Source organism: Lathyrus oleraceus, chromosome 2 (assembly GCF_024323335.1).
Source record: "Lathyrus oleraceus cultivar Zhongwan6 chromosome 2, CAAS_Psat_ZW6_1.0, whole genome shotgun sequence".
NCBI lineage: Eukaryota > Viridiplantae > Streptophyta > Magnoliopsida > Fabales > Fabaceae > Lathyrus > Lathyrus oleraceus.
In genome coordinates, this window is record NC_066580.1 from 456,968,756 (window position 1) to 457,040,844 (window position 72,089).

Genomic DNA, 72,089 nt, shown 5'->3' on the forward strand with positions numbered 1-72,089 from the left:
TTCTAATAAAATTTCTCTTATTCAACCTTTTTACAATGGCGGATACCTCCTTATTTATAGATGAGATTACTTGCACAAAAAATAATCTTTAACTAACAAACAAAATAAATGTGATGTTAATTCTTTCGACAACTATCTACTTCTACCACTATCGAATATATTTGACTTAGACAAAGAATTACATATTTAACATTTGCTAGTATCCCAAAATATCTAATACAAATACTTTCTTATTATTTTAAAGATATACAAAGTCTTTTTTCCCAAATAATCTAAAGGCTAGAATTCTAGTGGTTGATTCGAACCCGCATCACTATATTTGATCTCTCCGAACATCTACCAAGTGGATTGCTTTAACATGATTATTAAATTTAAATACTTTTAAACTTGAAATGACATAATTTTGTAATATTAAATTTAAGAGATTAATTACTATACACTGTCAGTGTAAAAAGTTTTACACTGTCGGTTCATCACCATCACTCGTTTGTATTACTTTATAGATTTTTAAAATAAAAGTCAAACTTCTTTTAATATCCAACGTCTATAATTAAGTAATGGTGTAAAACTCTTTTACACTGAGAGTGTATTTCAATTAATCTCTAAATGTAAATACTTTTAAACTTGAAATGACATAATTTTGTAATAAAAGTGGAATTGGAAAAAAATCATAGCATAAAAATTGAAAAGTAAAATGAAGCATGCATTAAAAAACCTATTTTTATGTTTCAGCACAAGGCAGTGATTCTGAACGCGGGCGGGATTTGAGAATTTGGTTCAGACTCGCGAAACAAAAACCCTCAACCTCGTTCACCAATTTGATTCGAAGATTTTTCAGTAACGCTTAAACCTTCTCAATTTCCCCATTCTGTTCCTAGGGTTTAACAAGGGGGTTTTGAGGTTTTCTTCACTCTCTGATATCGCTTTTTCACAATGTCACTTTCGTTGTTCTCCACGCCTCAGCAACCGCAACCACAGTCTCTTTTTCAACCACAGCAGCAACAATCTCCTTTTCAACAGCAAAGCAATTTGTTCCAGCAACCGCAGCAGCAACAACAACAATTTCAACAACAACAACAATTTCAACAACAGCAGCAGCAACAGCAACAACAGTTGTTTTTGTTCACTAACGATAAAACTCCTGCCAGTTACGGCACCAATTGGGCGGATCTACACCCTGATTCCCAGAAGTTTCTACTTCAGATCGAGTAGATGTTTTAATTTTTCACTTCATTCTTCAAATTGAAGATTTTTTTATTTTATTTTTAAATTCATGATTATTATTATGTTATGATTTTAGTTGCTTACTAGCTGTTATCTGTTACACAGGGAACGGATATTGGAATATAGAGATGAAAGCCAGAGACTTGATCAGTGTAATCGTCTTTATGATTCTTCAGTTTCAAATGATGGATTTGAGGTTGATGCAAGCCATATTGTTCAGGTTCTCGCTTAAACCACTTTGTTGGTTATCTATCTATGTATTCCGTTTTTGATATAAATCAGGAATATGACTTTTATGTTGGCAAAGATGTTTTTTAGTTGAGGCATATTGAAAATACTAGCTTATGATTTTGTTTTGAATATATGTGCTAAATAGGCGCAAAAAAGGAGTACATATTTATTGTTACTTTACTCTTGACTTGTGTGATTTGCTTTCTATTATTTTGTGAAGGAAGCATATCAAATTTAATTAGTTTATTTGGGAAGAATGTATGATAGAACCTGTGAATTGAAACAAGATAATCTGTTTGTATTAAGTATGTGTTAGAATTAGAGTTTGGCTAACTCATCCCTTCTATTAGGCTCTATCTTTAATCAATGTGAGACTTGGGTTTCTCCAATAGTATGGAAATGGATCAGTACTCACTTACAGTAATGGAGGAAAGAAAACCAAGCGTCAATGATTCCTACCAAGAGTACTATGCTCCTAACTAGAGAGAAAATTCTCCTAACCAACTCTAACAATATTTCTCAATGCCTTTCCTCACCCATCTTGCTCTAATCAAATAGACAGTTCACTCATAACAGAATGCTAGGAGAATTGCCAGGTCACTACTATTCCTTCTCTAACTTCTCTATTCAGCTTAGTTGTTGGGGGTTTAGGCCCAACTCAGTGTCCGATCAACGTATGTGACCTCAATAACATGATCTTTGACCATTGAATTTTTTAGTTTGTCATCTAATACCACTGGCCAGACCTACAAGCCTATTTTTGAGATATGTCTACAGGCCTATTTTTGAGATATGTTATTAAGAAAGATCTCGAGATTAATGATTTGGATAGAAGCATGGTCCTTGATAAAACATTATGGCGAAAGTTGATCCATGTAGTCGACCCCACTTAGTGGGGTAAGGCTTTGTTGTTGTTGTTGTTGTTGTTGTTGTTGTTGTTTAAGCATGCTGGTTTTTTATGATGTGGTTGAAATCTATTGTTCTATTTCTGTTTACTTTCTCTTACTGTTAAGCAGTTTTTCATCATAACATTGTTTTGAAATGGTTAAATTGCTTCCTTCTCTCTTAATATTTTGCTTAATGTAATCTATTCATGGAATAACAGATATTTTCTGATGTTTATTAGGAACTTGGTGGAATCAGCACTGCTATGGAACGGCAGAAAACTTTGCTACATGAATTGATGTCAGTTGTTAAAGATATGTTACGTAATACAGAGGTTGCTGTTCGATCCTTTATGATCCTACGTCCAAGGTTCCATCATCCTAGTGGGGGAGCATCAAGTGCCACTGCCCCATCACAGACCCCTGGAGCAACAACACCTAGTTTGAACAGCCAACCAACATCTACATCTATAGTGCCCGTTTTTGATTTCTACAGTGGTCTTCCAAAGAAACCATCACCCTTTTTACAGCAAACAATTCTTCGATTTGAGAAATATCTTGGCGAATGTCATCAGTGGATTCAAGAGTTAGAGCAGCTGCTTCTCCTAGAATCTGAAAAAAATGCTTCTAATAATGGATCCTCGTTATTGCAGTCTCTTCCCAAAGTCATGACAAATGTGCATGACTTTTTTGTTCACGTGGCTGCAAAGGTAAAGTAAAGAGAAACAAATATAACTTTTTAAAACGACATCACACCATACTGCTATGGGTGTACGCACTTCGCTATAAATCTTATGAATTAAACTCTATTCGTTATTACTTTCAGAATATGACATGTAAATTTATGACTGTAGAACTTTTGAATCTTGACACTTTAATCACTTGTATCTTTTCCTTTGTACTTAACTATTTTTAAATTTAACTTACCAAGAGATTTTTTTTCTTCCATTTGTTCATGTCATGTTAGGAGCTATTTATTGAAATTTAATCAATGCAGTTCATTCATTTTCCTAATGCTTTTCAATTTGAAATCGTTATATATATATATATATATATATATATATTCTTAATATGCAACTATGATAGACCTCTAAAGCATGTATAAGTCTCTAAGTTTACCAGAGAAGGAAGAGAGGAAGGGAAGGAATGGACATGTGTTTGGAGAAGTCTATTTGGAGGAAAAAGTGGTGAAGTGGTGTCCAACAGAATGGGCAGGTAACAGGAGGATATTGGAGGTAGGACGTGGGATGCGCAGGGAGAGTGGGGATTTTATGGGTGTAGTATCGGATCATTGTTTACTCATAGGATAGCTAATGTCATAGGGCTGCTTCTATGATATTTCCTTTATTTTCTGTAGTTTATGTTCTTGTAAGGAGCTAGTCTTCATTGTTTTATTTGTAAAATAACAATTTCTATCAAAATGCTATACTTTGCACCATCTTCCATTTCCTACTGTGTATCAAACAATACCAAAACTCGGTGTAATACACATGATAACACGTGGTTGTCCTGTTCAAAAAATTCTCATGCAGATATAAAAATGTGCTTCACAATATTTACCAATTCTAATTTATGGTAATAATAACATGTTACTTAATAATGCTTATTCAGGTGGAGAGCATTCATCAGTACATGGAATCTATGAAATCAGCATACCTAGCTGATCAGCGCCGCCGAGGGGAGGTGAATGATCCATTTCTAGAGGCTGACCGGCGAGAAACTGCAAGACAAGAAGCTGCATCAAAAAGAGTTCATCCGACATTGCATTTACCTGCAAATTCACAACCCTCAACTCAAGTTGCTGGGTTGTTTTCCAGTTCAGGAACTCAAGGAGCATTGACTGCCCAACAGACTGCTGCAACAACTTCATCTTTGTCAACAGGAAGTGGTTTGTCTCTTTTTAGCACACCGACTTCAGCTCCATCGTCATCTATGTCATCTTTGTTTGCAACACCAACAACTCCGGCTCAAGGAACCTCATGGTTTGGATCATCTAGTGCTACGCCTCAAACCTCACTTTTTGGTTCTGCATCATCATCGCTACCCGGTGCGACATCAACTCCCTCTCTGTTCGGTAATAGTACTCCATTGTTTAGTTCAACTCCGGCTGCAAGTTCACTCTTTTCAACTCCGTTTGCTTCAGGTACTTTCTTGATTCATACTTTGTCTTAATCACCTTATGTTCAAGTGTCAACAAATTGCGTAGTTGTTTTAGATGTAAATTGTTTTGGAAATCAAGGCTAATGCAGCACAGCAGAAGACGTAGAATATTTTTTTTGACAAGAGAAGAGAGGACCTAAAAGATCAAAATTAGGTTTTCTTGGGATCCCTGAAGGAAGAAGTTAAGGGAAGTTAGGTCTTCTAAAGAATATTTGAGGACTAGAGTGGTTCAAGTGAAAAGATTTAGGGTTAGCCTGCAAGATTGGGGCTTTGTGGAATTTTGGAAATATTCAGGCAAGGAATTATTAGGAATTTGATAAGGTGAATGATCGGTGCTTCTTGCTAAGCAAATGGAGTCTCGTCACTTTTAAGGGAAAATTAGTATTGTATAAGAAATTAACTTATGTGTCACATCTAAGAAAAGACATATCATATATTGAAGTAATCTCTTCATTAGTTATATATTTTGTGTAGTTGGTTATATGTTATAAATAGATAATGTTAACCTTGGGGGGTAATTACAATTAGTCCACAGCTTAAGGCCCAAGCTAAATAACCAGCTTCTTATAACTAGATATTGTGTTTTAGGATCTTTAATCACTAATATATCAGTAGAACTAAAAATACAATTGTTGACCCATATTTGTATATTACTAGGGATTTACTTGCATTCCATCCTAATACTAAATTCAATCGTTAGAATTTTCTGAAATTTATTCTTATATCCTGTGGGTTATACTCAACATCAAGGTGTTTTTTGAAGCTTTGCATGTGCCTAATACAATGCCGGTCCTGTTTTAGTTTCATTTTTCAAATTTCCTTTTATGTATGCTTATGATTAAAATGATTAGCAAATGTGAGTTCACTATTTTTTTGAAGCAATTCTTGTTTGCAACCAGGTCATTGAAATTACTGTTCATAATAACCAAACCAGTCAGGGTACTGGTAAAGATAGAGGTTTTTGGTTGAGGCTCAGCTGAAGTTGAACATAAATTTCATATATACATATATATTTTATTAAATTGGTTTATTAATTTATAACCATATGTAAAAAAAACTTAATATACATAGGACGGGTTTATAAATAAATATTTGGTCCCCATGTTTCTACCGGTTGCAAGAATTGGTACCCTATGTTTCTATTGGTTGCAAGAATTGGTACCCTATGTTTCTACCGGTTGCAAGAATTGGTACCCTATGTTTCTTATTGGTTGCAAGAATTGGTACCCCTATGTCTCTTCCCCTATGTTTCTATTGGTTGCAAGAATTGGTACCCTATGTCTCTTCCGGTTGCCAGAATAGTCCGAACTTCTCATCCTCTATTAGTCTCGTCTTGATTTTAATCAAGCCAAACCCTTGTATGACAAGCTCTTATTTGTCCTCCATTGGGCATATTAATAGGAGTGAGATTGAATTTGGGTTATAGATAGGAAAGTAGTTAAGTATTTTTTCTTGAAAAGGAAAAAATTATTAAAACACTGTAATCCAAGCACATGAAATGCTAGGATTAAGCAGGATTACTAAAACCAATCACTTTCAAAGAGTGATAGTCAAGTGATACACCAAACAATACATATCAATACCAAACACAACACGATCTTTGTGGCCGCACACAATAACCACCAGCAAAATTTATACAGCAGATAGCACACTGATAGATTCAGAATAGTATGTAAGATAAGGGAAGAACAATACACTTGAATATAATACTCTCCTGGAATTAAACTGAGGATAACCCCTGCAGTAGCAGTTACATAATACACAATAACTGTATTATTAATTACAACCACTAGGATTAAAGAGCCTATTCTCTCCCAAACCAAACCAACCAATAATAAACTGAATGAGAGACTTTCTCATTCTTTATTCTACTTAAATACATTACACTTAATTACATAATTTGGGCCTAATTTACTGGATCTTGGGCCTACGCCTAACATATACATTAATAATTGGAGGTCTCCTAACACACATAGCAGGAAACCAGATAAGTGACAGTTTAAACTGTTACATTCATTATATAATAATAATTGGTTTAAACATGTGAAGTCTACATGGTTCAACTGGTTTTCTTTTCTGGCTCAAATACTGGTTTTTGAACAGTTGTTTAGGGCCATTTGAATTTGATCTAGCAGCAGTAGGGAAGATTCCCTTTCCCATTCTGACCAGTTGGTCCGGTTCCTTTTGAAAACCTGCTAGGAGTTAGAATAATGCCTAATTAATTAGAGTAAATAGTAGTTAAGGATTGTTCTACAAGTTAATTAAACTTGCTTTAGGGCTATTTGTATAAATCGGAGAATACGATGTAAGTTGATCATTATTGAATAATGTAAACATGAGCAGTGACTCTATTGTGAGGGGGAAACCCTTGGAGGAGAGATTTCTCTCCTACTCTTTCATATTTCGTAATAAAGTTGTTCTTTCTTTGGAATCCAATGGTTGAGTTCCTAGCAAAACCTGATTAAAATAATTAATTGTATTATTATTGAACCTGACTGAAAGAGATAAAAAAGAAACTGAAACCTGATGCCTCCCTCCCTCTCATTTTATCATGACAAGAAAAAGGAGGGTGGTTGGGATTCAATTCATCTTTCTTAATGTTATCTTCAAACCATGTTGACCATTTTTTCTTACTCAGGTGCTGCAACAGGATCAGGAGCAAGCTTTGGGGGATCTGTAAGTAAACTATAACATCTCGGGCTTATTAATAGATTCTGTTAGAATCAATCATTATGATCTGTAGGTTTAGTGATTTCTTTTATAGCGTGAATGGCCACACCCTTTAAGCTTTCTTTTCTATGATGTTATTGCAGAAAAATCCACGGCCGAAATCCAGAACTGCTCGGCGCTGATAGAAGCAATCTGAAATCATGAAGTTGATGAGACCCTTTTCTGCTACCAAACACATATGAATGTACCACTTGAAGTATCAGTCTTTCCTTGTTAGATGATCTTAAAATGATTTTTGCTATTAATCTGATGTCTTCCATTAGGCTTTTACAGCGGGTTACTGTTGAGCCCATTTTTTTAAACATTTGTCTAGGTTAGCTGATTTTGAATGCTAAAATTTCCCGAATTGTAGTTATAGCTTCTTTCCTAGTTTGAACTTGATCCATCATTCATTGTTGTAAAAGATATCAGATCTAGGCATCAGTTGTATGGCTCCGTTTTACTTATATATTTCAATGTTGATAGTTGGTCTTTGATTTTTATTTTAGAATGGGCTAGTGTTAAATTTCACTCGACCCTCATGTTTCCTTGAAAAAGACATGCGTATTTCTTGGGGACAGTGGCGGAGACAGGTCTAACATATATAGTTTTATTCTTCAAACCATCTCAGGATTGTAAGTGAAGCAATTTTTGTTTGTGTAAGTGTGAATTCTGGATGACTGAAGTTAAGTTCTTATGTCACATCATAAGGAATAGCAGTGGATCCATCTAAAGTTGAAGCGGTGATTAATTGAAAAAGACCGAAAAATATTTCCGAAGTAAGAAGTTTCTTAGGGTTGACAGATTACTATTGAAGGTTCACTAAAGGATTCTCTCAGTTATTTTTCCAATGACTCGACTTACTCGGAAGGAGATTTCTTTTAGTTGGGATTCGAAGTGTGAACAAAGTTTCATGACTTTGAAGGAAAGGTTGACACTTACTTCTGTTTTAATTATTCTTGATCCTAGTAAGTCATATGAAGTATTTTGTGATGCCTCTAAGAAGGAATTAGGAGGAGTGCTAATGCAGAATGGTCAAGTTGTAGCATATGTCTCTCGTCAGTTGAAAATCCATGAAGAGAATTACTCGACACATGATCTTAAGTTAACAACTTTTGTTTTTACCTTAATGGTGTGGCGTCACTACTTGTACGAAGTATGTTTTGAAATGTTTAGTGACAACAAGAGTCTGAAATCTTTGTTTGATCAGAAGGAGTTGAACATGCGTCAAAGGAGATGGATGCAATACTTGAAGGATTTTGATTTTGAGCTAAAGTACTATCCAGACAAAACAAATAAAGTTGCAGATGCATTAACGGAAAGAGATACACAAAGTTGAGCAAATGATGTTAGATTATGCATTATTAGAAGAGTTTCACGATCTTAACCTTCAGTTTGCTTGGACTCAGAATGGTGTGATAATGGAAAATTTGAATGTTATTTCCAACCTAAAAAGAATAAATCCAGCAGGGACAAATGTTAGATGAGAAGTTGCAGGATATGTTGATTCAATCGGGTTTTACTCAAGCTACAAATGAATTTGTTCTTTTTAACCAAAGGATTTGTGTTCCTAATGATGCTGAGTTGAAAAGAAAAGTTTTGGAGGAGGCTCATAAAGGTGCATTTACCATACACCCAGATTCCTCAAAGATGTATCAAGACTTAAAGAAAGACTATTGGTGGCCTCGGATGAAAAAAGATATTGTAGAGTATGTGTCTGAATGTGTTGTATGCTAACAAGTAAAGATTGAACACCAGAAGCCAGGTGGTTTGTTGCGACCCTTAAAGATTCTATTATGGAAATGGGATAGTATTTCAATGGATTTTGCAGTTGGGTTGCCTCGTATGCAAAGTGGTTGTGATCTATTTGGGTGATTGCGGATCAATTAACTATGTCTGCACATTTCCTAGCTGTGAAAACTACTTACAAGGCAAGTCATCTTGCACATTTGTTTATTTCAGAGATTGTAAGATTACATGGCGTCCCCACTAGTATTGTATCAGATAGAGATCCAAATTTTACTTCAAGATTTTAGAGAGCATTTCAGCAGGCAATGTGATCGAAGTTGTGTTTGAGTACGTGTAATCATCATCAGACGGATGGTCAGACTCAGAGGACGATACAAACCTTGGAGGATATGTTAAGGGCTTGTGTGCTTGTAAGCGGATGAAACTGGAAAGAGCTCTTGCCATTGATTGAATTTTCATACAACAATAGTTACCATGCGAGTATCAGTATGACTCCTTATGAAACATTGTATAGGAGGAAATGCAGAACACCTTTGTGTTGGACGGAAGTTGGTGAAGAAAGGATATTAGGACAAGAGGTTGTTCAAGAGACTACAAAAAAGATAAGAGTGATTCGTAATAAGGTAAAGAAAGCACAAAATCGTTAGAAGAGTTATGCAAATAATAGGAGAAGACCATTAGAATTTGAAGAAGGTGACCACGTGTTCCTGAAGGTTACTCCAAGATTGGGATTGAAAGGACCGTTTAAGTCACGAAAGTTAAATCCGAGATACATGAGACGATATCAGATTATAGAGAGGATTGGTGTTGTAGCTTACATATTAGTCTTACCACATTCTTTATCTGAGATGCACAATGTTTTCCACATATCTCAACTCCGAAAGTTCAGTCCTGATTCCCTACAGTCTATTCTCCCAGATTCAGTGGAAGTAAAAGCAGACCTAACATTTACACCTCAAGCAAGTCGTGTTGTGGGAAGAGAAACTAAGGTGTTGATAAACAAGAAGATTTCTCTTGTTAAAGTTCAGTGGGATGAATCACATCCGAGCGATGCTACTTGGGAGCTTGAGTCTGAGATGTGAAGCTTACCCTCATCTTTTCCAGGTAATATTTAAATTCGAGGACACATTTTTATTTAAGAGGGGAGGATGTAATACCCCGTATTTTTCTTAAATACTCAAATTCATATAAGTTGAGATCAACTGAGTTCCTATGTGCTCTGAAAGTTATCAGTTGGGATAAATAGAGTAACTAGTGAACTCAGATTGACTTAATTAATATTATTTGGAACTGACATTTTATTAATTGAAACAAGAAAAGACATTTTGATAACATTAATAATGAGTCAATCACTCTAGTAGAACAAATAATAAGTTTAGTAGCACTTGAGATATTTTTTCTAGTATCTATATTCTTTTTGAACCACACAAAATCCTCCTTTTATTTTGTCCACATGTTTCTACCAATGACCACTTACCACCACATGTAGTGAAACATGTTTCTTAGTATCATTTTTGCAATGCATCAGGGAACATTATCAAAGAAATAGAAAGAGGGCATAGTGGAGAAAGAAGGAAAACTAGAATACGAGAAGAAACTTAGAGGAAACTTGGAAGCTTGGATCTTCATCATCATTTCATCTCATCATTTTTTCAACAACTTCATCTCATTTGCAATGTGGATTCTAGTTAAAAACTTGTGATATTTAGTAGTTAGGGTTTGTTGAATCATATGATAGTTAGAGAAATCCATGATAGTATGATAATTATTTTCTCTTGATCATGCAAATTGCCATGAAGAATGATTCCACCATGTTCTTGATATGTTTCTTGTGTTCTTATGTCTATGAAATTGTTGTTGTTCTTGTTCCTATTGTTGTCATTGTTGTTATCTTTGATTTCATGATGTCTTGGATCATTGGATGCATCAAGATGATGATTTTTGGTGTTTTTCTCACCCAAATGCGTCCATATACTGTTATGGTTCGTTACAGTTCGCTACCGTTCGCTAAGAGAAGTCAGGGGAAGTTGCTTCTGACTTGGTTTGTTAGGAGTTCGCTCATCTAAGTTTGTTCGCTGGAGCTCGCTAAACGAACTTGTCTGCACTAAGAAAAATACTTTGATTCTTGTTTTCACCATAACTCGATAATCGTAACCCCGATTAACGCAAGATCGAAAGTGTTAGAAAACTTGTTTAAAACTCAATATGATCATGATAATTTCTTGCATATTGTTTGTGATGAATGGAATGCGCTCTCTTTTCTTATGTGTGTGCCTTATGACATATGTTGTAATATGTAATCACTAAATCAACAATAATTGAGAGAAATACTTGATGAACTAAGTGAGTTAACCTAGTGATGTAATTAAGTTAAAAAGTTAGACATATGACTTAGATAACATTAGACGGCGATGTTTATTCGGTATGATACCTAGGTGAGTACTATGGATGACTGATCGCCATAGTTGAGAGTGATATGTCTTGCATGAAACATGTTGTGTTGTTGTGTGATTAAGGTGAATGTGATCACCTTGTGATTGTCGAATACAATCACATTGTGTTTCTATCTAGTCACGTAGTCGGAAACAACCCCTTGATTGTGCCGTCCCAAGTTGCGATGGTTACATAGAGTAAGAATTGGGATGTACGCACCGATACTTGAACGAGGTGAGTCCCATACGAGTAAAATGCTTGAAATGCGTTTGAAGTTCCATATGAAGCGACGATTCTTGAAGTGGATGTTATCACTTGGAATTCGAAGTCCATGCGTATGTCAAAGTGTGAAACAAAGATCCGTGACCAGTGTCGATAACCCTAGACGTAGGGTTTGCCGAGGAAAGATATCTTGATATGGTTTTCGATTAGTGATTGTTTGAGTTGATGAACTCAAGATGCATGTTTCCATACATTGCGAGTTTTGTGTACTCAAGTTTTTTCCCCTTTTGTGACTTGAGTTATGATTTTGATTAGAACCTCGTAGAGCCGAGTGGACCCATAAGATAGGGAGCCCACTGAGATTATTATCTCACCCCATGTTTGTTGATTATTTTCAGGTAGTTATGAGCATGTGACGGGTAAGGACAAGATAACTTGATATCCTTGCTTACTTGACTATTTTGAATGACTTTTCCGCGGTGCTTATGTTTATTTTGAGATCATTCTATAATGATCTAGTTCCTAGTTTTATTTTAGACACCTTTGACACCTTTGTACATAATGTGCCATAGTTGTAGTTTCTTTTTGAATATGTATTATGCACAATATTATCATTAGACATTTATGTATTTCAGTACCACCATTACAACTGTGTATAATATTTAATTTCTAGCCATGTATTATAAGTTATATATATAACTTGCAAACAAGAGACGAATATAAGTTATATATATCTGAATGCATGGATATTTCTATCAATTTCATTTTGTTTCAAAACCTTTTGCACCATAAAGTAATCAATCTCTTTTTAAAACCACAAACTACAACAAAATATCTCTATCGATAGAAACTCCAATCCTTATCTATTACCTCTAAAACTTCAATCTCTTTATATACATTGGTTTTTTAATTTAACTCAACCTCTATAGCATATGCTTAACTTCTACAGCATACATTCTGTGCCTCACTGTCATCATTTTCTGTTCTAATCATATTTCCTTTAAGCCTCTGCAGTTCAGCCTGCACCTGATCAACCTTAGGGTGTGATTGATCTCCAGAAGAGAACACATGAATGTCATTCTTGGCCTCAATCCAGCTTAACCCAGGATCTTTCTCCATCACTAATCCCCTCATTTTTCTTCTTATTTCAGCAACTTCATCCCATCTCCCTGCAGCAGCATAAAGATTAGAAAGCAAAATAAGCGTTGGACCATCTTCTTCATTCAATCTCATAACTTCCTCTGCTGCATGAACTCCCACTTTCAAATTTTTGTTTATAACACAGGCACTTAGCAAAGTTCTCCATAAATCAATATTGTCTTCAAAATAAGGTGATTCGTTGATAATTTCTTCTGCTTCATCCAGTAATGCCGCACGACTCAACAAAGTTACCATGCAAGAGTAGTGCTTAGGCCCAGGAACTAAACCAATGTTGTTCATATAATTCCATAGTAGCTTTCCTTGCTCAGCCAATCTACTATGGCTGCATGCAGACAATAGAGACAAGAATGTCACTTGATCTGGAACTAGACCATGTTTAGTAATCTCCTCGAAAAGTTTCAATGCCTCATCCACCATTCCATGGTGACTATATCCTCCAAGCATTGAGTTCCAACACTTCAAATCTGGATGTGAAACTTGAGAAAATACCAAATATGCAGTTTCAAGGCTACCATTTTTAGCATACATATCAATCAGACTCCCAGATACAGACATTTCAACATCATATCCCAATTTGAAAGCATAACAATGAATTACTTCACCTTGTCTTAAAATTACAAGGTCAGCACAGACACTCAAAACTCCACTGAGAATATAGCCATCAATCTCATGGGCTTCATGATACATTTCAGAAAAGCATCTAACTGCACTCATTCCGTCAGTCATTTTAGAATAACCGGCAATCATTTCAGTCCAGAGAACAGGATCCTTTCCTGGGATTGAATTAAATACATGCTGAGCAGCTTCAGTTTCTTGATTTTTGAAATACATCGATACTAGAGTGCTTCCCACAAACACACTTCTCTCAAATCCTGCTTTAATAATCTGCGCATGAAGAGGTTTTCCAAAACTGAAACATGGGAATGCACTGGTTGCAGATATAATGGCAGCATAAGTATAGTCATCTGGTTTAGGAAAGCACAATTCCTTCAACTGGACAAACAAACTCATTGCCTTCTCTCCGTCCTCATTATCAGAATACCCAGCAATCATAGAATTCCATGAAACTAAATCCCAGTTTTCCATTCTACTAAAAATCTTATATGCCATCTGTGTATCACCAACATTGCAGTACATGTCTACCAGCGCATTCTGCAGATGTAAATCCGGCGACACATTCCCAACAATTACCCGTGCATGAATCAATCTCCCACAAAAATAATCTTTCAGTCGACTACAAGCATTCAAAACCATACAAAACGTGTATACAGTCGGCATAAAACCAACCCTCATCATTTCAATAAATAGATAAACACCCAACTTAATCTTATCATTCTTCAAATACCCAACAATCAAAGAATTCCAAGCAACACCATCTCTTTCATTCATATCCCAAAAAACAGATTCAGCAGAACTTAAATCCATACAACTTGAGTACATATGAAGCAAAGAAGTTTGGACACAAATATCATTCAAAAAACCAAACTTCAAGCTCTTGGCATGAAGTAACGATCCAACCCATAAATCTCCATGCAACGAAGATGCTTGCAGTAAGCTAGTAAAAGTCATGCTGGAAGGTCTAAGATCCATATTTTCCATCTGGGTATACAAGTTAAGGGCATATATGGAATGCTCAGATACTCGAGAATACGCTGCAAGAAGTGCATTGTAAGAAACAAGAGTTCTATGAGGCATTTTGTCGAACACTTGGTGGGAGTCTTTGAGTGAACCGCAGCGTGCATACATGGAGATGATGTTGTTGTATAGAAACGGAGATTTGGAGCCAAAGGCGTTGGAGGTAGTTAAAAGGAGGGCGTGGAGTTGACGCGCCTCTCGTAGTGAAGTTGTGACGCTGCACTTTTGCAGCAGAAGAGTATCTGTGATACAAAAACATAGCTTGTTCATGTAACACTTGCATATGGCTCAACCAACACCTTGATAGGGATACTACGTTGTCTCTATGTTAAGGAAAAGGGGAATTTTTACCCCAAGAACCGTTTTTTACAATTATATATATAAAAAGAACAATATAAATACCAACAAAATGAATATATATTTTCTTTTAAGAGTTCTTGTATAATACAATTTGGTAAATTATCATATCAAATTAAATCTTCATAATTAAAAGTAACTTTAGCAATATTATTCGGACAAGTATTTCCTTTCATGTATATACGAGGAATTTTAAAATGAAAATTTCTAATTAAATAAGGTTGTTTGACCATCTAGTTTGAAGTTTCTAAGGAACAATATTTGAATTAGAGAAGATTTAACAAGTTATCTAAAATCACATTCTGTTTAAAAGTTGTACCGATCTTTGTCATGAGCAATTTTAATTGATAAAATGAGATCCATCAATTTAACATTGTTTAATCGTGGAAGTTGTTGAGTAACTTCAATGTTATATTAATCCCTTATAAATAACAAGGATGCACATTTTCTCAAGCCAGTGAGAATAAGTTCTCCCACGTGATAGTCAAATGTAACTTGATGAACTTGAAGTTCTTTGAAAGAATTTCACTTGAAAAACTCTTGTTGGGTGAGAATTCGAATTCAATTCGAACTAAAAAACAATGTGTTTTTATTAGATGATAGACAACGAACTCGAATTAAGATGGTAAAATTAACCTTACTTTACAAAAGTAGCATACAAGAGAAATGTAGCAATCCAACCCTACAAATCCTAAGTTTGATGTTGATTTTGACACTTTCTCTTCCCTTGATCTGAGCTTGATCAAGTAACCCAACAATACCAATTTGATCCATCGTCTCACGTTACTCATTTACAAGAAACTTCTATTCTTCAAAGCCTTCACTCGATATGATCCAAATTGTGAATTGTTGTAACCCAAGATTTACCAATATGATTCAACGTCTCACGCTACTCCTTTGCAAGAACTTTCTGTTCTTCAAAATCTTCACCCGATCGGATCCAAATTGCGTAATCTTGTCTGAAACCTTGACATTCCTAATTGATCTTGAAAGAAAATCCTAACTTGGTTTTCTTATTTGAAACCTTCAAAGATCTCAACCCAATTTACAATTCAACAACCTAAATTGGACGTTATCAACTCTAATTCTAGATGACACCCAAGCAAATAATGATTATGTGTAGTTTATTTGTGTGTAAGTATATAATGTAGGTTAAAGATGATGAGAAATCTTTGAAATTCCAGTTTCATGTAGGTTTACTCTAGAACCTTACTAGAAATGATGCATGTCTGAAGTATTTACATGTATGCACGTTAGAGGCAAAATGAATGCAAAAGATTTGAAAAAGTCACACATTTTTGGAAAAATACATTGCATGTGTCAACCTATATAAGTCACGTGTCAACCTGTTTGATGCATGTGTCGATCCGTATAGGTCATGCGTCGATTTGTATAGGTCATGCATTGACACATGCAGTCGGCATATCAAATAGAAGCTACAAGATTTAAAAATGACTTACATGTGTCGACCTGTAACTCGTATGTGTTGACTCACAGAAATATTTTTCTTCTATGTGTCGATCTATAGCGCGTATGTGTTGACACATAGACTGTTTTCCCCATAAAAACTTGTTTTTAATGTATGAAACCTTTTCTAACTCATTTCAAAATATTTTTATGCTTCCTAATACTAAGATGCACATTAAGACTCAGAGGATACCGTCCAATATACATAAACACTAATGTATCCTAGGTTTGACATCATATAAAATACATCTAACAAAAAGTTGCACTCACATACTCCCCCTTTTTGATGATGACAAAACTTGAGACGGTCGTTTCGTGTCTTCATGAAGGCTTCCCCTGAATGTATGCATCCCAACTTCATCTTGCAGATGCTTCACCCCCTTTGAAAACATCAAAAAGAGACAAAGCAATCCATGAGAAGTATTTGATATCACACATATACCAATATAACATACAAAGACGCTTGCAAAGAAAAGATCATCAATAAAACAACACTCACATAGAATGATATAAATATTGAAAATGCCTAAACATAAATAAAAACATTTAAAACAACAATAGAACATGGTTGCCACAACTTATGCCAAATAACATATACAATAAACATGAAATATGAAGGATAGAATGCAATAAAAAAATCTTGAGTTGCTTCAAAAGCGACACGTTTATGTGACATATACTTTTGGTGCTCCCCAATCCTGTACACGCATGTGCTCTAGCAAGACGATTATTTAGATTTATCACCACTCAAACCAAAAACAGAAATGTTATCATAACCATGACACACTACAAGAATTTCATTTATATTATAACATGTTCAAACATATTTCATGTCGGAATAGATAAACACCAATCTCACATACATCATGTAAGACCTAATAACGGATACCAAACTTATACACCAAGAACATATTTCAAGTATGGAAGAAGAATAGCATGAAGCCACTATAAGCCTATAAATTAAAATACATTAATTGGATTTTTTGGAAGTGAACATTCATGAATTAGTTCATACATTAAGCATATCAAGCATTTGGAACATATACAACATGAAAAAGTAAATGCTTACTTTCAAATAGAGAAAATAGAACAATATTACCTCACGTATTAATTGATGAATGATGCACTCATATGTGATTGAACTTCCAAGGAAAGTTAGAGCAAAAGTATATAAAGTGCATGCAATAAATTATATTTATGCAATATTTGATATATAAAGTATGCTAAATTCCTTTCGAATTTTGAAAAACGGTTCAGTCGCAAGAGGTTTTGTAAAGATATCCGTAAGTTGATTTTTGCTATCAACATGCTCAAATACGACGTCTCCTTTTTCAACATGATCATGTAGGAAGTGGTGATGTATCTCAATATGTTTAGTGCAAGAGTGTAACACCAAATTTTTGGTTAGATTAATAACATTAGTGTTATCTATCTCACATAATAGGAATACGTTGTAATTTAATATCAGAATCAAGTAGTTGTTGTTTAAGCCACAATATTTGAGCATAACAACTACTGGCTGCGACGTATTCTTCCTTAACAGTTGACAAAGAAACATAAACCTGTTTCTTGCTAGGCCAACTTACTAAGGAGTTTGAAAACACGTGGCAAGTTCTACTAGTACTTTTCCTTTCCGATTTACAACTGGCACAATCAGAATCGGTATAACCAACCAAATTACAATCGTTTCCCTTGGAATACCAAATCTCATACTTACATGTACCACGAAGGTATCTAAGAATTCACTTTACAACTTTTAAATGCGATTCCTTATGAGCCGATTGATAACGAGCTCACATACACACCCTAAACATAATGTCCGACCTAAATGAAGTAAGATATAGAAGAGATCTAATTATGCCTCTATACTTCTTGACATCAACATCCTTACCATTTTCATCTTTTTATAAGTTTCCATTTGTGGGCATTGGAGTGTCAATTGATTTTGCATCTTCTGTACCAACTCTCTTTAGCAACTCATTGCAATATTTTGTTTGACACACAAATGAATCAAGATTTTGGATTGGATGGTTCCTTACTTGTAGAAGCATTCTTATCATGTGAAGCAGTTTGGTAGGAAGATGAAGGACAATATCAAGAAAAGTTTTAGACTGTTGTTTTGGTTTACAATAGTTAGAACTATTTGGTTATCTAGAAATGATGTCATGTTTAATGGAGGACACAAACATGATAGTGAATTAATTTTTTGACAAAATGTTTGTGTTGGGAATGGGCAAACACTATATTTAAGGGTGTTTTTGTTCATAATAAGGAAGATTAAATTATAAATCTATTTGTTGATTGTATCCGTTAATTTTATTTGGGGTATTTTAACATTTTTTTTATCATCTTTTATATTAAGATTGAGTATCCCTTGTACTTAGAGACAAATTCTATCTATCATTAAAATGTAAAATAAAATTGGATGCCGATTTACTTGTCATCTCCATGTTAAATAGTTATAAATACACAAAAGTAAGTTGGTTTAAAAATTTGTGAGTATAATTTTATATATAAAAAGAACAATATAAATTATTTAACAAAAAAATGAGTATATATTTTCTTTTTAATAAAAATAGTCCATTATAAATACTTTTCTTAAGTAAAAAAAGTTTAATTGTATGATAAAATCTGAATATATTTTGTATAATAAAATTAATATAATGTTGTCTTATTTATTTATTTTAAAAATTAAATGAAATTAAAAATTGAAAAATAAAACAAAAATGTTTGGGGTCTAGGTTGAAATCTAAAGAGGAAACAATTACAAGAAACTATCTCATTAAATTTTTTATCATGCAAATTCAATGGGATAAAACCTAATGAAATAAAAAAAATGAAGTGCATAGAAAACCTAAATTTAAGAAAGTTTGAAAGTGGATCTATTACTAGAGAATTCTTGTCTAAAATAAAATTTTAATGAAATCTGAAAGAGGGTAATCAACCTCTCTTCTTAAAGAGCTCTTGTATAATACAATTTGATAAATTATCATATCAAATTAAATCTTCATAACTAAAAGTAACGTTAGCAATATTATTCACACAAGTATTTCCTTTCATGTATATACAAGGGATTTTAAAATGAAAGTTTCTAATTAAATATAGGTTGTTTGACCATCTAGTTTGAAGCTTCCAAGGGATGATCTTTGGACTAGAGAAGACTTGACAAATAATCATAAAGTTAGATTCTGCCTATAAGTTATACCGACCTTTGTCCCGAGCAATTTTAATTAATAAAATGACATCCATCAATTCAACATAAGGAAAATCAGATGCTAAGTTTATACCAACCCCACACCTTCAGTAAGAGAATATCATTAAACCTATATTTGTGAGTCGAAGACTCATATTGTTTAACCGTGGAAGTTATTGAGTAACTTTAATGTTATATTAATCCCCTTCGAACAACAAGGATGCACATTTTCTCAATCTAGGGAGAATAAGTTCGCCCACATGATAGTCAAATGCAACTTGATGAACTTGGATTTCTTTGGAAGAATTTCACTCGGCAAGTTCTTGTTGGGTGATAATATGGACTAATAACGGTCTAGAGGGGAGGGGGGGGGGGAGGGGGTGAATAGACCTCCCAAAATAAAATTTTCGTTTGAAAAAGGTTTTTATCAGAGTTTCAAAAACAATGCGTTTTGCGTAGCGGAAGCAAAGTTTACATAAAAAGAGATTATGCTTATCGATTAGAAGTTATGCGAGTATCCTTAAACAACTCAACAATCAAGTTGAACAACTGAGTTACACCAAAAATTACAAACTAATTGTATTACACAATCACTCAATTTCACAAGACGTGATATTGAATAACTTTCAATACAAGTAAGATTCCACTATTAATGTTTTCAGACTTAATTCACAATTAAACAAAGTTGAGTGTCCAATTCTAAAAAAACCTACAACTTATACCACAAATCACTACCAACTGATAAACCTATCAACATGCAATTCTAGAAAGCAATAATGACTACCTAATCATGCAATCAACTACAAAATTAAATGAGTGAAAGAGAGAAATACAAATGTACACCAAAATTTATAGTGGTTTGGATGTTCGTCCTAGATTTGTGCTCAATCCACTCTCCAATGGTTGCCCATTGAAAATTTGTTGATCATCCATTATGATTTACAACAATATTACAAGAGTTCGTACAATCACTAGTCCACAAATAAAATATTAAAAATAAAATTTCCTCTATTATGGATCTTGACTTGTACACAAATCCATGAACTAAACTCTATGTGAAATATTTACTCAAGATCGTTTCTTGAATCTTCATGCCCTAACAACCTACTCCTAAGTCTCCATCTGCAATAATTTCCACACAATTCCTCTAGTATCTTGAGCACTAGGTTTGTCCAAAGATAACAAGAACTCCTACCTTGTCCGTAGGCTTCCACACAGCACTACCAAGGTCAACCTGGAGAGAAGAACCTTTTTCTTTTCCACTGGAATTGTCACAACAGTCACAACACCATACAATCTTGCAAGCCTATGAAATCTTAATAAAATCTTCAAAGAAATGTTAAAACAAAAAAAATCCTTAATTAATCACGAATCTATCAAGATGAGATTCAAATCCATGCACCAATGGAAAAAGAATGGGGTAAAAGATGAAAGAAATCATTTACAAGTGTTCAAGAAAGATTTAAAACCCTTTTGAAAATGTAAGAACAAGTGGTTTGTGAGTTTTCAAATCATCAATGATAGAATGTGTTTTCTAACATTATGAAAGGTTGATAGATGAAAAATGATTTATAGGTGTTAAAGATGAAACACAAAAATAAGTGAAAAAAAACATGTTTGATTCGAGTCAAAAGCATTTAATGATTTGAGTCAAGTGACAAATTAATGTGGAACAAGATCAAAACTTAAAGAGAGACCTATTTTTCTGTGATTTGACTCAGACTAAGGCATGATTCGACTCACACAGGTCATGATTCGAGTTACGACATGGTCATAATTCGAATCAAACTTGACAATGGTTGGAGAAAGATTTGTGATTTGAGTCAAGCACATACTCTGATTCTACTCACAACTGCATGATTTGAATCAGGAGCTAGTTGGAATTTGATTCACAAGCTCCAACAAATTCCTGTTCCTCTCTGCCTTGTTTGATTTGACTCATGGATATGTGTGATTCGACATGCACATCCAAAATAACAAAAATTAAGTTTTTCAAATATGTTTTAAGATTCCACCTTTGACACGACTTCAATCAATATGAATTATGGTTCTTGTTCCAAAAAATTGAATAATTAACTTAAAGCATAAAGTTCATACTCAAACACAAACACTTTAAATTATGCAAGCTAAAATACAAATTCAAAACTTGGTCCTAAAAGATATTCAATTCAAGAGGAGACTCTAATATAAACTAAATTCAATCAAAGTAAAGCTTAAGAGACAAGAAACAAAACCACATGAGATTCTCCCCCTTAATGTATCAAAGACATGCAATTCATTATCCTCATTTTTGATGTTTGACAAGCTTTCACTTGGAATTGAGTCGACTTAAAGCAAAAATAAAAAAAGTGGTCAATGTTTTCCCTCAATTTACTTGTGCCCCCCCTGAAATATTGCACAATACACAACAACATAAAATACATAAAACAAATCTAGACTCACATTATAACTTCTCCCCCTTTGACAATATCAAAAAGAGATAGATGTTAATGAGGCTAAACGCAAACAAATCCAGCAACATGAACGATATTCCAGAGAAACAAATGAGATAAAAACAACTAAGAAGAATATACAACAACATAGACCGGATACAAAATATGAAGCTTGACATGCTAAATGAAATAAATAAGCAAATAGACATGCAACTACACAACAAAGCAATACATGATCAAAACTTATATGAATGAAAGGTTTAAATAATGCATGATCAAACATAATAGTTCTCAAATGCACATAACCAACAACACACATTTAAAAAGATATTGAATGCAATATGTGAACAATCAAAATAGCAACTTATGAATGAATCAATGAAATAAGAAATGTAAGAAGTAAACAAATGAACATATAAGAACAAAATACAAAAGTAATATAAAATAATGTTAGAGTTAATGAAACATACCAATAATTTTGGTTAGAATAAATTGCTATAAGAAAATGTTAGTGTACAACATAAACATAGAAAATAAAAGGAAATATGAAACAAAATATATTTAAAACACGATGAATCTAGGATTCCCAATTCCATATGTATCTTGTGAAAAAGTTTGGAGGATAATAATTTCTAAAGATATCACCAAGCTGATTTTTTGTATCCACATATTCAAAAATAAAATCTCCCATTTTCAACATGATCCCTAAGGAAATAGTGCGTGATCTCTATATGTTTAGTATGTAAATGAAGTACATGACTCTTAGTTATACTTATTGCGCTAGTGTTATCGCATTTGATTGAAACAACACCAATTTTTAAATCGTAATCCAATAATTGTTGTTTTAGCCATAAGACTTGTGCACAAGAATTACCAGTGGCTACATATTCAACCTCGACGGTAGAAAGAGCAACGCTATGCTGCTTCTTACTATGCAAAGAAACTAAATAGTTTCCAAACAAATGGCAAGTCTCAATAGTGTTTTTCCTATCCGATTTGCAACCGAAAATTTTAGAGTCAGAAAAATCTAATAAGCTACATTTGCTTCCTTTGGGAAACCAAAGACCATGACGCGAGGTTCCTTTAAGATATCTAAAAATTCTTTTTACGATCTTAAAGTGGGATTCCCTAGGACACACCTAAAATCTAACATACATACACACACTAAACCCAATATCTGGCCTGCTCGCAGTTAAATATAGTAAGGATCCTATTATATCTCAATATTTGGTAATGTCGATCTCTATTCCACTTTCATCTTTATTTGTTATCACATTTGACGCCATGGGGTTGGAATGCTCTTCAAATTTTGCATATCAAACTTATTGAGAAGATCAAAGAAATACTTTGTTTAGCTTATGAAACTTCTATCTTCGGCTTGCTTAATTTGCAATCCAAGAAAATATGTAAGCTCTCCCATTAGAAACATCTCAAATTCTCCTTGTGGGATACTAGCAAACATCATGCAAAGGGATTCATCAGTGGCGTCAAATATAATATCATCAAACTAAATTTGAACTATTATGAATATGCAACTTCTTATGCAATTTTTTTAACGCTAAAACCATTTAATGAGAAAAATACTTTAATGCAGTGAAAACACTAGTTTGATGGAGGTGAAAAATGATTTTGATACATATGGAAAATAATTTTGATGCATATGAAAAAATAGATGAATGATCATGATGAAATGAAAACAATTAAGATAAATTAAGCGCAACTACACGAAGATAGAGAAGAAAGGAAGAATCATATCAATTATGATGATCTAGGACTTAACTTGCTGCATAAGTAAAGTTAGCAAATAACAACACTAATATCAGAAGATAAATTGATAGAACTTTAACATTCCTAACATGGCAAAGATGCCTTTGGTAGCTTAGTCTTGGAGTATAAACCATTGATAAAACAAAGCAAATCTTCTTTGATTGAATTCCAATAAACCTTGAAAAATCTCATATTAAACCCGTCGGGCCCTAGGATTTTGTCACTATCACTCATCCAAATAGCTTCTTTAATTTCTTTAAAACTAAAAAGTTCTTCAAGCAAATCAATCTCCCCACTACTAAGCACTTTAAAACCACTCCTTATAAGGTAGGCCTTCTACCATCTAAGTCTTCAAAAATCTCAACAAAATGCTCTCTGATTTCTTCCTCAATAACATCCATTTCAGTTAATATATCCCTGACATGATTCAAAATATAATACCATTCATCCTAAATTCGTACTTCATGAAAGAGTGAAAAAACTTGGTGTTGGCGTATCCCTTTGAAATCCATATGAATCTTGATTTCTATCTGAGCATACTTTCCTTACGCTGCCACTTAAGCAAATTTTTTTCGGAATCCTCCACTCTTTTTTTCGCAAGCACCCATGCATCACTTTGAGATTGATGGACAACATCAACATCCAAAGAATTGAGATCTTTGACTGCTTCAATCCATATCAGTCTATGATCCAACACCTCCATCTCCCTTACCACTTGCCCTACCATATTTCACTTATCAATTAACTCTTTAGACAATAGGAATCTATTCAATCTACTGAAAGAACTACCCTTCAAATTAAATCACATGAATGAGATACACATGACATACACACCACTAGCTCAAAGTAATATAAGAACTGATGGAATTCAAGCATCTCACACCCGTTGACAAAAGTACTTATTCCCTTTCTTTCATACACATTTTTGATAGCGTTGAAATCCCCCTAGACACCATTCCCCCTTAGGATACCTCTATTTGAACTCACAAAGCTCTTTCCATAATTTTCTCTTATTAGCCATAAAATAGGATGAGTAAATGTTAACAATGAAATAAATACTATCACACCACCTAACACAGATACCAATAAAGCCTTCTCCTCTAAAGCTAAAAGTCAAATTTAAAAACTTAATTTCCATAGAATTAGCAAGCCACATGACCTCCCCTCAGCCCACTTGTTTGTCCATTCCACTTGACCACTACCCTAAAGAGAAGAGACACAGAGATCACCTTCGGATTTGATTTTCAATTCTTGAATTAAATAGACTTTCACCCTTCATAATTTGATGAGATTCCACAGATACATCCTCTTGATAGGATTGCCACACCCCATGATATTGTAAGATAGGATATTCATTGGAACTTTATTGATTTACCTTCCCTTAAGCCTCTAGGCTATTTATCTCACACCTCCATCATTATGATGTCTTCAATATAAGCCCCACCTGCTGCTAATCCTTCTACTCCATACTCTTTGACCTTATTCCAAGTAAGAGTTGCCACATCCAATTCTTGCTTCACCCCAAATCTAATATTGCAATGATTGACATCGAAATTAGAGATATAGTCACAACATAACGTTGAACCTTTTGAAAACACTTTCTTCGATGATTTTGGGTGAGAATGAAAATCCTGGGTCTTGGTAACTTTTGATTTCTGGGTTTGTGAAAGAGAAAAATTTAAAACTGAAAAATAGGAATCTTTAACAATCGAAGACCCTTTTTGTGATTGTTACTTCTTTACCTTTCTTACTTTTTCTAGAATCCTCAAATTGCCACAATTAAAAGGGTTGTGTCCGACCCCAAATTTACACCATATCAACCTAACAGGGGCGCTGAGGCCCAACATAACAATCTAAAATCCCCTTTTTTTTCATGGGACTTTGGAGGCATTTGAGTTTTGGCCCTCCAAATGGCCTTCAAATGCTGATTAAATAAACCAACTTGATCTATAGGTTCAACATGACATAAACCACCATTCCCCACCTTTACAACCGAGGAAATTGACCTGTTCTTTTCAACAAAAAGGTTTTCGTGAATATACATGTCCTTAGTATTACCAACACCTACATCACTTTGCGTGACTTGACAAAAACCATCCACATCTCTTCTATAGTCCACATCAATTCCCCTAGCTACCTGACACACCTTATCAAAAGAAGACACGTCTTTACCTACTTTTTCCGATTCTTCCACGACCTCATCTTCATTCTAATATGTAACTGAAGAATTTGAGTTCGATGAAATTACAAAAGATCCACTGACCTTTGGAGCATTGACAACAGCAGAACCAAATAAATCTTCCACCATTCTTATGTTGAAGTGAACTCCATCAATGCCAACTGTGATAGATGCATTCACCAAGGATAAAAGCTTGGTTCTAACCATGAAGTGAGTCACATCTATGCAAACTTATTTTCAGGTTCTATCATCTGAACAAATATAGTGACCCACCGATGACACAAGAGTATTAAAGAACTTCGGGCTCCATGCATGGACATGTATTCCAAAACAACAAAGCCAAGTTATCCTATCAATGTCGATGTCGTTAAACCCCCCACTTCCTTACTTCTTTAAACATTTGTTTTAACCAATCACTCCATTATGAAACCAAAACCTCCATTTTGCCTTCCTCGTGATCTTCTAGGAGACATACATTAGCTCCAATGGATGTTAATTTAACTTAGCCAACTTAACCAGTATGATAACCTCATCCAAATCTCCAAACTGCTTGAAGACTTTATACATATCCTTCGAGTTAAAGTCCTCTAGAATAGACATGAAGAAGAAAGTAGTAGATATACTTTTTCCTAATACTATTCCCTTCCCTTTTGCATGGTCCCATCGCTTACCTTGAAAATTATTTTTTGACTTACGACTTTCATCATTCTTCCTTCCTTCCATGGTTGAAAGTAGCTGACTCTAAAAAAACCGGTTCAAAAAGTTAGAGAAATATGAGAGTTTCTCTCTCATGTTAATAGAAATGTTCGATATGTACTTACACAAAATTTATGATGTGACATCATATTAAAAAAAACACTAATATATAAAAATCTACAAAACAAAAAGAAATCTAAAATCATAAAAATAGTATCTCAAATCATTAAAAAACAAAAATATTAAAATAAAATAAATTGAGATGTCAAAATTACCCATCAACAAGAAATACTATTTTGAGTAAAAAACAAGAAACAATAATTGTGCAAAAATAATTCAAAGTTTCATAAAATAAAATAAATAATATTTTTTCAAAAATATTAAAAAATCAATAACATAATTTTTTGGTCAAAGTTTAGTTAACTAGAATAAGACATCAAATTTATTAAAAGCTACTTACACAGAAGAAGAACAATTAATGTGACATTTGAATTTGACAAAGAAACAATTTTATTGTTAATGTTTAACAAGATCAGACAAATGGAAACCAACTCGAACATGAGTCAAACACATATTTTTCAACTTTTTAGAATATATCGATCATAGTCGTCAAGACTCTAAATTTAAATAAAAATATAATAAAATTAATAATTATATTTTAGAATCACATTTTACATTTTATTAATAGCATCACTAATCGAAAATAAGAAAGATCATAAAACCACGACACTTGAGAAAATTATACACAAAAACATAGTCAACAAAAAACACTAACAAAGTAAAAAATAATAATTCAAATATTAGGCGTCATGTATTCCAACGTGCTACATTGATAAATAAACAGTCAAATTAAACAATGTGTATAATATACTTCTATCCCACAATACACATGTTAATTTTCTAAAATTATTTGTTGACTATATATCGTTCAAATAAATAGTTTAAATGACTTGTAATAGTTAGTGCTGGTTGGAATATTATAACTATTGGTGGTGACATATTCAATATAAAACAAAAATAGAATTTATGAAATTTATGTTTTTAGTTTTGAGTTTAGTAGAAAACCTTTTCGAAATCAAGTAAAAATTCAACTCAATTTTATTGTAATCGAACATATTTTAATTTTCAAATTTGTTTTTCAAATCAAAAAATAAAAAATTCACAATTATCCATTTTTTTTGATTATGATTATCAATTTTTAAAATTAATTAATTTATCTTTTTTATCAAGTGTTATGTAGTTTTCGATTTGTTACTATTTCAAATTGTTAGATTATAATTGTATATTATCTATTATTTTTGATATACAATTCGTTTTCATCATTAATATATATTTTATTTTAGCTTTTTTAAAAAAATAGTGAAAAAAATACTATTCAATTTAATACATTGTCATAAAACTATATATGTCACTATTATAATAAAATCAAATTCACTTTTCTATTTTTGTTGTCTTTTAATATAACCTCTTTACAAATTTCAGCACACATTAAATAAATTATTTATAAAAACATACCTGTATTAAATTAATAGTCGAAAATCACACACCTCTTCTATTTTTTTCTTCATATATCATTATCTACAATAATAATTATTTAAAAGTACCACACTGTTTTTAAAAATTAATTATAACAATCACTTTTCTTAATATCGGTTCTTGTTATCAATCATATGATTGCTACACTCTGAATTTAAATACACACCTTAGCTTGATCATCACTAAGTTGAGTGTTGACAATTAGCAGCACATCATCAGAGTTACTTCCTTTTGTATGAGTTAACTGAACTTTTTCCTCGTCTTTTGTCCTCGACTCCTTACTCATATAACAATCACTTGCATAATGGTTAAGTCTTTAACAATTATAGAACTGCATCTCTTTCATGTCAATCTTGTTCCTCAAACTCTTATTGAACATGTCTTTATTGATTGATTCATTGTGACTCTTTGAATTCTTGTTTGATTTCTCAGCAGTAGCAAGATTCTTTATCCGCTTCTCTTTTTCCTTTCTAGCTTTCTTGATGAACTTTACTTCCAGTGCCTGTTCAATCACCTTCTCTCTTTCTGAGCTTGTTTGCTTCAATCTCATCTCACGAGCCTCTAATGAAGTTTGAAGTTCTTCTAACTTCATCTTAACTAGATTCTTGGACTCTTCTATTGACACTACAATGTAATCAAAGATTGCAGTTAATTTTTTTTTACAAATCATTGATTGATTCACCACATGCGTTCATCTGATTCGTTAGCAACACCATTAATGAGAAGAACTTTGAAACTGGCTTGTCTTATTTCATTTGAGTCATCTCAAACTGCTTTATGAAGGTTTGCACTTTTATTCTCTTCAACTTCTCATCTCCACCATACAACTTCTTCAATTCATCCCATGCTTTCTTGGTCGTTTCTTCTTCGATGATCTTCTAAAAAGCATTCAGATTCACACACTGATGAATCAAGAAGAGAGCTTTATCATCTTTCTTCCTTTGTTTCTTGTGTGCAACCTTTTGAACATCATTTGCATTTGTCTCAAATGTCGATACTCCATCATACACAATTTCAATCACATCTTGAAATCTAAATATGATATTCATTTGTGCAATCCACCTCTCATAATTTTCACATTTAAAAATTGATAGATTTGCTGGAAATTGTTTCATGGTGTTCTTCCATTTGCCATTGGAAATAACTGAATCGATTCGGTCTTCCTGATATTAATTTGTTGGAATAATTTTGTGTTTCTTGAATTTAAAAAAAGAAAGAGATTAAATTGATTGTAAGGAAATACTAATGTAAATTTTTTTGTTATTGAAAAAAAAGATAATTATGTATGTGTACATGTTTACGAGTCTTAATTAATTGATATCTTTATAATTAATTTTACAAATTTTATAACTATTCTTATAAACTTTATAACTAATCTTATAAACATCGTAATAAAAAGAACTATAATATGACCTATACATCTTCAAGAATAATTACATCAAAATAACTTTTTATTTTTGTTGTCTTTTAATATAAAACCTCTTTACAAATTTCAACACACATTAAATTAAATATTTATACAAATATACCCATATTAAATATTTATACAAATATACCCATATTAAATTAATAATTGAAAATCACACACCTCTTTTCTATTTTATTCTTCATATATCATTCCTTACAATAATAAATATTTAAAACCACCACACAGTTTTTATAAATTTATTACAGCAACCACTTTTCTTAATACCATTAAATTTGTAAAGAATTTCAACTTATGCATACTTATCAACAATATCAAGAAGACACACACAAAGTTCTTGAGGTTTGGAAAACATAGCCATATGATCAGCTCCATTAACCACATTCACAACATCAATCCCACCATTTTGTATCATCCATTGCTGAAACTCTACTGGCACTGCCAAATCCTCATTGGTAACAATATAAGCACGTCGAACCGATTCATATCCCTTTTTGGAGAAATTCTTTGCCTCACTCAAATCCTCAATAAAAAATGACCCTGTTCTTTTCAAAAGCTTCACCAGTTCCAAATCCTGTAAAATCCAGAAAGTTACTTTTTAAATGCTTTGCAAGCAATAATCTATGTCAGAAATAGAAAAACATAGATGTTAGATGTAAAAGTACCTCAATGGAGCTAAGTTGAAAGAATTTAGTGGCCAAGAAGTTGATGCCAGGAAGTATCACCATTTTGGTTCCATCAAATAAAATCTCACTGTCTAACCATCCAGAAGGTGGGTATCTTTCAATATACTACCCATATTCACCAAAGTTTAGAGAAACTAAATAACAATAATTTCAATAATTAATATATTTATCTTAAATCTTTACCTCTTGTAGTACATAGGATGGTTTGTGGTTGGTATCAGGAATAAAAGCTGCTATGAAAATTCCAACTGCAATTTTTTCTGGGAATTTTTCCATTGCAAGAGCTATACTCATTCCACCAAAGCTATGTCCCACAAGAATCACTTTTTTCCTTTGGATCAAGTGAGGCTAACAACTCTAACAAAGGCTTAGAATAGTCCTCAAAAGTATCAACATCTTCTATTTTTTCTGTGTTGATGCCGCAAGCTGCAAGGTCAAATGCCGTGACTTTGTGACCGAGAGATTCTAACTGTGGTTTCAGCTTGTACCATGTCCATGCTCCCATGCAAACACCATGAACAAGAACAAAATGCTTTTGTTGTTTTTGATTCATATTGCATTCAGCCATTTTTGTTTATCCACAAACTTGAAACGTCTAGCCTAATAAATATCTCTATTCTAAGCGTTTTATTTTGTCTAGGTCAATTTTTGATAGGGTTGACAATTGGATCCATTTAGACAAAAAAATCAATCCAATCTATCTATAAAAAAATTCATTCAATTCATCCACTACATAAAAATTAAGTTAATGGATTGAACTAAATTCATCCATTTATAAGCATAGATTGACTCAATCCATCCAACACATTTTAATGATCAAATGGATTTTTTTTATCTAATTTTAAAAAAATGATTTTTTTCAAATATTAAAAAATTATTTTTTTGAAAAATTAAAAAATATTTTTTTTTCGAAAAAAAATCGATTTTTTTTAAAAATATAAAAAACTAATTTTTTCTAAATATTTTAAAATTATTTTTTTAGAAAATACCAAAATTCGAGTTTACTTTCGAAAAAGTTATTTTTTTACGAATATGAAAAAATTTAATTTTTTTCGGAAAAAAAAACAATTTTTAAATTATTTTTTCCGAAAAAAAATTTTCCAAATTTTGTTTGAGTTTTTTAAAAAAAACTGAAAAAATAATTTTTTTCTAAAAAATATAATTTTTACAAAACAGTAAATGATTTTTTTCAAAAGTAAAAAAATTAAATTTTTCAAAAATACAAAAATTAATATATTTAAAAAAACTACTTTTTTATCCATCTAAAAATATGATAATGGATGAATTGAGTGAATTTTATTCTTAATGGATGAATTAGATTGAATATTTTTAAGAAACCTTTAATGAATTGATAATGGACTAATGAATTATTTTGATCCATCCATTAACCATCACCTCTAATTTTTTCATTGACATTCTACTTAATAAAAAAAACATGGCACTCTAAACGTTTTATTTATGCATTAAAATATCTACTCAAGTGTGGTTTGAAATTTTCTATGTAGGAAACGCATCCTTTAAAGAAATGAATTTACTATTATTAGGGATTTCTTTAAAATTGCGGGTGGCCCTTGATTTAACATCTCAACCAAACTATGTCTACTTATGAAAAAGATAGAAAATTGATAGAAAATAACTCACATAAAATTGGAAGTCAATTTGGTAGCTTACGTTTGAATTGCTCATGGCTTTGGAAACCATTAAATTATTTTTATTGGTTGGTTTTGAGTTTTAAATTTGGATTAAAGCTTATTGAAAGACCTTCATCATAAACTAATTTCACATGGCCAATTAATAATCCATTGCAAATTCAAAGTGATATTTCATTCACTATACTCTATTGTTGAATTCCTTATTTGATTGGCACAAGCAACAAATAGATAGGGACATGCAAGTTCCCACACAATGCAGACTCTTTACATTAATCGGTAGGAATAGGAAATAAGTGAGGGATATCGAAATAAGCCTATTTATTAAAAAGATTAGACTCAACTCTTAAGAAAATTTATTTATTTAACTAAAGGCAGATTAAAGTTCTCCAAAAATATTATTAAGCTTATATATATAGGTAATTAAAACATAATATTTCATTTAGGGAAAATTCACACAAACATAACACGTGCTTTTATAAACAATCAATCACAAATTTTATATTTAATTAAAAAATTAAAATAAAATTTCTCCCTCCTTCATTATCTCAATCACCCCATGATTTTAATTAAATAAGAAATTAAACGTTAAATAAATTTAAATTTTTCTCCCATTGTTTATAAAAATATAGATATAGATGCATTTTTACGCAAGTATTTTTCTTCCTTTATAACTACGTTATGTTAGATTTTGTAAGAGGACTGATCATAACATATATGTTGCAATAATGTTAGAAAGAGATAGTCTAATTTTTCTTACTTTTGTAGTTCCACTATCAACTGAAGTTAGTCGGAAATATATCCGAATGCATCACATACTCGAATATACAACAGAGTCGCCGCCGAACTTTATTTATTTTAAAGGAGGGAAGAGAAAAAATCGATAAAATCCAAAGGAAAAGAGAAAAAGGTAAGGAAGTCGGTTATGTAAGGGGAATGTATTAACACCCCCTCACATCCATGGTATTCAATGAGAACCATTTTGATTGCCCTTTGCTTGGATGTGTATTACTATCTTCGCGTACCTATAAAATAGAAAATGGATTAGAGAGAGAGAGATAGCTCGAGGAGGATTGGGGCCCTCATGCCTATGCATTCTCATAGTGAAATGAGAAAATCATAGCCTCGTAGTTCGTGGAACCATAGAAAGAAAGGGGGGGGGGGGAGGGAGCAAAAAAAGTGCTCGCCAAGGATTCGCGTCCTCGTGCCTACGTATCCTCATAGTGCAATAAGGAGGTCAGAGCTCCGTAGTTCGGAGAATTGAGACTGAAAGAAAGATATGATCGGGGGTGGTGTTTAAACCAGAAAAGACTAGAAACTGACTAAATGGGGGGGGGGGGGGGGCAAAAAAAGTGCTCGCCAAGGATTTGTGTCCTCGTGCCTATGTATCCTCATAGTGCAATAAGGAGGTCAGAGCTCCGTAGTTCGGAGAATTGAGACGGAAAGAAAGATATGATCGGGGGTGCTGTTTAAACCAGAAAAGACTAGAAACTGACTAAAGCGATGTTTAAATCGAGGCAAAAAAAGAAGTAGAGAAATAATGTCAAAGCCAAGAAAGGGGTGCTAACGATGAATGTGATTAACCCAAATTGTGGTGTCATAACCAAGAACAAAAAGATAAAAGTGGTGTCAAAACCAAGAAAAGAGTGTAAAATATGGAGGTGATAAAACCAAATTGTGGTATTATAACCAAGAACATAAAGATAAAAGTGGTGTCGAAACCAAGAAAAAAGTGTTAACCATGAAGGTGATTAACCCAAATTGCGGTGTCATAACCAAGAACAAAAAGATAAAAGTGGTGTCAAAACTAAGAAAAAGGTGTTAACCATGAAGGTGATTAACCCAAATTGTGGAAAGTAAATGATTGTGTTTAAACCAAGAGGAACTTGAGATGGTGAGCCACAAGGCTAGCTGCAGACTTGACAATGAATTGACTTGAATTGCACTAAAGTCTATGAATATAGATGAATACTCTGAGCAACTGAGTCATTTGCCCCATACACAAAATATTTAGGATGAGGATAGGAATGCTCCCTCTTACCCCTTCTCCATTGCTTCAGGCTCTTGACAAGTTGTTGAAACTGGTTCTTAGAGATTCTCTCTAGAGATGAGACAGATGACTAATGCCTTGACTTGAGCTTGATGTCTTGTACTTGCTAGAAAGCTTGAGATCCAAAGTAACAGAGACAAGTCCCATCAAGTGACCAAGATACTTATGGTCACTTGACAAAGACAAATGAAATGTGTGCAAAGTCAAAGGATCTAGTTGATCAAATGGAATTTGATCAAGCTAAATCAAAGGGAAGAAGATGGATAAAACACATAATATATGATCATATAAAGACCGACCTAGGGTCTCATTGTTAGGTAACCCAAGAGTAAGCCATGTAGGTGAAAAAGTGTACTAAGCCTAAAGGTCTCATTGTTAGGTAGCTCAAGAGGAAGCCATGTGTGTGCTAACCTAAATAAATGAATGTGATAAACAGAGGTATAAGACAATGAACAATAAACAAGATGACAAGATCACAAGTTCAAAAGTTCAAGAGGGGAACAAGGTGTAAGTGATCAAGAGGTCAATGAGTCCACGGTCACTCCAAATTAAGCATAAGTATAAGTCCTAAGTCCAAAGTCCAAAGTCTTTAACATCACTCCAAGTCAAGCATGAGTCTTAAGGATCAAGTCTATCCATTTTATCATGTTTTGATTCATTGTGATTGTCAAGCAAACCAAGCACAAGATATGAAGCATAAGATGAACAAGACAAAATGAATAATATATGAAGTGGGATGATGAATGAGACATAAAAGTAAATTGCAAGAATAAACATTGAAAGAATGTAAAGTGTTAGAGGTTTGAAGTTAAATGTTAGGTGTTAGATGTTAGAAGGCAACTTCAAGTCATCATATTGGGATCATCTATCAACAAGTCAAAGGACTCAAACATATGTTACACTAAGGGATAACCTATACTTACTCAAAGTGTCAAAAATATGATCAAATGATCACCTATAAACATATTGAATTAGAGAAGATTGAATCAACCTAAGAGACCATCTATGAATGACTTGAAATGTAGAAGCATTGATCAACCAAGTCATCACTCAAACAAAGTCAAAAGGATGGCAAAATTTGAATTAAGAATGAAATAAAAATGAATTAAAAGGCCTTAAAAATAATAAAGAGAAAAGTATTTAAAAAGTGAAAATAAGTGGAAAAATAAATTCAAGTGAAATAAAATCAATAGATTGAATTGTAAGACAAATTTGAAAAAACAATTAAAATAAAAAAGAGAGAAGGGGTGCAGAAAGCAGAATAAGGTCTGATTGAGCAATTAAGGGTGCATGCCCTGTTGCTAAGCCCACAATCTTGTTTCAGTCCAGGGAGTGGGTGTAGAAATGAATCTAGTGGTGTGGATAGTGAGAGAATGGGCTTGAAGCCTGACACATGAAACCTCAGCCAAAAATAGGAAGATTCAGGGTTCAAAAACAAAACAAACTGCGCGCCATGCTTCCTCACCGTCTCCACCGCGCTGGCGTCGCCTCCGGCGGTGGCGGAGAACCCATAATCAATAAGCAATCACATCATCTTGATCCTCTATTCAGCCCGAGTTTGAATCTAGCAAAGGAAAGTCGAAAATCACAATGAATAGTCCGGATCGAAGGTTGCAAAGCAAGAACCCTAAAGCTTGGAAGTGAAATTAAATGATGATCGCGCGTGGAATCAAGCAATTGATTGAGGGCTTTGGCACTTCGGTAATAAATGTTTGGTGAATGGATGGAAAAGCTCTGTATCTCCGATGCAAGCTCCGACGAAGATGAGTTGAAGAAGATGAACTGAGCTTCAATTCCAGTATGCGTTCTCTTTCTTCTCCTTTGCTCTTCTTCCGTTTCTCTCATTATTGTTGAGCTTCAAGGTTAAGACTCAACAATCCTCAGATAAATCGAGCTTTAACAGTAAGGTTGAGTATTTTTCTGTAGAGTAACTTTAGGTTTTCTTATCCTCCCAATGCTCAAGGATTCAATCCCTTTTATAGGAGAGAGGGCGAGGTAACCTGTGATTCTCAAACATGTGAGGTCAGGGGGAACAAATGAGGCTGCTAGGTGAATGTTAACTGATTTGAGCATGATGTAATGTGTATGAACTTTGCTGTTAATGCCTGTAGGTTACTTGGATCACCAATTCAGTAGCATAGCTTAGATTATCAGTTTAGTGTAGACATTAGCATAATTTTGCTTGGTTTGTTTGCTGCTGCTATGCTATGTAGAACATGCATGTTTGATGACTGTGCTGCAATGTTATTGATGCCATTAGATTGCTGCTAGTGTATGAAATGCATTAGGATTGTTAAACTGAAAATGGACTGCCATGAATATGATCTTATGATGCTATTGGTTTAGACATGATGTTGCTGTTATGGAATGCAGTCACATGCTATGCATGCATTCTCTTGTGCCTTATATCATGGTATAGCTTGGTAGGTTGCTTGATGAAATATGGTTTAAGGCTGATATTGTCACGATCATGATGTTGAATGTATGTGTTGGATGCTTGCTATGAGAATTGAATGAACATTTGTATGGGATGCCTTTTTATTTCAATGAAAAGAATACTTTAAATTCAAATGACATTTTCCACTAAAATCATGTTTGAATGGCCTTATTTGAATTATGCTCCATGAATTTGAATGAAACATGGAACTTGAAAGAATGAGCTAGAAATGACATTAATTAATTAGGAATGAAATGAATCATGAATGTGAATGAAATCATGGCCTAGGAATGCAATAATGGACTAAGGTTCCATGGATCCTAGATGCAAATGAAGTCATGAACTAGTAAATCCACAATAAGAAATAGTTGATGTATTATGAAAGTATGAATATGAATGCACCACAAGCAATGAATCAAATGACTATGCCTATAAATGAAAGTATGAATAAACTTGGATGAAACAAAGCATTAGATCAAAGTATCAGGAAACACATATCAAGCCCCTAAACCATGGCCAAGGGATGAATCAACCCTCAATGACCAACTAGTCCAAATATTCATGAATTAGGGTTTCCAAGATCACCCTAAAGCAAGCAAAAAGTCCCATAAATAAACTCACACCAAAGTGTCCCACAAAACTAAGGTGTTAAGATCAAGTGAGATATTATTATCAAGGAGCACACCCCACCAACATAAGTTAAGGTTTAGGCTTCCTACACATGAATACAAGGCCAAGAACTCAACCACAAACTTTTGAATCTATGAGGATACTTGCAACATTTGATATGAATGGATGGTACATATGAAATTGGCATGAATGTATGCAAATGAACTTTAGGCTAAGTGCCAAATGAAAAATGAAAAATGGAGGGCAAATTTTGGGGTATGACAACTGTCCATATTTAATTATCTTGAACCTAAAGGCACAAATTACGTTAGCTTTTTGGGTATTCAAGGTAGAAGAGGATTAAATACAAATATATTCGAAAATTTTCCTGTTGAGGGAAGTAGTTGTGACAAAGGATAAATGTATGAGTGCATCAGGGATATGGATTGGCAGGTAAACTAATGTTGGTTCAAGCTGCTAGGGGATTGACTAAAATATTCCGCTGGGGAGATAGACCAACTGCAAATGAAAATGCATGATGTATGTAATGAAACTGTGTATGCTATGTAGCAAAGGGATTAAAGGTAATCTCTGGTTTTGGTATGGTAGTGAATAACAAGATTGAATCTTTTCTGATGTAACTCATCAATACCACAGTTGGAAAAAAAGCAACCATAGAGGTTGGAAACTGGCTAGCAACCTTGAAGGTTGGCAAAAAGTCAACAAATATAGAGGTTCAAAACATGGGTGAACAACCATGAAGGTTGGTAAAAGGGATCAACAATCATGAATGTCAGAAAAAGAACCACAATCTTGAAGATTGGGAAAAAGGTTAGCAACCACGAAGATTAGCAAAAGGTCAACAATCACATAGATTAGAATAAGATCGACAACCATAGAGCTTGGGAAAAGGATAGCAACCTTGAAGGTTGGAAAAAGGTTCTCAATCATGAAGATTGGAAAGAAGGGTTCATCAACCATAAAGATTGGGAAACGATCAACACTCACAGAGGTTTAGAAAAGATCCACAATCCTGAAGATTGGGCAAAGGTACATCAACCACAAAGGTTGGAAAAAGGATCACAATCTTGAAGATTGCAAAAAGAATCATCAACCATGACAGTTGGTAAAAAGGGAGATAACCATAAAGGTTTGAAAAGGGTTAACAACCACAAATGTTGGAAAAAGATTGACAACTATAAAGGTTGGAAAAATATTTAAGGGTTGCCAAGCAAATCGGGCTTTAAAAGATGCCAAGTAGGTTGGGCTTTAAAGAGTGGTGCTAATGAGGATTGGGCTTTGGAGGATGCCAATGAGAATTGGGCTTTGACTTTTCTGGTTTGTTTTGCAAGGCTTCATGATATACTAGAGGAATGATATGCTAAAGGGATGATATCTTTCGTGTTATCTGTGAAAGAATGGAAGAAGGTGACTAATCATACTTTAGAACCTTTCGAATAATGTGAGAAGTGTTGAACGTAGGAAGGAAGTCTTTCTTTTTTGCTTCAATGCTAGACGATTATAGAGCAGAGGAGATATATGAGGTGTTCAGGGGGTTTCAGAACATATAGATGAAGTGATAATCCTAACTAAGAAGGATAAAAGAGGGAGGTGATATGATTTTTCCAGATTCTTTAATGTGAAGGATGCATATTTCTTAGCGACCAAGCTGGATAATATCTTTACAGGAAGTCGAAATATATTTGCGAACCTCCAAAGAATCTAAAAGTGGAATAAGGAAGAACCATTTTTGAATGTGGAAAAGGAACATGGAGCAAAAAGTGTGGATATAATAGTAAAGTAGAAAGCTAGAGGCACATAAAGAAGGAGGTTCGTTGGCACGCAAGAAAACATGAGGTCTTCATGAAGGGGAAAGCGGGATGGTATATCATTTGCATGTGTAGTCAAATACATTAATGTTCAACCAAGAACCTACTTTAAAAAGGATCTGAAGCTAGTTTTTGCTCATTTGGATTTTAATGTACAAGACATGGATGTGGATAGATTTAGAAAAGCATACATTGGGATTGTGGAGAATCCAAACATGACATACATATGCAAAAGATATTCAACACAAAAGGTTATTTTGCAATCAAAGCAACAACACTAGGAGTGAATCTTTTTTGGCTTAAGGATCTGGAAGCATGGGAGTTATAAGTGCTAGTTGCAGAAGGAGCAGACTAGTTGAAACAATGGTTCAAAGAAATCAAGAAATGGAGAGCTTTAGATGTGGATATTGAACGAGTCGTGTGGTTATGGTGTTGCATATCATGCTTGGAACCCAGAGTTTTTTGAATTCATAATTTAGCCTATGGGAGTTTATATGTGTTCATATGATAATTTGTGAAAGAAAGCTTGTATGGATGTTGCACGCATTCTAGTCAGAACGAAATCTTACATGGTTTTGAATGAAGCTTTCAATGTACAAATAAATGGTGATGATTTTAGGATTAAAGTGGTTGAATATTGACATGGACCATTAAAGATTCAACTTATCCAAACCACCGGAAAAGGAAGTGAAATCATCGGGTTCTAATGATTATTCTGGTGAGTGGAATGTTGAAGAAGAGGGATTAGAATATAAGGAAGAAGGTAATGATGGAAAACTTGATAGTAAGTATTAAAAGTTGAACATAAGGAGGGAGATCATGTCTAAAGGGGCGTTGGTGTTGTATGGTAGACGACAAATGAAAAGTCACACAACAAAGATCATGAATTGTCAATTTTGCTGGGGATTAGGGAAGAAAGATCAAATTAGAAGGTGGTAGTTGGAAGACAATCCAAGGTCCAAGGAAGACAAGTGGGACAAAGGAAAATATTTTTAGAAAAGGTAAAAAATGGTGAGTTGGGTGATGTGGCGAACAAAGCTCAAGGAAACTCGTCTAACAATCAAGTAGAGGAATATTTTGGGTTATTCATGAAGTGGCTTAGAATGATGATGCTAAGGACCATCCATGAAAAAAAGGATCTTCAAGCTCTTATTAGAGGGTCAGACTTATCAGAGTCTCAGGTGATGTTATCTCCTAACATTGTAACCCAATCTAACCGGTCTAATTCAAATGAAAATTCTAGTAGGGGTCAACTAGTTCAATCTCATGAAATCACTAAAAAGTATGAAGTTGTGAAAGCTTCCTACTTTTCTTATCTGATCGGTCCAAAAGTCTCAAGCGAAAATCTCAATTGACTACTCCAACGTCTTCTTCCAATCAGTCTTCAAAAATGAGTTATTTTTAGGGGGATCAGTGTTGTGTTGTGAATAAAGAATGAACACTGATGTATTGCAAGGGAACAAAAGGTTTTAGCCTTACAAAGATGAGGATGTGGCCGAAAAAACTTGGAGAAAGGCGAAGGAATTGGGGGTTAAAGAAGGGGAGTATGATAAAGTATATATAGAAGAAGTAAAAGCGATAAAGGTGAGAGACAAATCAGCTAGAAGACTGAGGGATGGAACATTTAAGAAAGCTCCATGAATATAATATGGATTGGAAGAGAGTCTCTTATTTACAATGCATGCCACCTCCCTAGTAAACAAATATCCATATTAGTCGACACTTCAACGTATACGTCCATTACATAAGAGGACATTACTAACTACTATCCAAGCATCATGACTATAAACGCCACGACTTAAATGGAAGTGGTTGCACCTAACCTATATAATTAGAAAACTCTACATAAGTCCTAATCATCCATTAATAATCCAAAAACTAAACCCCCAAAACTCTATTCATAGCATATTGTAGGTAGCACCCACCCACCTATATTCAACATGTTCTTGTTAATCATATACTACTTAGTAAGGTTCATCCCACCAACCAAAAGGAAAGTTGGATTGAGCTAATTATCAAACACTTGCATAAAAACATTATTGAATTCACGATATTATTATTGTACTAAAACAGTAACATGTAAAATGGATATCCACTAAATGTGTTTATCAGCAATCTCAAGGAGAGACAAACACAGTTCTTGAGGCTTGGAAAGGATGGTCATATGATCAGCTCCATCAACCACTTTCACAACATCAACTCCAGCATTTTGTATCATCCATTCTTGAAACTCCACCGGAATTGCCAAGTCCTCATTCGCAACAATATAAGCACGTGGAACCGATTCATATCTCTCTTTCGAGAGATTCTCAGCCTCAGACAATTCCTCAAGAAAAAATGACCCTTCTCTTAGTAATATCTTCACCAATTCCAAATCCTGCAAAATGCAAGAAATTATTTATTTACATGCTTTGCAAGAAACAATCTATGTAAGAAACTGCAAAGATATCAAGTACCTCTTTGGAACATAGTTGAAAGAATTTAGTGGACAGGAACTTGAACCCAGGATGCAAAACCATTTTTCTTCCATCAAATGAAAACTCAGTGTCTAACCATCCACTCATTGGGTATCTCTCAATATACTATCCATATTCACAAAATCAACATGTCATTAAAAATTAATCAAAAACATTAAACAATTAGACAATGATTTATGATAATCAAACATCCTCACCTGTTGTATTACATAGGATGGTTGATGTAGGGTATCAGGAATAAAAGCTGCTATGAAAATTCCAACTGCTATTTTTTCTGGGAATTTTTCCATTGCAAGCGCTGCACTCATCCCTCCAAAACTATGTCCCACAAGAATCACTTTTTCATTCGGATCAAGTGAGGCCAAGAACTCTAACAAAGGTTTAGAATAGTCAGCAAAAGTATGAACATCTTGTATTTTTTGTGTGTTGGTGCCACAAGCTGCAAGATCAAGTGTTGTGACCTTGTGACCAAGAGATTCTAATTGTGGTTTTAGTTTGTACCAACTCCAAGCTCCAATACAAACGCCATGAACCAGAACAAAATGTTTTTGGTTCATATTGAATTCAGCCATTATGTTTTCTCTACACTTTGAAATGTCTTTGCTTGATTAATATATAGAGAGATGCCAAATTGAGTTTGGTAGCACTCTTTTTCAGCCAGTCGTTTATCGTTGACAATTCTACTAATTAAAATTGACTTTATATTATTAAATAAAAAGTCTAAGATATTGAATTTGATATCATTAAGGTAGGGTCTTGTGTGAATACATGGTAGACAATGACATATGATATGATGGCCACATAAACCGAATTTGGTATGTTAAGAATTTGAAAATACCATGAAAGAAGTTTAAAACTCAAAAGAAAAGGAAAAAAAACTCTATGAAAGGAGCCTGAAGAATAGAGATAAAAGTTGAAGCATAAAAAATTTGTTATTCTATTTAAGCATCCAAAGCTGCATGATACATCAACATATAGTTTGTGAGAGAGACTTCTATCTATATAAATAATTTCTAACAAACTCAATAAGTTAATCTCAACAAACTTTCCTAAAACAGAAAGGAATTTAACAAACTTATAAATACTTTTCAAAACTGAAAAGTTAGTACACATGCTTAAAATCAATTTATTATTAAAGCTATTTTTAATAAAAAAAAGTTTTCATATTTCAACATCCTCCCTCAAGCTCAAGCATGATAAATGTCTAACATGCTAAGTTTGAAAATGAAAATTTGAAGCTTGCTTGTGGTCAAAGGTTTGTGAGAAAATTAGTCAATTGCCCTTATAAAGTTATTGATAGCAGCTTTAGGACACATTGCTTGATCTTCTCTCTCACTAGATGACAATCAATCTTGAGATGCCTTGTCCTTTCATAAAAAACAGGATTCAAAGTTATGTGAATGACACTTTGATTGTCACAATATACTACAAGAGGCTTTCGACATGTGATGTGAAGATCCTTCAAGATGTAGAGTCGCCAAATTAGCTCAGAAGTGACTAATCCAAGAGCTATATACTTTGCTTCTGACGAGGATCTGGATATAGTTTACTGCTTCTTTGCTTTCCATGACACAAGGGATGATCCTATGAAAAAACAATATCCTGATGTATACCTCATTGAATCAATACACCTGGCCCGATCTGCATCAGAGTATCCCAATATTGACATATTTGAAGTTCTAGGAAACATTAAACCTTTGCCAAGATTTCCTTTCAAGTATCTGATGACCCTGCATGCTACATGATATTGTATTTGGCTTGGACTGTGGAGGAACTGGATCAATTGTTATGTTGTAAGTGTTATGTCAGGTCTTTTGTTGTTCAAGTATAATATTCTGCCAATAAGTCTTTTGTATTCAGTAACATCCTCAAAATGCTTACTATTGTCGTGATACAATTTGATTGAAGGATTTAGAGGTGAGTCAACAGGTTTTATTGCAAGCAATCATGTATTTTTTTAGCAAATATAAACAATACTTTCTTTGTGAGATGACAATTCCCTCCTTTGAATGAGCCACCTAAAGACCAAGGAAATATTTCAAAGTTCCTAGGTCCTTGATTTTGAAAGTATTGTGAAGGACCTGTTTGATATCATCAATTCAGATAAAGATGTACCTTCCAAGATGACATCATCAACATAGACCAAGAGGACTATGATGTGGTCATTTCTCAATAAGGTGAACATTGAGTAATATAGACTTAATTGAGTGTATCCAAGTTTGAGAAGAAAAGACGTGAGCTTTTCATACCACTTCTTGCTAGTTGTGATAAGGAGACAAATCTATTGTAACTTCTGTTTTTCATTAGAGTACGTTCTTGGTCTTTATACAGACTCAGAAACTTAAGGAAACATAATAATTAGTAAATACTATTAATTTGGCCACTGTCTCTTGACCTTCCAAATCTCTCAATTAACTTATTAATAAAACCCATTAACTATAACATTAAAGTTTATTCAACAAAACTCCTCTGTAAACTTAAATGTTTCTTCTATTCATCATGCATATCAATTTCTTGCCTCTGTCGAAGATTTCTTTTGATAGTGGTTTTGTGAAAATGTCTGTTGCTTGGTCCTTACTTGCTACATGCTTCAATTCGACATTTCCTTCCTTCACGTGTTCTCGAATGAAGTGGAAGCGAACGTCAATGTGTTTGCTCCTTTCATGGTTTACTGGATTCTTTGCTAACTCAATTGCTGACCTGTTGTCAACTTGTATTATTGTTGCACCTTTCTGTTCTAGCTCCATTTTACTCATCAATCTTCTGAGCCATATTGCATGACAAACGCACCAAGATGCCACTACATATTCTGCTTCACATGTTGAAAGTGTTACTATCGACTGCTTTTTAGAAAGCCAAGTAAATGCAGTATTTCCCATGAAAAACACATATCAGAAGTGCTTTTTCGATCGTCTATGTCTCCGCACCAATCACTGTCAGAGTAACCAACCAACTTGTATTTGTATGAATTCGAGTAAAACATACCAAGTGACATTGTTCCTTGGATGTACCTCAGAATTCGCTTCAATGCTTTCCAATGTGTGTAAACTGGCTCCTCCGTGAATCGACTTACAATGCCTACACTTAATGAGATATCTGGTCTTGTACATGTGAGATAGCGAAGACTTCCTACCAAACTTCGATATTTTCCTGCTTCGACACGTTCTCCTCCATCAAATTTCGACAATTTTGTTCCTGGTTCCATTGGCGTCGAAGCCGGATTACAGCTTTCCATCTTATATCTTTTCAAGATTTCTTTTGCATATTTTTCTTGTGAGATGAGGATTCCTGTTTCTTCTTGTCGAACCTCCAGACCAAGAAAGAATCTCATCAGGCCTAAGTCTGTCATCTCGAATTCACGTGTCATTGTGATTTTGAATTCTTCTATCATCTGATCATTACTGCCTAGAAAAATGAGATCATCGACATAGAGAGCAACAAGTAATACATTCCTTCCATTTTTCTTCACATAGAGGGCATGTTCGTACGGACATTGCTCGAACCCGTTCTCCTTGAAATATGTGTCGATACGCGTGTTCCATGCCCGCGGTGCTTGCTTCAGCCCATATAGCGCTTTCTTCAATTTCAGTACCTTCTTCTCTTCTCCAGCTTTCATGTACCTGAGTGGTTGTTCAACATAGACTTCTTCTTCTAGTACACCATTCAGAAAAGCTGTTTTGACATCCATTTGAAATATTGGCCATTTGAATTGAGCAGCTTGAGATATGAGTAATCGAATTGTCTCCATTCTTGCAACAGGTGCAAATACTTCGTCATAATGAACTCCTGCTTTCTGTTTGTATCCCTTCGCAACAAGTCTCGCTTTGTATCGTTCTATTTCTCCTTGAGCGTTCATCTTTTTCTTGAATACCCACTTTACACCAATGGGTTGACTACCTTTTGGCAATTCAACTAGCTCCCAAGTGTTGTTGTGGATAATCGCCCTCATCTCTTCGTCCATGGCACTTTTCCACTTCTTGTCTCGTACTGCTTCTTCAAAATTGATGTTTTTAGCATCTGCCAAGAGACATACAAGGTGCACTTCACTTGTCGAATCATACAGATCTTGCAAACCTCGCATTTTGGGTTGTGTAGGTTCATCTTCATTGTCAGAATCTTCAAGTTTTGTTGAAATGTTTGGTGGTACAACGACAGATGATTCTTCAACTTCGACGATAGCTTATGTCGAACTGTTCCAGTCCCACTTACTTGCTTCGTTTATTCGAACGTCTCTACTCACTATCACCTTCTTTCTTATGGGATCAAATAGCTTGTACCCTTTTGTTTTCTCATCATACCCAATGAGTATGTATTTCTGACTTTTGTCTTCAAGTTTCGTTCTTCGTTGATCTGGTACGTGTGCATAAGCCACACTTCCAAATACTCTGAGATAAGAAACTGTTGGCTTCTGTCCGCTCCACGCTTCTTGTGGTGTTTTATCTTCTAACTTCGAATGCGGACATCGATTCTGAACATAAATGGCACATTTTACAGCTTCTGCCGAAAATTCCTTTGGCATGTTCTTGCTTTTAAGCATTGAACGAACCATGTCAAGGACTGTTCGATTCTTCCTTTCAGCCACCCCATTTTGTTGAGGTGAGTATGATGCAGTTAGAAATCTCCTTATACCCTGCTCTTCACAATACTTCATAAGGCTGTCGAAGTATACTCACCACCTCTATCAGATCGAACTGCTTTAATGTGTCTGTTGATTTCCTTCTCCACCATTACTTTGAACCTTTTGAACACCTCGAATGCTTCAAACTTTTCTTTCAAGAAATAAACCCATGTCTTCCGTGAGTAATCGTCGATAAAGGAAATAAAGTACCTTTTGCTACTGAAAGATTCTGGCGTGATTGGCCCACATATGTCGGTGTGAATCAAATCAAGGATATGCTTAGCTTGATATTCTGCCTTCTTTTGAAATGAAGTTCTTGTTTGTTTGCTAAGCACACATTCTTCACAGAACTTTCCTTCATAATCTATATCTGGTAGTCCATGCACCATGTTCCTTTTAGCCAACCTTTTTAAACCAGCGTGATGTAGATGACCAAAGCGTAGATGCCATAGTGACGCTTTGTCTTCGACATTTACTTGTAAACATTTTTCTCGAACGTTTATTAGATTCAGTTTGTACATTCGATTTCTCTCCATTTCGACACGAGCAATCAGATGTCCCAGCTTGTCCTTCAAATGCAGTATCCGTTCTTTCATAAGTATCGAATAACCTTTTTCTGTAAGTTGTCCCAAACTCAAGATGTTGGTTTTAAGATTTGGTACATAATAAACATCTTGAATTGATCCAATCAACCCATCCTTCTGCAAGTAACGGATCGTTCCCTTGCCTTCGACCTTTACTTTCGATGCATCTCCGAAAGACACATTGCCATCTTCAATCTTTCTCATTTCTTTAAACAAGTGTTTGTGACCACACATATGGTTACTTGCTCCTGAGTCAAGATACCAAACATTGTCATTTGTGTTGATCTCATTTTGAGCCATCAAGAGAAAACCTTCATTTGCTTCAGCTTCCAAAGTTAGATTGGTTGTTTCTTTTACCTTCTTTTCGATTCGACAATCTTTTGCAAGATGTCCCACTTTATCACAGTTATAGCATTTGAATGAGTTACGGTCCTTCGCATAATGACCATACTTGCCACACTTGTAGCATTCAAAGTTGGAATGGTTCGACCTACCACCTCTTTGACCACGTCCTCTGCCACGCCAATTTTGCTGACTCGACTGTCCTCTCTCGAAGTTGCTGCCTCTACCACTTCGACCACTGTCACGTCTTCCACGACCACGTCCTCTTCCTCGAAAATTTTGAGAAAAGAGTACCTTTTCGTCTTTGATTTGCTCCTTGGTTTGATTTGCGTCCTCTACTCCTTCTTCCTTCTTTTTCATCTTACGTTGTTCGTGTGCTTCGAGGGAACCAGCGAGCTCTTCGACTGAGAGCGTCGAAAGGTCCTTCGACTCTTCTATTGCACACATAATATTCTCAAATTTATCTGTTAAAGATCTCAAAATCTTTTCAACAACTCGTGCATCAGTTACTGTTTCGCCATTTCTGGTGAGTTGGTTCACCACCTTTTGTACACGCGTGATGTAGTCAGATACATTTTCTGACTCCTTCATCTGCATCCTCTCCAATTCTCCACGAAGAGTTTGGAGTCGAACTTGCTTTACTCGATCTGCTCCTTTGAACACTTTCTCTAGCGTGTCCCACGCTTCTTTCGACGTAGTCGAACCGACAATCTTTTCGAAGCCTGATTCATCAACAACCCTAAACAACATGTATAGTGCCGTTTTATCCTTTGATCGCGTCTCTTTCAACGCCTTGTTTTGAGCTGTCGTATATCCCTCAATATCTGTTGGTTCTTCAAACCCATCTTTGGTCACCTCCCACGCTTCTAGAGATCCGAGAAGAGCTTTCATTTGGATACTCCAATTTTCGTAATTTAACTTCGTTAGCCGTGGCAACGGCATTTGATTCATCATGTTTGCCATTAGCTCTGATGCCAATTTGTGATAAGGAGACAAATCTATTGTAACTTCTGTTTTTCATTAGAGTACGTTCTTGGTCTTTATACAGACTCAGAAACTTAAGGAAACATAATAATTAGTAAATACTATTAATTTGGCCACTGTCTCTTGACCTTCCAAATCTCTCCATTAACTTATTAATAAAACCCATTAACTATAACATTAAAGTTTATTCAACATTGAGTAATATAGACTTAATTGAGTGTATCCAAGTTTGAGAAGCAAAGATGTGAGCTTTTCATACCACTTCCTGCTAGTCTGCTTTAAACCATAAAGACTCTTGATTAGCTTGCATACTTGATTTGGCTTGCTACATGTAATTCCTTGAGGGACACTCATGTATCCATCCTCTTTTAAATCACCATGCAAGAATGCATTATTTACTTCTAGCTGATGTAAATGCCAATCCTGATGGAGGCCACTACAAGTAAGACTCTGACTGTAGATAACTTTACTACATGTGAGAAAGTGTCAAAAATAATCCAGGCCTTCTATTTGATTGTACCCATTGGCAACCAATCTTGCCTTGTACCTCTCAACTATCCCATCATCTCTATGTTTGATTTTGTAAATCCACCTGTTTCCAATATGCTTAATGTTAGGTGGTAAATCTACCAATTTCCAAGTACCATTGATAGTTGGTGCCTCTAATTCAGAATGCATAACCTTTAACCAATTTTCATCCTTGCATGTTTCTTCATAAGTTTTTGGTTCATGATCAAGTGTGATAGAATAACTGAAAGATTTATGACTAGGAGACAAAAACTTGAAACAATGAAAAGAAGAAATAGGATAGTGTAAACCTGAAGATCATGGCATGCACTGATTGCTTGAAGTACTGCACACATAATCCTTAAGGTAAAGTGGAGGGTTTCTTCTTCTACTTGGTCTGTGTGAGTTGCCATGATGGGATTTTGTTCTTTACAATAAGTATTATCATATTGTGAAGGATTGGGATCAGAAGGTAAAGTTTCAGGTGTAGAGGGTAAGACTTCAAGGTTGGGAATAACATGCATGTAGGTGGATGATTCTCATGTTGTATCTTTAGAGTTTAATCCTGTGTGGTTTTTCCAACTGGGATTATAGGGGAAAATGTGTTCATAATGAACAACATTTATGGATATGAAGATATTTTGGTTATTAATGTCTAAGAGAATCACTCCTTTGACACCTTGTTTGAATCCCCAAAAAATGAATTTCATTCCTCTAAAATCAAGCTTGGTTATGTGTGATTATTGAGTTGAGGCATATGCTAAGGTGCCAAATACTTTCAAAGTATGTAAGTCAGGTTCTTCCGTGAATAACATATCATAAGGTGACTTAATTTTCAAGATAGGGCTAGGGATTCTATTGATAATATAAACATCATGGTTGAATGCATATGACCAGAAAGATTTGGGGACATTTGCTTGAAAAATTAAGGCCCAGACAATGTTAAGTATGTGTTGATGCTTTCTTTCCATCCTTCCATTTTGTTCAGGGGAACCAACACAACTATTTTGATGAGAGATACCTTTGGAAAGATATAATTGGGGAATAATAAATTCAAGTCCATTGTCACTTCTAATGGTTTTAAAATGAGAGTTATGGTGTATTTCAATCACTTTGATAAAATTGATGACATTTTGTTTTGTTTCATATTTATTTTTCATGAGAATGATCCATGTATATCTGCTGGAATCATCTACAGTAGTCAAAAAATAAGAATGATCATGATGAGATTTAATAGCTATAGGGCCCTAAATATAAACATGTATAATATCAAAGGGCTATTTGGATCTATTGAAACTTGAGTGATAAGGAATTCTTTTATGTTTGGCATAATGGCAAACATCACAAGTTGCATTCTTATCAACAATAATAAAAGGAAAAGTAATATGAAGGGATTGTATCCTAGTGGGAAATATGTGTCCTAATCTAAAATTGCATAAGGCATTTTCAGGTAAGTTGCAGGTTGAAGATTGGTAGGTAGAATGATCATCACCATGGTTATCTTTGATGATTAGGTGATACAAACCTTCAAAACTTTCAGCCAAACCAATCATCTTCATTGTTATTGTATCCTGAATAAAACAATGATCGTGAGTAAAATTAACTTTATACTTGGATTGTTGACATAATTTTGAAACTGAAATTAAGTTGACAGAGAAATCAGGTACATAAAGAACATTATTTTGGTGAATTCAGATGAAAACATAACTGAACCTACATGTTTGGCTAAAGAAAATTGAACATTTGGGAGTCTAACATTTATGGGTTGAATTTCTTTGTAAGAATGAAACTAAGAACTCGATGAACAAGTGTGGTAACTAGCTCCCGAATCTATGATCCAAGATTTTAAAGAAAGATTTTAAAGAATAACACTTGTAAGCTAGAGAATGATATTTAAATTTATCATTCAAAGGTGGATGACTTGTGAATGAAGAAGAGCCAACTTGATTAGAAACTGCAGAGATATTATCTTGGTTAAGAGATGAATTACGAAGTAGATTCACTAGTGTCTCAAATTGATCTTGAGTAATTGAAGAAGAACCCTTGTTGGCAATAAGATATGAAACATTTACACCATAATCATTACCATCATTTGTGGTAGAATTGTTGGCCATAGAACCTTTGCCAAAATGTGGTGGGAATTCATGTTTACAATAACATGCCTCAATTGTGTGGCCAATTCTACCACAATAAGTGCAAACCTTGGATTTTGAAGTATTGGATGGATTGAGTGAACTACTATGCTTAAGATACGATTTCTTGAATCCCACAATATTGATTAATGCTTGAGATTCTTCAACTGATGCAAAATTACCTTGCCTTTTATTTTGAGAAACCATAGAGAAAATTCTATTAATGCTTGGTAAGGGATCGATGAGTAATATTTGAGATCTGACCACTGCAAAATTATCATTCAGGCCACTTAAAAATTAAATAGCATGAAGCAAGTTATGATTATTTCTTGCTTGCCTCATAGCCTCACAAGAACATTGGATTTTGCATGTGCAGTTAGGAACGAACATGTAAATCTCAAGTTCTTCCTTAATAACTTTCAATGTAGAATAAAATTCAATGACAATTTTAAATTCTTGCTTTAAAACATAAACTTCTTATTGAAATTCAAAGATTCGAACAAGATCACCTTGAGAGAATCTTTCCTTTAGATCATTCCAAACATCTATGGCATTTTCCATGAAAACAATGGATTGCGCGATAGATTCAGACACATAATTGAGTAGCCATAAGTGAGCAAGCATATTGCACTTGTTTCGTGCGCAGAAGGAAGGATCAAAATCATCTATTAGGACCAGTATTGATCAATCAATGAATTAAAGCTTCATTTTCCACCAAGATCTATGCACATAGATCTCATCCATGAATGGTAGTTGAAACCTTCAAGAACTGGTGTGACCTTGATAGAGGAAGGTTCATCACTAGGATGAACATATGAGGGACTGGTTTGATCCGCTTGAGGATTAAGATGTCGTGGCATGATGAAAACAAAAGAGAAAAGAAAAACCGGAGATGGAAGAGTGTAGGTAGATGGATGAAGGAGTGTGATATCATGTTAAGAATCCTAAACCATGTTAATAATATAAAAGCACCATGAAATAAGCATAAAACTCATAGAAGAAAAGGGAAAAAATCAATGGAAGGATCTTGAAGAATATAGATGAAAGTTGAAGCATAGAAAGTTTGTTATTATGCTTAAGAATCTAAAGGTGCATGATACATCAATATATAGTTTGTGAGAGAGACTTATAACTATATAAACAACTTCCAACAAACTCAACAAACTAATCTCAACAAAATTTTAAATACTTTCCAAAATTGGAAAGTTAGTATACAAGCTTAAAACCAATATGATATTAAAACTATTTTAAACAATATAAGCTTTAATATTTCAACCGTTTATGTTAATTTATGAAAAAATATAGACAAAAAAGTGAAGTCAATTACTATGATTCATTTATTAAATCAATGTGAGTCATTTTTATTTTTATTTAATAATCTAATGACAAATAAAGGTGAATAAGTGAGTGTTGGAATTCAATGGGATTATTTGATTTATTATTCAAAAGTCAAATTATAAGGTAGAGATATCTACTTAATATATAGGAGGCGCTATTGATTGATTAAGTTATAACAAACTCTAACAATTCAACTAACTCAAACTAAATTGTAAGTTCATCGAGAACTAACAAAGGTACACAAAGTTTACACTATTTCTAATACTTATAATACTCCCCCATAATATCAATGTGTTTTGAAGAAAACTTTTAGTTTGGTAATGAGATCCTAAAAAAGGAAGTGCCAAGAGGTTTAGTCAAGGTGTCAACAATTTGTAGAGTAGAAGGAAGATATTTAATAACCATATGCTTGGATACCACTCTTTCTTCAACAAAGTGAATATCATTTTCTATGTGTTTTTTATGAGCATGAAACATATGGTTATAAGATAGATGCAACACTAAAATTATCATAAAGAAGAGAAGGAGGAAGGAATGGAATGTGCAATTTAGAAAGTAAAGGTTCTAAACATAGTAACTTAAAAGTGGTGCGTGCAAGAGAATATACCCAACTTCTGCACTTGACCTTCCCACTAGAGATTGTTTCTTGAAATACCAGGAAAATAAATTGAGACCAAAAATGGCACAAGACCTATAAGTGGACTTGCAGTCATCAACATCATTTATATATAAGATAGGACTTGTTGTTAACACTTGAGGTAAGAAGAGAGAGGTCAAAGTTGATTGTGCCACTAAGATATCTGAGTATTCTTTAAACCCAAACTAATGATAAGTGAGAAGACAAGCTATAAAATGACAAGATTTATTTACATTATAAGATATATCAAGCCTAATGAGAGTTACATATTGTAAACCACCTATAAGAACCTATATTGATGAAGACTAAGGAAAGTATCTACCATGATTTATAAAATTTCAATTGGTTAGAATGGGTATGGGAACACCATTAACACCTGCCATATATGCTATTGTTGAAAATATTTGTTATACTTGGTCTGATACATAAGAATGAAGCCCTAAACATGGTATTTGGCCTCAATCATCAAGAAATACTAATGCCTTCCCTATTTCCTTAAAAGAAATTGAGATTGAGTTTGTTAATTAAATCACGAACAAGCGTATGAGATGAATCATTAACCAAAATTTCATATACATAAACTATGGAATACAAAATGTTTCTTTGATGAGATTAAATGAACAAAGAATGATCACATTTTCTTGAAAAAAACGCTTTATGTAATTTATCATACCAATACATTGACGTTTATTTAAGGCCAAATAGAACATTGTGTAGCTTTTATATCAAGTATTTATCAATTTTGATGAAGCCACTATGTTGTTGTTATTATATATATATATATATATATATATATATATATATATATATATATATATATATATATATATATATATATATATATATATATATATATATATATATATATATATATATATTTTGAAGTGAACTATTAAGTTAAGAATTGGTTATATCAATCCTTCATAATTCCCATTTATGTGTAAGAACAAGAGTCATAATGAATTTTATTGTGGTGGATTAAACAACAAAAGAATATATATATATATATATATATATATATATATATATATATATATATATATATATATATATATATATATATATATATATATATATATATATATATATATATTGAAGTGAACTATTAAGTTAAGAATTGGTTATATCAATCCTTCATAACTCCCATTTATGTGTAAGAACAAGAGTCATAATGGATCTTATTATGGTGGATTCAACAACAAAAGAAAATATTTCATAACAATCAAAACCATGCTCTTGATAAAAACATTTGGCCACTATGTGCCTTGTACTTATTGACTGCGCCATCTAGACTTTCTTTGATTCTAAAAATCCATCTATATCTAACAACTTTCATATGACTAGGTAAAGAGGTAAGGGTCCATGTTTTTTTGTGCAAAAGAGCATTGTATTCATGTTGCATAACCTATAATCATTGGGGATTAGTCAAGGAAAGCTTAACAGAAGTAGGTTCAGTGTGAGCCACAATGACCTTAAGTTTAGAGTTGAATGTTTTGGCTATAGTGAGCATGAGATGAATATTAGGAAAGTAAGTAATCTTTGGTTCTAGTATAATTAACAAAGATGGGAGAAGCTTACTATTAGACAAGTGACTTAAAGCACAAGAGAGGAGGGGGTGAATTGTGGTACCTAAAATTCATGACTAATTTAAGAAATTTATTACTTAAAACCACATTTTGAATTGGTTTCAAAATATCGGAGAGAAAAATAGCCGAAAGAAAAACAAATCAGGAATTTAAATGACTTAAATTAAAGATATAAAGTTAGAGAGATGGCATTGAGATTTATACAGGTTCGGCCGAACATTGGCTTAATCTTGTCCCTAAGATATCTTAAGAGTTTTAATAATAATATTGAGATTTTAAAGGTTATGCCCAAGAACCTTCGTAAAGAGAAATCGTGATACTATATGTAGTAGAAAAATAAATATTTCCCTTTAGTTGATCCTTATGAATGAGCATGACAAGTGATATAAAAGGTTACCTCTTGTGCCAATTAAAATCTTGGATGCAAAATCAGATTAATGATCACAAGTGATGAATGAAGAACAACATCTTTGCTCAGTCCACACAAACCGAGTGCCTTCAATCTCAATGCTAGCTCGTACTAATGAAGACTTTGAGAGAAAGAGGGTTCAAAATCAAATTTTCATCAAGTGAAAAAGCTTTTTCATAAGAGTTCTATTTATATAATCATTTGTGTGGGATGACAGCTAAAAAGCCCACTTAAGTGGATGTTCCTTACAATGTACTATATTTCCTTAAGCGCACGATACCTTACCGTATTCCGTATTCCACTTAAGTGCACCGTACTTTACAATGTTCTACAATTCACTTAAGTGCACCATACCTTACACTGTTCCTTATTTCAATTATTTCTTCTATCTCTCATCAATATTTCCTTATGTCTTTGACCATATAGTTTCTCGCGACGTTGAAAATTATATTAAACCGTACATTTAATATAATAAATAGGAAGTAGTATCTAGCAACACACCACTGCTACCAAAGTCACGAAAGTTTAAGGTGATATGATAAAACATTTCCGTGATAATATTTGTGTGTATAATTATCCTTTTTTCCTCATGTATATATTGAACATAAGGCATAGACCGTGTCACCCTTTCCCAGTTCAATATTGGGGCATTTGACATTTATCCTGTTACGCAGGATGAGAAAGTTCCATCTAGGTCACTCATGTCCCTAAGCATGATTTGTGAAGTACCCATCAACTAGTTACACACAATGTTTAATCAATAATAAAGTACTCGACTCCTCATCTAGGGTCCATAGCAGTTTCAGGTTGAAGGGTGATATACACCACTATCACCATGAGAATAACTTATGGCATTTTACATAACATTTTATGTAGTATTCTTATAGTGGGTTAATCCAGTATAAATGTTACTCATAATATTCATACATATGTGAATACTTGATAACTATTTATCCATGATCCGTGAGATGTGATAATAAGTCTATCCACATATTAGTCTCAACGCTTTAATGTTATCTCATTTCATAATAAAGCTAGAATATGGATACTTTAAGAATAATGTCACCGTGTTTAATGAGATCTTATGATTAAGTCACAATTAATGTTTCATTAAACAGACTAGTTATTCTAAGGACTTTATTATTTTAGAAAAACAAACATAATAAAGAAACACATTTTAATTATTAATAACTAATTCGATACAAGTACACAATTATAATAAAATTATTGGTCTCTTGGGGTTACACCAACACTTTGTTACAAGAAAATCAAGAGATTTTACACTAGCTTATTCCCTCAACCAAAAGAGAGATTTTTCACGGGATACTTACGAAGAAAGTAGAGATTTTACCGACTAATCTCAATAACTAAACACACCTTTTGTAGTCTATGTTCTATAATCAAATAACAATTTTCTAATGGTTGATCTCAAGACCCAAAATCAATTCTTTAAGCGTATCACACTCTTGAAAGTAAAAACAACGACATGACCCCAGTAGAACACTTTTCTCACATGTAGTTTTGAGTCACATGGCACTAAGGAAAGTTTGGTGAAAGAAAATATTGTAAGAGAGAGAAGAGAGTAATAAAATGTAAATAATTAGAAAAACTATGACTTCTGGTATGTAATAAAGTGAGGAGAAACATCTTTTATATATGAAAATTTTTGGCTAAAAAAGAAAACAATTCATTGGCCGAGTTAATGGCCTAATCGATCGGGTACCTTAGATAATCGAATGCTGAGGCCCAAAATAAAAGGTTTTGATATAAAGACATTACCAATCATTAAGAGACTCTCCCAATTGATTATACACTTAACCAAGCATCATCTAATCGTTTAGGCAAATGATTTATCGATTAAATAGTTAGAAATAATCTCCTAATAAAATAGACACTCTCCTAATCAACTAGCTAGGCTTTAAAAACAATTTTAGGTGATTTTGTAAAGTAAATAAAGGCCTCAAGGTTTTGTTTGGGAGTTTGGAGGGGAGGGCAAGGGAGGAATTCGAAAAAAGAAGTTTTTAAAAAATATAGAGAAATCTTTAATAATTTTTGAAAGAATGATTTTATATAGAATTATAAAATAGTGTTTATCATTAACATATTTTTAATTTTAGAGGCCACAAAGAGTTACTGACAACAATTCCAAACATAGGCCAGTGAGGAGAAGATGTGACACCAATTTACTCGATTTTCTAAGAAAAAACATGTAACATATATGGACAAAGGAGAAAATAAATCATATAAAGGAAGAATGATTGAAATTTCATTCATGGAAGATGGCCGAGAATGGCTAGTACAAATTATTAAATTTTTTAAGAAGTAAGCCAACATGGCTATTACAAAACATAAAGCAAAAGCAATGGAAACAAAGACGTAAGCTTACTACCAACTTGAACTAGCTCCCATCCATGATCCTTTATTTAGCATGCATATCTCTCTAGATATTTTATTGGTATAATTAATCACCAAATCCCTTAACTTAATTTAATATTTCGTTTTAGTTTCTTAACTAAAAAACGTTACAAGTTAGTCCCTTAACTTTATTTTTGTTATCCTATTTGATCTCTTCCGTCAATTTATGACAAAAAAGTCAAGTTCTAGTGACGTGGCATGATAGTAAGGCAATTGGTACAAATCTGAGTCAGCATATATAGTTAAAAATTAATACACTGTTTAAACTACGAGGGTTCTGTTTTCGGGAAACCCTGTAGTTTAAACAATGTATCAATTTTTAACAATATATGTTAACTCAGATTGTACCAATGACATTGTTGTCACGCCACATCACCAGATTTTTTTGTACCAGAAATTGACGAAATAGAGCAAATAAGGTAAAAGAAGTGAAGTTAAGAGACTAACTTGTAACTTTTTTTAGTTAAGGGACTAAAATGGAACATTAAATTAAGTTAAAGGACTAAAATATATATTAAACCTATTTTATTTATAGAATGGGAAAGATGAATTTGTGCCCAGGATTTCTCAAAGAATTGATGAAGAAAAACATAACAGACATCCATAACGGTTTAAAGTTGGTTTTTTAAAAATAAGTTTAATTATCTCATTTAGGCTTTTCTCTCATTACCCCTAAGTTATTCTCCGAATCCACTCATTGTCCCTTATTTTTCTACTAACTCTTATTTTCTCAAATTTTTCTTATTTTTAAAAAACCAATTTTTTCTATTTTCTCACCATGTCCTTTTAATTCCACTACACACCCATCAACACCTATAATTATATAATTCATTTTAAATCACAACAACATCAAATAATTAAATAAAATAAGTCGTACCCCAAATTTTGTCCATCATTCATATGCTTTTTAGTGTATCTTATTTCGAATAAATGAAATTGCACAATTGATAGAAGAGTATGTGTAAGAAGCTAAAAGGGAGAGGTTCTTGGTTTGAATCTTACTTTCTCCACTTTTAGAGTTTTTTTTAATGTTTTTTCCACTTTTAGCGTTTTTTCTCCCTTTTATGTTTTATTTTATAATTAAAATTGCACTTTTTATTTTTTATTTATTTATTTTCGAATTTTTTATTATTTTATTATTTATAATTATTATATTATTGATTTTTCATGATTTTTAGTCTAAAAATCAAGGAAAATCAATATAAAATAAGAAAAAGTCAAAGTTCTTTTACCATTACATTTATCATATTTTTTTATTTTTTTATATATTAAAATTAATTTTTATTTCAATTTTTTCACAAAGTCATGAATCCATCCAGATTCATTGGATTAACCTTTGAGAAATATATAAAATCAGGTCAAATAAAATCATTCAAAAACTATTAAAAAATTATTCAAATCTCATTCAATTTTTGACTTAATTTTTATCCGTAAATAGCACAAGTTTTCAAAAAAAAAATCCATCCACAATTCACAAATTCACTCTTTAAAAGTTGTTGCACCGAAGAACAATAACAACTAAATCCTAAGCCTCCACCATCAGCTGATCAAGAAAGATCAAAGGGAAAAAAGGAAAAACATGAAGAACACAAAGAAAAGAAGGGAGCAAACAACAACTTACTAGGATCACGACACTTCAGGTTAGTAAACCCGAATCTCGAGTATGTGCTCTAATTTTTGTATGTATAATTTGTGCATATCTATTTGTGTTTGTTTGATCTGACACTTCTTTATAGATTTATTTTTGTGTGTTGTTTCAAAATTGTATACATAAACAATTAACCAAAGTTTTGTACATATGTATTTGATTGCCATTTTTGTATATAATTCATCAATGGGGGTGTTTTTATATGATTCAATTTTAAATTAAGTTTTTGAATTATTAGTTTCAATTATGAGTTTTTTTTATTACATAGATATTTTTAATTAAGTTTTCTTTTAAAAAAACAAAGGTTTTATAATTTTATAAAACCCTTTTTACTAATATTATAAATGATTTTTAGACTAACATTATAAATCTTTTTTTTTTTTCTGTAATCAAACTAATCACAACCTATTTCTAATTATCCAAACATAATCCGTAATAATAAAAATACCAAAATATTTTTTTATTTAATTCAAGAATGATACAAGCTTTTACCTTTTTTTTTTCTTTTAAATTTAAAAAATATCAACAAAAAATATAAAAACATGTTATTTTATAATTAGGGCTTTTATTAGGATAGCCTTTTCTGATTAGGATTAATTTTAGATATAATTAGGGTTAAGAGAATAATCATAAGGATTAATTAGGGTTTAATTACAATGCTAATATTTCTATTGTTTGATTTTGTTTAATCCTTACTCAATAAGAAATAATTATGTATATATAACATTTAATTTAATTTCTAATTAAATTAATTATAACATTTTTATAGTTATCAAATTAATTAAAATCAACTCCATACATTCAAACTATAAGTCCTCGACCCTTCTGCATGAGGCATTTTCAAATCAAACACTTTCTCCGCCCCCGATGCGTTGAGAATCTTTTCAAGATCTAAAATCAAACAAAACAAACAAACATTTTCTAGACGAACCACGGTGCTCTGATCCTTCAACAAACTTGAAGGTACATAGGCATAGAGTCGTAGCACTTTAGTGAGTACAATAACCAAAAACATTTTCTTTGTCCCTTTTTTCAATATTTTCTCTTAGCAAAAGTAAACTTCCCTTAGACAAACACACTAACCCTAGGATTAGAGGAGGACCCTATTGAGTACAATGGAACTGAGGGGTGTCTAACACCTTTCCCTTACTTAACCGACTTTAGAACCTAGTCTCTCCATTTATCCATAGGTTTTATAATTATTTCTATGTTTCTTAAGAACGAATAAAATATGCTGGCGACTCTGTAATTTTTCAGTCGCGACAGCTGGCGACTCTGATGGGGACGTCCTTATACTTCCCTAAAGAGAGTCCACCCTAACCTCTAGTTCTAGGGTTTTATGTGTTTACTTTCTCTATCTTCTTTATCTATTTATTTACTTGCTTTTTTATTATTTATTTGATTTTCTTTCCATATTTTATGTCTTTATTATTATGTATACAATCATGTCATTGGATGGGAATGTTATTACGTGAGAAGCTAAAACCCCGACTTGAGAAAAACCTAAGTTTAGACGTAGAACTGAAATGTTTTATGTGAGGTTTTGCATCTCAAAGATACACGGAAGCTACATTCAGAATAGACTCCTCAAAGGTATCTTCATAGTAGGGCTAGCCCTTAATATGTTGATAACTTGGATGTGGTCCATGACTCTGAGAATCTTTTTCTAGAACCTACTTCATCCACAATGACCTTATGTTATCAACCCCCAAGGGTTGTTACTAGGATCCTGCCCAGATAAGACTTATCCCAAAGGATTATAATAGGAAGACTTGCTCCTTCTAATGGTAAAACAAGGGTATAGTCTCTGTCTTTAAAGCTACTATCTTAAACTTAAATCTTACAAGTGAGATGATTGGGTAGTCTAAACATAGATCTAGCCTCTTATAAGAGGATTACCTTAACTAAGTCATATTGGCATATTTCCCTTACCTATCCTAAAAACAAAAAACTCAACAATCATATCATCATCAAAATCATTTTTTGCATCCATTCATTTAAAGAATCTTAATAATCATCCAAGCACCCTATGTATAATGGAATTTGGTAAAAGGAAAACCCTTCAGTTCAAGATAAGGGAACCCAAGACTGATAACCTAAGGAACTATGCCATGAGCTTAAGCAAAGGTAGGAATAATTCCTTGAATTACAAGTTTGGAAAGATATTGGACCTCTTGAATGTCCCTGTGCAAAAGGAAGCTTTGACTGCCTTGGCATAATACTTTGATCCTACGCTTAAGTGCTTCTAGTTTCAAGATTTTCAACTGGCTTCGACCCATGAAGAGTTTGGCAAGATCCTAGAGATTTCTAAACCCAAAAAGGTCCCATTTAAATGTTTAGCATATCTTTCTACAGTACATGATATGTCTTATCACCTTAGTATCCATGAAGCTGACTTGCAAGCCAACTTGAGGGTTTGTGGAGACTTTAAAGGATTTCCGAAGACTATATAGAGAAATGGCTGATGACTTTGCTACTTCCCTACAGTGGAATGCCATGGATAACTTCATGATCCTCCTTACCTTCGGATTAATACTTGTTCCCACCGCAAAGGACTTTATGGATTATACAACCATCAATATATTTTTGGCCATAAAAGTTGGAGATGAAGATCCTGTACCTGCTCTCCTCGCCTTCTTTCCTTCAAAATAGAGTGAAGCCTACGAAGAAGTGGTGGGTTTTAAGAGGCAAATGCATCTCTTAGAAGAAGCATATAAGGAAATGAGGAATTGGTGCATTTATATAGAAGGCCATAATTAAGAAATGGTGGATTCTCTCGAGAAGGACAAGGCCATTATAGTAAAACTTCAAGAAGAAGCCAGATACTATAGGGAGAAATATCTAAAGTTGGTCATGTTATTTAATGAACTGATTGAGGAAATTCCCCAAATTTTGAAGGAAGTTGATGTTGGTGTAAGCCCTAGAGGCCAATACTTTTGGTACTTGTATCGAATTATTTAAAGGCATTTTCTTTATTATGGTTGATTAATAAAGTCTCTGGAATAGATAGTCCGTTTAATGTATTAAGTGTGACTTAATCATGAGAACACATTAAACATAAGGACACTATTCTTAAATTATCCGTAGTCGAGCTTTAGTGTGAAGTGGGATAACATTAAAGCATTAAGACTATTATGTTTGTAGACTGATGATCACATCTCATGGATCATGGATAAAGAGTTATCAAGTCTTAAACATAGGTATGAATATTAGGAGTAATATTTATACCGGATTGACCCGCTATGAGAATACTATATAGAAAGTTATGCAAAGTGTCATAAGTTATTCTCATGGTGATAATAATGTATACCACTCTTCGACCTGAAACCACTATGGATCCTAGATGTGGAGTCGAGTGCTTTATTGCTGATCCAACGTTGTCCGTAACTGGATAACCATAAAGACAGTTGATGGGTACTCCACGAAGCATGCTGAGGGACATGAGTGTCCTAGATGGAATTTTCCAATCCCGCGTAACAGGATAAATGTCTATGGCCCAATATTGAACTGGACAAGGGTGACACGGTCTATACCTTGTGTTCAATATAGACATAAGGGCAAAGGGGTAATTATACACATAATTATTATCACAGGAGGTTTTGTCAGATCACATGACATTTTCGTGACTTGGGTAGCAGTGATGTGTTGCTAGATACCGCTCACTGTTTATTATGTTAAATATGTGATTTAATATAATTGCCAACGCCGCGAAAACCTATAGGGTCACACACAAAGGACAGATTGATGAGAGATAGAATAACTAAGGAACACCGTAAGGTACGGTGCACTTAAGTGGGAGACGAAATATGGTAAGGTACTAAATACTTAAGTGATTTTGGGCATATTATAAGATATGGGCCAAAATAAACTTAAGTGGGCTTTTTAGCTTGAAGCCCACACAAGTGGTTCTATAAATAGAACCCCTTGGGTAGAAGCATTGTCACTCCAATCCACTCAGACAGAAATTCAAGTAGAGACTTGGAATTTTGTTTCCCTCTTTCTCTCACTCAAAGCCTTCATTCATAACAGCTAGCACTGCGATTGAAGGAATCCGTTCGTGTGGACTGAGTAAAGACGTTGTCATCATTCAACGTTCGTGATCGCCCCGTGGATCTGTATCAAAGGTTTTGATCATTATCAGAGATCTGCACCAAAGGTTTGAATCGCCACAAGAGGTAACGATTCTATCACTGATCATGCCCATTCGTAAGGATAACTAAATGGAGAAATTTTTAAATTCCGCTGCGCCTTGGATGGCAATTCTCCTACAGCTGAGTTCATGGCAGATATCTTCAAACCTCAAAGAGAAATCTGTGACTTTCTCAAGATGTGTCGTTATATGGTGGAGGAATTTAGGACTAGGATTAAGGAATGCTGTTAGAAGCTTTTGTAATGGTTTTCAATTTTGTGTGTTTCCATTTCTATAAGTTGTGAATAATTGTTGGGTTTTTTTGGTTACCTTTTCTTTTTAATCATTGAATAAAATACTTCGGATTTCTATTATCTTTATCTTGCTTACGATCGATGGATGGTTATGATTCCTCTAAAAATATTTTTTCATACTCATGCATTCATTCATACAATACATGCATAAAAAGAAACGAAAAATAATTTCTTCTCCTCTATTCTCTCAGAATCATTGCTCAAGAAAATTCGACTCTTCGACTGCCTTACCAAACCCAGGCTCGTCAAAAGAAGACCATGGAACAACTCGAACAAAACCAAGTTGCTCTCGGGGAGGATATGGACTCAGTAAAAGGAAATGTGGAAGGGTTAAAAGATAATATCGACCAACTTACACACGCTATCACTAACTTGATGGAAAGAGAGGCTGAGGCTGACAAAAGGAAGGATACTTCCGCATCTACCCCTCCACCCATGGATGGTAACCCTCTGTAAGGATTCATCTCTGACATCCAAGGGGGTGAAGCTAAGAATAGCACCCTACATCCTGAAGGGTCTATCCCAACCATTGTTTATAGTGGGGCATCTAGTCCCATACAAATACTAGTTCTGTAAGACAATTATGTGGATCTGAGCCAATAATATGAGGATGAATATCATAAATGTATAGTCTAGGAAAGTAAACCAACTACTCACCCTACTGTCACTATTGGGGAGACAAGAGCTGAAGACAAATATAAAATCTTGGAAGAAAGGTTCAAGGTAGTTGAAGGTTTTAATATCTTCGGAGTTGATGATATGGGGATGTGCTTGGTACCGGATGTAGCTATACCTCCAAAGTGTAAAACTCCTGAATTTGAGAAATACAAGGGTGTCAGTTTCCCTAAGAATCATCTCAGGATGTTTTTTCAGAAACATGGTTGCCTACGCAACAAATGAGAAACTAATGATGCACAACTTCCAAGATAATCTAAGTGGAGCATCCCTAGACTGGTACATGGATCTAGATAATGCCTTCCTAAGGAAATAAAAATATAACTTGGATATGGATCCCAATCGCATGCAATTGCAGAATCTGTCACAAAAGGGGAATGAATCATTTAAGGAGTATGCTTAACGATGGAGGGAACTGGCCTCCTGTGTGCAACCTCTGTTGTTAGAGAGGGAACTAGTGGATATGTTCATGGGAACTTTATAAGGCCCATACTACAAAAAGATGATAGAATCAGTATCAATGGGATTTTCTGATTTGGTGATAATATGGGAGAGAAACGAGAATGGGTTGAAAAACGGTAAGATCGAAAAACAATCTTCTGGTTAGCACAACACCAAAAAGTATCCTAACAACAGTAATTCAAAGAAGGGTGATGCCAATGCTGTCCCTATTGATGGATATTCCCAGGTGCCTTACAATCCCTATGTGGCTATAGTAAATCCTAATCAATATCCACAGCCGACGTACGTCAAGCCTCAAGATCAACAACCTAGGGCACCGCCTCCGTAAAATCAACAACAAAATGGGTATCCCCGAAAGGATCAACAAAGGCCTAGGAAGGACTTTGACCCTATACATATGACGTATACTCAAATCCTACAATACTTTCTACAAAGAAGGTTGGTGGAAACTAGACCTCTTGCACCTCCACCAACACCTCCTCCTCGTGGATATGACGCAAATGCTAGGTGCAATTTCCATGTTGGTTTACTAGGGCATACTACCGAGAGGTGTTTGGCTCTTAAATTTAAGATCCAAGACTTGATCGACTGTAAGGTTATTTCTTTTACTACTGAAAATCCGAACGTCAAGAATAATCCAATGTCAGGGCACGATGGCCCAAATATCAACGCCATTGAAAAATCAGAAGGAAATGTCTTAATCTAGAGGGTGGACCAAATAAAAACACCTATGTCTAAAATATGTGAATGATTGATTATCTATGAAGTATTTGCAGAGTTACACGGTGATTGCAAGATTTGTCGGTCTAACCCAGACAAATATGAAAAATGAAGAGGCATCTTCAACAAATGATGAATCAAGGCTTGGTTCAAATCGGATACTCAAAGAAAATAGAAGCAGTTTTAGCTATAGAATCTCAGGGTCACCTACCCTTTGAGATTCCTTACCAAAGAGGAGAAGTGCAAGCATCATTTCAGATTCCTGTGCACATGTCTTCTCAGATGTCGATTCAGATACCAATTCCTACGCCATTCTAGATACCAGTTCATATGTCAGCAAAGTCAGAATACCCTATTGTCTTCCATGTTCCAACAACATTTCCTTATGCAGATACTAAGTCTGTATCCTATAATTACACTGCTAGAACATATGTGGGAAAAAGGCCTTTAGTGCTTGAACCAACAATCACTAACATAGCTGGTGTTGGAGGTATAACTTGAAGGGGAAGTGTATTCGATCCCGAGCAACCACTAAAGAAGAATAATCCCAAAAATTCGAAAGGAAAAGAAGTTGTAGGCTTAGGGGAAGGACCTTCCAAGAAGGGTGTTTCCCAAGAAGAAACTGAAGAATTCTTGAGGTTAATAAGAAATAGTGATTATAAGGTGGTGGACCAGCTAAGCCAGACACCTTCTAAAATTTCCATACTGTCTCCTTTGTTAAGTTTTGAGGCTCATAGAGGAGCTCTGTTGAAGATATTGAATGAGGCGCATGTTACCCACGATATAACCGTGAACCAGTTCGATGAAGTAGTGGCTAACATCACTGCTAGCATATACCACCAGAAGGACATGCCCATAACAGGCCTTGCATATATCATTCAAGTGTCAGGATAGTCTTCTCTCAAGGGTACTAGTAGATATAAGATCATCCTTGAATTTCCTAGCTAAGAACACTCTTGGGAAGCTGAATACTATAAGGACATCCGTGAAATCCAACATGTTGATAGTTAGAGCTTTTGATGGCTCAAAGAGAATAATGATTGGATAAGTTAACCTGCCCATTATGGCGGGGCCACATACATTCCTAATTACCTTCTAGTTAATGGACATTAACCCATCATACAATTGTCTCCTAAGACGACTTTGGATCCATGCAGCGGCATCCGTCACCTCCATTATTCACCAAAGGTTGAAGTTAATAGTAGGTGATAAGCTGATAATCGTCTAGGGGGAAGAAGACATGTTCATTAGTCACCTCTCGTCATTCAGATACATAGAGGCAGATGGAGAAATTTTTGAGATACCTTTTTAAGATTTGCATATTGTGGCGGTCAACCGAAGAAGATAAGTTCCCAGGGAAAAGTCATATTTTCCATGGGAGAAAATGTCAAAATTGATCAAGGGTAGAAATACGTTGGGTTGGGGCAAGTTGCTAGAGATTCCTAAGAAGAAAAATCGGTTCGGGCTGGGTTACAAACTGGCTAATATAAGGTCTTATAAGAATAGTTCAAGGAATTTCTATACTCCCTAAGACATTTTACATAATGTTGAGTACAAGGATGAAGATCATGTGGCTGCAATTGAGACATGAGATGAAGGGATACCTGACTTGGTGTGTCACTGTTCACCAAGTACCGCTCTCAACAATTGGAAGGCCATTGAGATTCTAAAGATGATTTCAATTTCAAAGTAATTTATAGTTTTTTAAACAATAAATCATTTTCTCTGCCAAGGCAAATGGACAAGCGTTGTAGGCCCCCCCTGTGTTTTTACGATATTATTTATGAATAAAATTTCATTTTTTATTTTCAAATCAAGATCGTTTTTCTTTCAAGTTCTCCTGTTTCCAAAAAAATGGAAATAAATATTCCATACACTTTCATTCTCAGCATGTCACTAAAAAGAATAATATTAAAATAAACCTTCCTTGTGCAAATTAATAAATGAACCGATTGAAAACAATAATGCTATAATCTCTTACGACTTTGAATTCACGATTAACCAAGCAGAAGAAGGCGACGAGGACGATTGTGAGCTTCCTGAAGAATTGGCCATACTGTTGAAACAAGAAGATAAGGAAATTTAACCTCATTAGGAACCAGTGGGTATGATCAATAATAAAACAAGAAAGAGATTAAGGTGGGCGCCGCCTTAGAGGATAAGATCAAAGAACGATTGGTCAAGCTTTTACATGAGTATACAAATGTGTTTGCTTAGTCGTATAAAGACATGCCAGGACTAGACACATACATTGTTGTACACAAGCTACCGCTTAAACCAGAGTGTCCACCGATCAAACCGAAATTGAGAAGTACTAGACCAGACATGTCTCTTAAGATCAGATAGAAGGTCAGAAAACAGTTCGACACAGGATTCTTAGCCGTTGCCAAGTATTCACAATGAGTTGCTAACATCGTGCCAGTCCCGAAGAAAGATGGGAAAGTCAGAATGTTTGTAGACTGCAGAGATCTGAATATGGAAAGTCTTAAAGATGATTTCCCTTTTCCCCACATTGACGTACTAGTAGACAACACCTCTTAATTTTCTGTCTTTTCATGGATGGGTTCTCTGGTTATAATCAGATAAATATGTCTCCCACCGACATGGAGTAAACCATGTTTATCAATCCCTGGGGCACCTTCTGCTACAAGGTAATTCCCTTAAGATTAAGGAATGATGGGGCAATGTACCAAAGGGAAATGATGACCCTCTTCCACAATATGATTCACAAGGAAATAGATGTTTATGTCGACAATATGATTGCCAAATCACAGACTGAAGAAGATCATATAGTCAACTTGTAAAAGTTGTTTGATCATCTAAGGAAGTTCAAGTTACGTCTGAATCCTGCCAAATGTACTGTTGGAGTCAGATCGGGGAAATTATTAGGGTTCATAGTTAACTAGAGAGGAATCGAAGTTGATCCTGACAAAATCAGGGCCATCCAAGATATTCCAGCTCCGGGGACATAAAAAGAGGTTATAAGATTCTTGAGAAGATTAAACTACATTGCTAGGTTTATTTCACATCTCACAGCTACTTGTGAACCAATCTTCAAGTTGCTCAGGAAAGATAAAGCCATAAAGTGAAATGAAGGTTGTTAGAAGGCCTTCGAAAAAATAAAATTATATTTGCTAGAACCACCTATCTTGATACCACTAGTTCCAGGAAGACCACTTATAATGTACCCAATAGTACTTGACGATTCTATGAGATGTGTAATGGAGAAACAAGATGAGACTGGAAGAAAAGAGCATGCAATTTACTATCTAAGCAAGAAATTCACCGATTGTGAATACCAATATTCGTTATTGGAGAAAACTTATTGCGCGTTAGTCTTAGATGCTAGACGTCTAAGGCAATACATGGTGTGTCATACTACCTTGCTAATATCTAGGATGGATCCTATTAAATATATCTTTGAAAAGCCAGTAGTAACAGGAAGAATAACATAGTGGCAAATGTTATTGACCGAGTATGACATCAAGGGAAGTGTATTAGCAGATTATCTTGCTCACCAACCGATGGAAGATTATCAACCTATATGATTTGACTTCCCCAATGAAAACATTATGGTAATAAGGGATTGTGAGACTCCAGGACCCGACGAAGGACCTGGACCAGGATCTAGATGGAAGCTCATATTTGACGGTTCCTTAAATGAGAAAGGACATGGGATTGGGGATATCATAACTTCTCTGATGGGTTATCATACTCCATTTACAACTAGGTTATGGTTTACCTGCACCAACAACATGGCAGAGTATAAAGCATGCATCATAGGACTCGGCGAAGCTATCGACTTAAGTATCAAGATCTTAGAAGTTTGCGGAGATTCTACTCTCATTATCAATCAAATCAAGGAAGAGTGGGGAACATATAATGCTAATATAATCAAATATTAGGACCACGTGCAAAAGATGATCACCTACTTTGATGAGATTACTTTCCACTACATCCCTCGAGAAGAGAACCAACTAACAGAGCCTTAGCTACTTTATCATCTATGTTCAAAGTCAAATGGTACAATGAATCACCTTCTATAAGGATTCAAAGTTTGGATGAGCCGACATATTGCGTAGCAGTGGAAGCGGAAGTGGATAATAAACCTTGGTATTACGACATTAAACTGTTCCTATAGAAACAGGAGTATCCTGCAAACGCTTCAAGCCAAGATAGGAAAATGCTTAGAAGATTGGAATCTAAATTCTTCCTCAATTATGATGTGCTCTACAAACAGAACCACGACATGGTCTTACTCAGACGCTTAGATGGATACGAAACGAACATGCTTATCAAAGAGATTCACGAAGGATCCTTTGTCACTCACACCAATGGACACACCATGGCTAAGAAAATTCTCAGAGCGGGATATTATTGGTTGACGATGGAGTCTGATTGCTTCAAATACGTCAAGAAGTGTCATAAGTTTCGGATCTATGTAGACAAAGTACATGTGCCACCTACTCCTTTGAATGTCCTGACTGCCCCTTATCCTTTCTCTATGTGGGGTATTGACATAACCGAGATGATCAAGCCAAAATATGCAAACAAACACTGATTTATTTTGATTGTTATCGATTAATTTACCAAGTGGGTAGAAGATGCTTCTTACACTAATGCGATAAGGCAAGTGATCGCATGATTCATCAAACACGAAATCATTTGTCTCTACGGTGTTCCTAATAAGATCATCATTGATAATAGGTTGAATCTAAATAACAAAGTAATGGACGAGTTATGCGACCGTTTCAAAATTGAACACCATAACTCATCACCCTGCATGCCTAAGATGAATGGTGTAGTAGAAGCAGCTAACAAGAACATCAAAACTATTATTCAGAAGATGGTAAAAACTTATAAAGATTGGCACGAGATGCTACCTTTCGCACTATATGGCTATAGAACGCCAGTTCGCACTTTGACAGGAGCAACTCCTTTTTCTTTGGTATACGATACTAAAGCGGTACTTCCTATTGAAGTCGAGATTCCCTATCTAAGAGTCCTGATGGAGAATAAATTGGAAGAGGAGAAACGGGTAGAAACAAGATTCGATCAATTGAACCTTGTAGAAAAGAAGCGCATGGTTGCGATTTATCACGAACAGTTATATCAGTGGAGGTTGAAGAAAGCATTCGACAAGAAAGTTCGTCCTCGTCTATTTGAAGAAGGGGAGCTAGTGCTCAAGAAAATATTACCCATCCCCAAAGACCCTCGCGGAAAATGGACCCCAAACTACAAAGGGCCATACATCGTGAAAAAGGTCTTCTCTGGTGGAGCATTAATACTCACAACCATAGATAAAGCGGAGGTACCACGACCTGCGAACTCTGACGCAGTCAAGAAATACTATTGCCTAGAAAAAAAGAGGATAAAAGCCCGCTAAGTCGAAAAAATGAGAGGGCAACTTAGGAAAAAATTAGGGCGTCCCAGTGGATTGAAAACTTGAAAGAGCAATCTAGGCAAAAATTAGGGACTTGTATAAAAAATAAAACCCGCTAAGTTGAAGACCCCAAAAGGGAGGCTTAGGCAAAAAAAGGGTAAATCATCCGATGGACTAAGACTCGAAAGAGCAGTCCAGGAAAAATTTAGTGTCATACGGTGAATTGACTTTGGTGTGTTTTTGCTTTGGAAAGCAAATGTCGCGATTAGCAAGAGTCGCCACCGACTTTTCTTTTATCCCATAAGGAAAGGCGGAAAAGAACAGGAAAGACCTTAATTAGATTTTGGGTTCGGGAGGTACATTATACAAAGGGAAGGTGTTAGCACCCTTTGTATCCATGGTTATCCATGGGCTCTTAATTGCTTGATCACTTATATTTTTCTTGTCTGAAAAAGTGTGTGAGAGCTGTTTAGAAAATGTTTTGAAAAGAGAGTTTAACTTTGTAATGATTCTTGTACGAATGTGTACAAAGTATTTATCTCGTTTAATTTTGAAAGCTGTTTAGAAAAATATAACTTGACAATGATTCTAGTACGAATGTATGCCAAGTGGTGATTTTCTAATAGAGGTTTTGAAAAGTGTGAGGCGTGAAAAATAGTTTAAGCTGTGAGCAAGCATTTAGGAGTTATACCTACCCAAGGTCTTTATGGGCATTTCCTATCCTTATGAGGGTAAAACTGTCCTTACTATTGAGAAGTAAGTAGTTCTATCCTTTGGATGTAAAGGGTCATCGTAGGGTCATCGATTGGTCATTGAAGGCAACATTTGCAAGGATACCTTAGCACTCGAAGGGACGATCATCATTTAACCGTAGGCTACACCGAGGGGGCATCGAGGGACAAAATCATATATTCGAAGGCAACATCCGAGGGACTATGATTTATTTTATAGGGACATGATGATTTAATCGAAGGGTCTTTGCTAAGTGTATCCCCACATTCGCGGGACATGACTGTAATACCGTAATACCGTAAGGCAACAAAGAGAGGTCCAAGATCACATATTCAAAGGCAATATTTTATAATCAATTAGGTAATTAGGATGAATCTCCAATTAAAATCAATTAAGTAATTAGGATGAATCCCCACAAGGGTATCCCACAAATAAAGTGGAATACCTAGCAAGCTACCTTTTCCGGGAGTATGTGAACCCTTACAAAATTCAGCAAACAGGTCAGAATACCAAATTAGGGTGCAATCGAGAATTACACCGCAAAAGAAATCACAACAGTAATAGGATCAGGTAAACAATGCATGGCTATGATAAAACATGTCAGATGAGCAAAAATCAGAACAGAAAAGTCAGCGACTGTCACGTTCGCTCCTGCCTCGCCTAGCGAAGGCTTAGCGAATACTCGCTACATGCTCGCTTAGCGATGTGCTAGCGAGCGGCTGCGGGTTCTGGTTTGGATAACAGTATAATTTCAGCAGGCTTCACACCCTATGGCATCCATTACAGAGATTACATGGTTAAACATCCAAGATATTCATACATACTTAAATTCACATGCAAAACTTAAGATATTTTTATAAATTCAACCATAATGCCATATGCAAATTAAGAACCTGAAGCGGTAATAGTAATGCAAACCTGTTTGCAATTGAATTACAACCTGGAATTGGCAAGTCGGATTGAGTTAGGCGGAGGTAACCTTGGTGCAGATGAGTTTCCTTCAGGGTTTCCTTTAGGGTAGCTCTGAATTCTCTGGGTTAGCCTCCAGGGTTTGCTGTGTTGCTTCTGTTAGGGTTTCTGTCCGTCTGTCTCTGTGGTCTTTCTCTGAATGAAGCTCTGCTATTTATAATAATTTTTGTGACCTGATGGGCTCAGAATGAAGCCCATAATTTTCTGGTATTCGCAAGCTTTGCTAGGTGAGTGGCGTAGCGAAGGGTTCGCTAGGCGAAGGAATTGCTCGCCTAGCGAGCATGCCAGTTTGGGTCATTTTCTGGAT

At 34.3% G+C, this 72,089-nt stretch overlaps 3 protein-coding genes and 1 pseudogene across 3 annotated transcripts; 1 reads left to right on the forward strand and 3 right to left on the reverse strand.

The window, feature by feature from the left end:
- The first annotated feature begins 693 nt into the window (after positions 1–693).
- On the forward strand, positions 694–7,711 carry LOC127120332 (nuclear pore complex protein NUP58). The gene is made up of 6 exons (XM_051050743.1): positions 694–1,208; positions 1,330–1,444; positions 2,582–3,049; positions 3,951–4,482; positions 7,138–7,175; positions 7,313–7,711. The coding sequence occupies exons 1-6, from the start codon at positions 934–936 to the stop codon at positions 7,349–7,351; spliced, it is 1,467 nt and encodes a 488-aa protein (XP_050906700.1). The 5' UTR covers positions 694–933; the 3' UTR covers positions 7,352–7,711.
- Positions 7,712–12,343: 4,632 nt separating this feature from the next.
- LOC127120333 (pentatricopeptide repeat-containing protein At3g50420) lies at positions 12,344–14,780 on the reverse strand. Its single transcript, XM_051050744.1, has one exon. It carries the CDS (start codon positions 14,676–14,678, stop codon positions 12,549–12,551), a length of 2,130 nt encoding a protein of 709 aa, XP_050906701.1. The 5' UTR covers positions 14,679–14,780; the 3' UTR covers positions 12,344–12,548.
- A 14,816-nt stretch (positions 14,781–29,596) lies between these two features.
- On the reverse strand, positions 29,597–30,796 carry LOC127120334 (polyneuridine-aldehyde esterase-like; annotated as a pseudogene).
- A 9,928-nt stretch (positions 30,797–40,724) lies between these two features.
- Positions 40,725–41,828, reverse strand: LOC127120335 (polyneuridine-aldehyde esterase). Its single transcript, XM_051050745.1, has 3 exons — positions 41,396–41,828; positions 41,178–41,303; positions 40,725–41,098 (listed from the first exon to the last, which is right to left on the reverse strand). The coding sequence occupies exons 1-3, from the start codon at positions 41,768–41,770 to the stop codon at positions 40,817–40,819; spliced, it is 783 nt and encodes a 260-aa protein (XP_050906702.1). The 5' UTR covers positions 41,771–41,828; the 3' UTR covers positions 40,725–40,816.
- Positions 41,829–72,089: the final 30,261 nt, after the last annotated feature.

Coding starts and splice junctions, on each gene's coding strand:
- LOC127120332 (XM_051050743.1), top strand. CDS start 934: ATGTCACTTTCGTTGTTCTCCACGCCTCAGCAACCGCAACCACAGTCT. Junction 4,483..7,137: donor TTCAACTCCGTTTGCTTCAG/GTACTTTCTTGA, acceptor TTTCTTACTCAG/GTGCTGCAACAGGATCAGGA. Junction 7,176..7,312: donor GAGCAAGCTTTGGGGGATCT/GTAAGTAAACTA, acceptor ATGTTATTGCAG/AAAAATCCACGGCCGAAATC.
- LOC127120333 (XM_051050744.1), bottom strand. CDS start 14,678: ATGAACAAGCTATGTTTTTGTATCACAGATACTCTTCTGCTGCAAAAG.
- LOC127120335 (XM_051050745.1), bottom strand. CDS start 41,770: ATGGCTGAATTCAATATGAACCAAAAACATTTTGTTCTGGTTCATGGC. Junction 41,304..41,395: donor CATCCTATGTAATACAACAG/GTGAGGATGTTT, acceptor GAATATGGATAG/TATATTGAGAGATACCCAAT. Junction 41,099..41,177: donor TTCAACTATGTTCCAAAGAG/GTACTTGATATC, acceptor TGCATTTTGCAG/GATTTGGAATTGGTGAAGAT.